The sequence below is a fragment of the Juglans microcarpa x Juglans regia genome, chromosome 6D (genome assembly GCF_004785595.1).
Source record: "Juglans microcarpa x Juglans regia isolate MS1-56 chromosome 6D, Jm3101_v1.0, whole genome shotgun sequence".
In the NCBI taxonomy this organism is placed as follows: Eukaryota; Viridiplantae; Streptophyta; class Magnoliopsida; order Fagales; family Juglandaceae; genus Juglans; species Juglans microcarpa x Juglans regia.
In genome coordinates, this window is record NC_054604.1 from 20,233,925 (window position 1) to 20,306,013 (window position 72,089).

At 36.6% G+C, this 72,089-nt stretch overlaps 2 protein-coding genes across 3 annotated transcripts; both read right to left on the reverse strand.

Moving 5' to 3' along the window:
• Window positions 1–2,275: 2,275 nt before the first annotated feature.
• LOC121234075 (flavonoid 3'-monooxygenase CYP75B137-like) lies at window positions 2,276–8,323 on the reverse strand. Of its 2 annotated transcripts, none has more exons than XM_041129876.1 (3): window positions 6,080–6,159; window positions 4,248–5,200; window positions 2,276–3,155 (listed from the first exon to the last, which is right to left on the reverse strand). In XM_041129876.1, exons 2-3 carry the CDS (start codon window positions 5,190–5,192, stop codon window positions 2,526–2,528), a joined length of 1,575 nt encoding a protein of 524 aa, XP_040985810.1. In that variant the 5' UTR covers window positions 5,193–5,200; window positions 6,080–6,159; the 3' UTR covers window positions 2,276–2,525. The 2 variants fall into 2 exon arrangements, with proteins under 2 accessions (XP_040985810.1, XP_040985809.1); XM_041129875.1 differs by lacking the exon at window positions 6,080–6,159 and adding an exon at window positions 8,230–8,323 and having other exon boundaries at window positions 2,317–3,155.
• An 18,879-nt stretch (window positions 8,324–27,202) lies between these two features.
• LOC121235447 (flavonoid 3',5'-hydroxylase-like) lies at window positions 27,203–27,826 on the reverse strand. Its single transcript, XM_041131794.1, has one exon. The coding sequence runs from the start codon at window positions 27,800–27,802 to the stop codon at window positions 27,203–27,205; it is 600 nt and encodes a 199-aa protein (XP_040987728.1). The 5' UTR covers window positions 27,803–27,826.
• Window positions 27,827–72,089: the final 44,263 nt, after the last annotated feature.

A 72,089-nucleotide genomic window follows, 5' to 3' on the forward strand; every position in this document is an offset into this window, starting at 1 on the left:
GATGGTACCGTTCAGCATCCCCTTCCCAAAGCCTTCCTTGCTAAAACTGATTCAATCATGGTTGAACCAACGTGCTATTCTACTGTAGTCAAGCACCCTGAATGGAGAGCTATAATGAATTAAAAGTTTGATGCCCTACTAAAAAATGGAACCTGGAGTCTAGTTTCGCCCACGGCAACTTGGAATGTCATTGGTTGATCAAAACGGGTATATAGGATAAAAAGGAAAGCTAACAGTGAGGTCAAGTTCTATAAGGCACGTTTAGTTTCCAAGGGATATCTCCATCAATTTGGTATTGATTTCCCCTACACCTACAGTTCGATCATCAAACCAACAATGGAGATAACAATTATCTCCATTGTTATGTCTTCAGGTTGGTCAATTAGACAAATTGATGTGCTTAATTCCTTTTTGCATGGTACACTATCAGAGGAGGTTTTCATGACTGAATCTCCTAGGAGGTTATTTTCATCCACCCTTTCCAAATCACAATTGCAAGCTGCACAAAGCATTGTATGGACTAAAACAGGCTCCAAGCCTAGTTTTCCCATCTAAGCATTCATTTATTAGAGTTGGGCTGTCATGGCTTACGTCCAGATACTTCCCTATTCATTCACAACTCAACTAAGTTCACTATGTATATACAAATCTATGTCGAAGACATACTGATTACCCGCTCATACAAACATGTCGTTGATGACTTATTGAATAATCTGAATTGTGATTTTGAAATCAACGACTTGAGCAATTTGAATTTTTTTTCTTGGGTATTGAGGCACTCAACTCCAACAGCCAAATCCTATTATCTCAACAACACTAGTATACACTGGATATTCTAAGAAATAAAAAAATGCATGAGGCCAAGCTAATTGGCACTCCAATGGCTAGTTCCACCGATCTTAGTGCCTTTGATGGTGAGGGTTTCAGTGACATTACTCTATTTCGTCTTACAGTTGGGGCCTTACAATACTTATTAGTAACTCGCCCATATATTGCTTTCACATTCAAAAAATTATCTCAATTCATGCACAAACCAAAATTGTCACATTGGCAGGCAACAAAGCATCTGCTTCGCTGTTTATAATAGACAATTAGCTATGATCTCTATATTTGAAATCTATAAATACTATTCTACAAGCATTTTAGAATGCCGACTGTGCAGACTCCCATGATGATAGATGATCAACTAGAGGATTTTATATTTTAGTAGGATAGATTCCGATTTTAGGTAACTTCAAAAGGCAGGCTACAGTGGCTTGGTTGAGCACCAAGGTTGAGTATAAGGTGTTGGCCAATATAACAACTGAAATTCATTGGCTTCAATCCTTACTCCAGGAGCTTGGTATTAAACTCTCACAATTTCCTATCTTATGGTGTGATAATATAAGAGCATGCAACGTATTTGTCAACAAATCTAGTTTTCCATGCTCGTACAAAGCATGTATAAATTGATTTTCACTTTGTCAGGGACATGGTTGCCAAGAAACTCATTGAGACCAAGTTTCTGTCTCCTTCTAGATGTCTTTACCAAGCTCCCGTCTTCATCAAACTTTACAACAATTCATTCCAAGCTCAATGTAGTTTCCACTTCATTAGAGTTGCAGGGGGATGTTAAGGATAAAGAATTCGATGGTGATAAGTCATCCAAGTTTAGAAGATATGTTCAATTAGACTTTGTTATGTTTTCCACTAGTGCTTCCATTGTAATAGACTCTTAATAGAACTTTGTAAAGTTCCTATATTAATAACACATGCCACACGTTATTCTGTGTGGTTGATATTTTCTCAACAATCTCCAACATTGATTAGTTGAATATCTGGAATGTCGTAAAAGAAGTTGTTGTCAACTAATGAAAGAAACAAATCCCTTTTTACCAATTGCAAAATAAAATATAATTAATGAATGAAAAGAGAGCGCAGCCTGTTGACTTTGAACTGAGGTTCTGATAGTCAAGGTTTCCTAGTAGCCATGATACTCTGATCTACTCTTATTGCTATACCACTAACCAAAGTTTTGGCTATTTTGCTTTATGGTGAAAACAATTTCATTGTTAGTGGTGTATATCGTAACACATGATTGGTGGACTAAACTACACATTTTTGGCATACTCATGGGAAAGTAAAAAATCGTGGAGATCTATGCTTTATCTGTGTCAATGTTTTAGAATCGACGGAGATGATCATGCATGCAGACTTCATTTACATGATCATTATAATACAAAACGCCCAAAAACACTTTGTTTACAAAAAACCACATCAGACTGGCAAAAGAAGAAGAAAATGAAACATCAAAGTAAGATCTTATTCATAGGCCAATATTTGCGCAAATCTAGATACAGGTGAGTGTACATATAAGCCTCTTTGCAGGCAAGCAAAATGGCATTATTTGGAAACCATCATTACATTGTCTATAGCACTACAGGAAGTGAAAAGCATCAAAACCATACCTCCTAGTTATTGTGCATACAAATGCTTTATACAAGGTACTGGTATGGAAAGCAATAGAATATATTTCTCACATTGTACTATTCTGTGTAGAGCTCAGACTTGGATAACCTTGGAGTTGGAATTGCAATGGTTGGATTCTTCTTCTTGGTAATCATACCGTAAGTGTCAGAAAATTCTATCTCTGAACCTTGTGGCAATTTCCACTCATAAGAATGCAAAAGTGAAGCCAAGATGTATTTGAGTGTCCTCTCCCCTAGTGCAAGCCCTGCGCATATTCTTCTCCCTGACCCAAATGGAAGATACTTAAAATTGTTGCCCGAATAATCAAACCCACCATAAGCATTATTTAGAAACCTCTCAGGTTTAAATTCCAATGGATTGTCCCAATACTTTGGATCCCTTTGTATAGCCCAAATATGCAGAAAAATACTAGAACCTTTGGGTACATGGTACCCTCCAATGATGCTAGATTCACTTGGAGTACGAAGTAAGAAAGTACCAGCTGGGTGCAAACGTAATGCCTCTTTAATAACCGCTTCTAAATAATGTAATTTGGGCAAATGAGATTCTTCAACTAAGTTGTCCAACCCCACGATTTCTGTTAATTCTTCAGTGACCTTTCTCATTATCTCTGGATGCTTCAACAACCATGCCATCACCCATTCCGATATTGTCGTTGTGGTGTCGGATGCTCCTATCACTATGTCCTATTTAAACAAGAGTAAGGTGATCAGCTCAATTGAAAATTGAAAAACAAACAAAACAAACCAAAATAAAGTTTGGATGTCTATGAATTAGTTAAAGTTATTAATGTCAAAATCAACCCCTCTTGTTTGGCTCTAAAGTACTAGTGAAACACAAAAGTAAAAAAGCTGACACGTGCGCTTGCGCGCGCGAGCGTGTGCACACACACACACACACATATATACTAGGAAACGGCCCCAGGTGCGTTAGCCCCGGGGTGTACCTGACATAATGATTTAAATAAAAAAAATGAAAAAATCAGTAACTTATTTGTCTGAAAAAGAAAATACAAGATTAAAGAAAGACAAAAAATCTGGATTAAAAAAAAAAATCTAAACTTCAACAAAGTATGAGCATTGGTCTGCATCCATATTAGATTATCTATTTACTCTCTATATAATAATAAAATATTATTAATTTAATAATTTTTTTAATTTTTATTTTTATCACATTTTATAGTTCTACTAATTAAAATATTAATAATAATTATATTCTAATCAAATTAATAATATTCAATATTAATATTAATCATAATTATATTCTAATTAAATTAATAATTAATATTATATATTGAGTGTTTTAAGTATTTTATTAGTTAAATTTACTTAAAGTTGAATTTTGCAATGAGAATGCTCTAAAGCGTTTATGTTCTAACAAGTAAAGTCAATTTAATTTTTTATTTAAAAAAAAATTGACACAAAAAGAAAGGAAAATGAGTACACTGTCAGAACAAAAAGGACATGAAAAAAATATGCAAATTCATGTGCATTGCGGGGCTATTAAGGGCCTTTTGGTGAAACATGATTCTTCATTAAATTCTACAAGGGAGCTACATGTCAAATGGTCAAGGGTCTTAAAGATCTTTTGGTAAAATATGATCTTTCATTAAATTCTACAAGGGAGCTATACATCAAATAGTCAAGAGTTTTAAGGGCCTTTTGGTAAAACAGGACCTAACGGACTTAATGAAAAAACACATAAAGTTAAAGGAAAAAAAGGAAAGTTACTATTCACAATTAGATAGCCACTTATTATAATAGAGTAGATATACTTACAAAAAGCAAGGCCTTGATTTGGGTCATACTCATTGATGGTGCACCGTCGTCCTGCTCACTTAGTTCCAAGATAACTCGCAAAAAGTCCTTTTGTTGTGTCTTTGTCGTTCCCTCTTCTTTGGCTTTGGCTAAACTCTTGATCTGTTTGTCGATGACATAATCAAGTACTCCACCAATGGTTTCAGAAATTCTCTTTGCTTTCTTTCTGATCCCTTGTAAATCAAACCTTGCTAAAGCTGGGAAAAGGTCCGAAACATTTGGTTTTCCGAGAATCATCAATAATTCCGCAAAGATATGCTTAAACTCTGCTCCAAACTTAGCCCCTTCCTCTCCACGTAGCGTGCCACCCCACAACATGTTCATTATGGCATTCATCACCGTTATAAACGCCAAGTCCCCTAAATCTATATGGGTGCCTTTTTTGTCGTACAAATTTCTAATAGTGTTCCTTACCTCTTCTCTTCGTAAAGGGAAGGTACTATCAAGATTTGCTGGACTTAGCATCTCTCTCACAAACATCTTCCGCAACATCTTCCAGTCAGCACCATTTGGGGAAAAAGCAATATCGACTGCCCCATATGTGACGATACGTGTAACTATGGTACTGTCACGGTTGGAAAATATTGCGTCTTGGTCACGAACAACTTCTTTAACTAGCGAGGGTGAGCTAATCACTATGGCCAATTTATTTCCAAGCCAAACCTTATAGATGGGGCCATAAATTCCACACAGTTGATGAAATTTTGTATGAAGTTCTGTACCAACAAATGGAAGGTACCCGACTATTGGCAAGCCGCGGGGACCTGGTGGCAATGGAGGTACTGCAGTCTTTCTTTGTTTCTTGATGGCCCATAGCAACCATAACACCGCAAATGTACCAACCAAAACAGAGAGAGTGGAGCTAGAAAATCTCTCGTCTCCAACATAGGACCTCCACCATCCCATCGCAGAACCTGCATTCAAGTGTAGGGCGATATGAAAAAAAAATGGTCAAAAATCAAAATTATCATGAATATGTATGTGATGTGTGTTGGGTTGAAGCATGGCCGGGAAAGCAAGGAAGATGAAGGAACGAGACCAATCGGTGAAAGTTGAGTATGTGTAGATATTTCGTTACGGAGAATCGAAGTGTTAGATTTATAAAAAGTTCTCATAAAATAATGCTCACATATTACTGTGGTTACGCTTTACCATTGATTAGTGGGATGGAAATCACATGGGCACTTACAGTTTGAGTCACTTGCGCTACCTCTTTTTCTCTCAAATTTTTTTTTTTTAAATTTTCTTGCAGCTTTTCAGAATTAAATTCTCGTATCCTGAACTACCTTTACAATTTAATATTCAAATTGACTTTGAAATATTTTGTTTTGGTCTAATAGGAATTAAATTCTCAAAATAATAATAATATTAAAAAATAATATTCTAATAATATTTTATTTATCTTTCATCTAAAACTATCTCATCTCATCCTACTATCCAAACCACACATAAATCTTTTTTAGCTGTATATTGCTCAATCTTAATTTGACTATTTTAATTAGACGAGTCAAATATATCAATCTTGATTGGACTCATTATAGATAATAGATGCATGGTGTACTGTAATTATCTGTATAATTTGTTTAATAAAGTATTTTTCGAGGGATTGACATATCAACTAGCTTTATGATTAGTGATTGCAAAAAGATATCGAATACCATGATAATGGAGTATTATTACGGAGGATACAAAATGTAAACCATACAATAGCATAAGAAAACAAGCAAAAAGATAATGAGATTTGACTTTAGAGGAAATATATAGTTTTAAAACTGATGAATGAAGAGACTTACAAGTAATTGGAACTTTGGACGAAAGTCACAGCTTGATCTTTGATAACAACTATGTTTTTAGAATTGACCTGCACAAGTACCGTTTGAGCACGCCTTTATATATATAGAGTCTGAAGTCTTGACTATTTGCTTCGGATCAGTCTACTTTCTCCTGAACTAGTTAGGTGATGTTTGGCGAGTTAAATACTTAGGTACCCGTGAGTTTGCCCACTCAAAATTACCGTTTGGATATTTTATTTTATTTTTTACTTTTTACTTTTTTTTAATGATCAAAGAAGTAGTTATTAATAAAATAGTATATTTTTTTATTTTTTAAAAATATTTAAAGATATTTAATAAAAAAATATATATAATTACACTGATAATAAATTTGAAGGGACAAAATAAATTACCCTTAGAAAATTCAAACTCGAAGTTTCAGTCCCGAAGATATATAATGCATGTCAACATCAATTATAGTTTTGTGTGCAAAATGTAAATTACATCTATTAATTATACGAGGGTGAAATGTATTTTCCCTTCTTTTCTCTTTATGAAATGGAGGATAATTCACTTTTTCATTACCTTATATCCAAACAGAGAAATTGATAAAAACATGAGATAGGGATACACAAGAGCCAAAGCAACAGAAAAAATTTGGAAACATATAATTCACTTTTTTATTGCCTTATATCACCTGTTGGCTGTAACTTTTTTTTTTTTTTTTTTCTGGACACGTCATTAACTGATTGGAAACATATCTGTTATTTTCACCCATATATCAATCTTTTTTTTTTTTTTCCTTTTTCTGAAATCACCAATATATAATCAATCTAAACGTCGTACGTACTTAAACGGGTGGATTATTTAATAAAAAACTTTCGTCACTAAATTGAGTACATGCCGTTTTGTTTTAAAAAAATATTTAAAAATATTTAAAAATATTTAAAAAAAATGTTTATAATAAAAAGAGAAAAAGTACAATTACACTAGTGATAAGTCTGTGAGGCAAACTCATGGACTCATGAGTAGCAGCACCCTATTATGGATTTGTTTTCTTATATGAAAGTTTATACTATTCATAAAAATCTTTACCTCCAAACAACGTCTGGGATGTTCGGAGAAAAATTTCATCTTATCTCATCTCATTTCCCTTTCAAATATTATTCAAATTCAAACACTTTCAAACATTATATATATGTGTGTGCGCGCGCGCACTATAACCACTTATATAATTCGTTTAATAAAATGATCATGCACCTAAAAAAGAAATGATTATATACGTTGAATTAACACAAACAAACTTTATCAATCCGTTTTGCTTTAATTAATTTAAATGGATTAAATTGAAATAATTTATATCTTATAAACATTTTAACTTGTATCAAGGTATATGTATTCAAAACTAGATTAGTAACAAAATCAATTTGAAAATTGCATTGATACCCATAGCCATAATTAATACACATTTCCATCTTCTCAACATTTATCTAGATATCCAAGGAAAATGGACTTTTGATCTCATAAAATTCATCTAAATAAACAAATACATAACAAATCATATTCCATGAATCATTTCCGAAATTTATTATTGACACTAAACCACTGAAAGTAAAAAAAAAAAAAAAAAAAAAAAAAATACAAATTAAATTAAAAATACAAATTAAATTAAAAATTAAAAAAAAAATACCAAGGTGGTCTTAGAGCTTTATTTAATAATTTAAAAAATATTGTTTAATTAGACAGATTTTGCAAGTTAAGAAAGTTGACACGTATTATGGTTTCGTTTGAATACTAAGAATATTATAGGTGATCTGTGAATAATAGTGATAAAGTAATAAAATATACAGTAATGAATAGTTTATAAATAATAATAGAATTGAAATAGTATGAGAAATTGTGAAAGAGCAGTAATCGGGCCATGATGTGATGTTTTTGGCGGGACTTATATATACATATGATAAGAAAAATTTTTTACTGTCCATCGCATTATTCACATATTTTTATCGTCAGTGATTGTGAAAAGATATTGAAAGTCACGATAATTAATAGAGTATTATAAGTGAGGATACAAAATGTAAACAGTACAATAACATAAGAAAACAAGCAAAAAGATATTAGAAATGAGATTTGAGGAAATAGTTTTAGAATTCATAAATGAAGAGACTTACAAGTTGGAACTTTGGATGAAAGTCACGTACAGCTTCTTTGAGAACAAGACTTTTACAAATATAGAGATCGATCAAGCTTTTAGCATTCTGCTGTACTTATGTTTCAGCACGCCTTCTTATATAGAGCCTGAAGTCTTGAATTAAAAGTCTCTATTCAACACTTTTAAATAAGAAGATTATTATAATGTCTTGGTCAATGGATCGATGAGGAACTTTAAGTCATAATAAAAATATAATAAAAATGCTAGCTTTCAATGCATGTAAGAGTTTTTGTCTATGCTGGGAGTTGTTGCATAAATTTTCTGTTCGTGGTTTGAATGTTCATCGTGTGTTTTTTCAATGTGCTGATGTGATGAGGCGAGACTGCATGCATGCTTTAAAAGTCTCTATTCAACACATTTAAATAAGAAGATTATTATAATGTCTTGGTCAATGGATCGATGAGGAACTTTAAGTCATAATAAAAATGCTAGCTTTCAATGCATGCAAGAGTTTTTGTCTGTGCTGGGAGTTGTTGCATAAATTCTCCCTTCATCGTTTGAGGTTACGTTTGGATATTAAAGTAAATTGTTAGAATATTATTTTTTAATATTATTATTATTTTAAAATTTAAAAAAATTGAATTATTTATTATATTTTATACTAAAATTTAAAAAAATTATAATGATGAATTGATATAAATTGATAAGAATTAAGCATCCAAACAAAGTCAATAATATTCATCACGTGTTTTTTCAATGTGCTGATGTGATGAGGCGAGACTGCATGCATGCTCTAAGTCTCTATTCGTGGTCCGGCGCCACACATAATTTCACCTGATAATCATTTATAAGCATGCGTGAAGCCGATTGAAATGACAGTACTGCATAAATTCAATCCACGTGAATGGAAAAACTTGACAGCACGTGCGCAGGCGATAGAAGTATTGTGGTGTTTATTTCTGTGAATCATTTTATGCAACAGCCTATAGTCATACCATATTATATATTAATTTTTTTTTTTTTTTTAACCGCAGCATATGAGGTGTGCTGCCGCTATGGACTGTTACGAATAATTTTACTATTTTTGTAGGCTGGAATAATTGTTGGACTGGATTTTTTATCAAGGCCGCCGTTGACGATATCTTGTCTAGTTTATAATCTCGAGTATACAAAGTATTGGAGCGGACAAGTCAATACATCGTAATCTTGTTTTGGTCTCCATCCCTACACTAATAATTTGGACTGTGACGAATCCAGAAATTTATCTTTGGAGGGCGGATTATTATTAAAATGATAAAGAATTTGGTTATATATTCTCATAATAGATTGTGATATTATCAAAAATATCACTTAGAGACATATATTATCAACATATATATCTATCAATTAATACAAAAATATTATAACCATATAAACTTCAAGCACAAAAGATATTATCAACATATATATCTATCAATTACAGACATATGACATACATTTTTATATAGTAGTTTTCCTTCTTTAAAAAAAGAATCAAAATATTTGTCATGCATTAAAAAGATAAACTTTAAAAAATATAAGAAAAATATAGATCTCATACTAAGCGGTGTGCTATGTAAAAAGCTCTTATAAAGCATATATAACTCCCCAAAAAATATACATTTATTTCTTCTTAATAAATCATCCAATATGTGAAGTTTTTAATGAAATAGAATAAATTGGAAAGTTAGGATTTTTCTACTCTGATACTATATTAAATTACAACTTATTCTAAAAGTTTGAATTAATAAGATGAGATAAAGTACTTTAGTATATAATTTATATTCTAATAGTTAATGACGGAGGGTTTATTTCGACATGAGATTTTTTTCCTCGAAATTTTATAATAACTCTATTCTAAAATAATCGATGATAATGCTAAAAAAAAGTTGGCTAATTTAAGGTTTTTCTACAATCAGTTATAAAGTCTTGTTTAATTTACCTAATAAACAGTCAGTATGAAAGTTAACACTTATAATTACTATCATTATGACTTTATCGACTACATTATGTGAATTACTCATTTGAATTATGCTACTTGCAAGTGGGTGTGTAAATACAGTTGAAATATGCTAAAAGAAATTTTGTAATGCCCATATAAACCTTATTTCGGTTTGATGATTAAAATTGTGCCATATCATGATCTATTTTTACTTGTTTTTTTATATATCTTACATATCAGGTCAATTGAGTATTATTTATTATTTATTCCTGATAAGATATAATATTTTAGTTTCGAATAGAGAAAAAAAAATTAGAGTATATGATTTAATTTGGTCTATTTTTCATTTATTATTATTTGATATATGATTACCAAAAATATTATGTCAAGTCATCAATTTTTATTTATTTTTCATTAGGAGAACGCATTCTTTCAATGTAATAGTTTGTCTTGCTGGGAGTTGTTGGGTAATAAATTATTTGTTCGTGGTTTGAATGTTCATGTGTTTTGTCCAGGTAACGCTGATGTGCTGACCTGAGACTGCATGCACAACCGCCACGTTATAGTTTCTCTTTCAAATAACTTAAAATAAAGTAATATTTTAATAATAAATTGAGTAGAAATTGTATTTGGACGTATAGCGTTTCTTATTATTATATACTATATATCAGTCTATCACGGCAACTGGATGAAAAACAAAAGCACGGATTATGAGAGTGGACAAAATCAATCCACGAGAATGGAAAAAAGTAAAGATTCGTATATATAAAATGTGCGCTGGTGACTACGGCGGTGAGGCTGGAGTCGGACTGCTTGCAAGCCAAGTGTTGTGAAAAACAATGATAGAAAAATAAAGTAAGATAAGAAATCAATTATAGAACATGGACATTTATGTAGTTTGACAATGTGTCTACGTCTACCAAACTACAAAAATTTTTATTATCTTGACAAATGACAAAAGACACTATTCGAGACAGGTCATACTGTTCTTTTTGGCCCAAACATGTGTTGAAGAAATGAAAAATGATTTGATGATTGAGAAGAGAGCATGAAACCAAAGATCAATGGTGAAGGAAAAAAATTGTCTCTCTTTTATTCCTCATACGCAGAATACACAGCTTTTTATATAGGATATGTACATAAAGCATAAATGTCAAAAATGGAAAAACAACAAAAGAGACCAACTCTGCTCACTATACAAAAATGCAGACTTTTGTCCACTACATTCCTAACTAATTCCATTAAGGAGGTTGTTGTGTCATGTGCCCACCATGGCCTTTCGTTCTTTTTGTCATGATCACAGCAGTTGCACTTCCACAAGGTGCACTACCGCATGCACCACTCGACTCTTGGACAGTCTCTGCAGGTTGTGGTTGCTTTAGTGAAGTTTGGGACTCCTCCTCAAGATGGGCATAGATGTTTAAGGTTCCCACCTTGGATAATAGAAAATGGAAGGTGGCAACAGGGAGATCCTTGGTAAAGATGTCTGCCAGTTGAAATTTAGAGGCTATGTGCACAGGTGTGAGGACCTTAGCTAACACATTTTCCCTAACAAAGTGGCAATCCAATTCAATATGCTTAGTCCTCTAGTAGAACACTGGATTTTTGTTCAAATGAATTGCTAATTGATTATCACAATACAAGAGTGCTGGCTTAGGATGTTCTATGTTGAAGTCCTTGAGTAAAGAAGTTATCCACACAATCTCACAACTAGTATGGGCTAAGGCCCTATGCTCTGCCTCTGCATAAAATCGAGAGATGGTGACCTGCTTCTTGAACTTCCAACTAATCAAGAAATCTCCAATGAAAGTGTAAAACTAGTTATGGATCTTCTGGTTTCTGGGCAAGCTACGCGAAAAATACATGCTTGCTGGAAAATAGAATCTCCTTGAACGACAATGCAGAGTATGAAACGTTGTGAATGGTGAAAAGGTACCTGCAGAGGACATGGTTGGAGAATGTTGACAACATGATCTTCCCCTCCTTACTCCTCACAAAATATTAGCTATCAATGGGGCAAGCCAATGGACGTATATGGAGAGGAGGGGGACCAAGCCTCTTATAGAAGAAAACTTTTGGAGTCCTCCCATTAAGGACTCAAAATCACATGGGTCTAGAAAAAATTCTAGAAGAAGACCCTTAAACTTCCAGGCCTACATACGTAATTTTACCACAATATAAATAGAATATAATCCAATATTACTAAGGTGCAATTAACCCCAAATGATTACTCAACCCGTTCTATAAAACATGATTAATGGGTTGAAAACAAAAGTACCATTGTAAGCTATATATACATCTAACCCGTTCTATAAAACATGCAATCAAATGAATCCCATATGTGAATTATTCTAGCATTCTCCCACTTGGGCAAACATTGATTGCTATAAAATAAAAACTTGTTTGAAAAAGACTCTCGGGTTAGACTACATATGTGGCCACACAAATATATAGCTCAAATGATAGCACCTTAGAAAACACGATCCGGTCCAACAAGAATATCAACATCGAACATGGAAGTTGTCACACCACTTAAACGATGTAAGACCACTCTACAGCTACAAATGATTATATCCTTATCGACATGGATCCCTATCCTCCAACCAATGTGGTAGTATGTAGTATGAACTTAGCACCAATGTGATCAAAAGCTGTGCTAATTCATATCAGTCCTCATAATGCTTCAAAATGAAGCCACATGTCTCTAAAAGAGACTCATCTTCTGTCTTTTTTCCATATATCTAGAGATCATAATGATAGCACAATAAAAGACATAAGCCAAATGCATGTTTAAAAACATAGTTTATGATTAGGGGAGATTTATTTTTATTTGAAAGGGGCTGCACCCTAAAACAAATGGGTTACCTACATACCCTGTAGATGGATCAAGCCAAAACGTAGTTCTTTTACATAAGTAACTCCCACTAACCAAAAACATCAAAAGTTTGCACAATACCCATATTAATAACATGTGTTTTAAAAACTTTAGGAGCGAGTCTCTTAGTTAAAGGATCTACAATCATCGCCTCTGTATTTATATGCTCTTCTTTTATCTGCCCTTCCTTAACTCTATCTCTGACTACCAAATACTTGATGTCAATGTGCTTGGATCCACTAGAACTTTTATTATTCTTTGAAAAGAACATCGCTGCACTATTATCACAATAAATAGTAATTGGCCTCGTGATGGAATCAACAACTTTCAATTCAGAAATAAAGTTCCTTAACCAAACAGCTTGGATAGTAGCTCCATAGCACACCACAAATTCAGCTTGCATAGTAAAAGATGCCAGCAGAGTTTGCATAACACTCTTCTAAGAAATAATCATCTTGACATCCAGCAAAATCAGAATCTGAGTAGCGTACCACCTCAAGGTGATTTGAACGCTGGAAAGTGAGCATGTAACCTTCAGTTTTCTTCAAGTATCTCATAACTTTCTTAGCTGCTTTCCAATGCTCTTGCCATGGATTCGACTAAAATCTACTAAGAGCACTAACTGCATAGGCAATATCTGGTCTAGTGCAAACTTGAACATACATCAAACTCCCCACAGCACTAGCATATGGTATGTTCTTTACAGATTCCCTTTCGAGTTCATTCCTAGGACATTGAGTTTTGTTAAACTTATCTCCTTTTATAATGGGTACATCACTAGATGCATAGTTTTGCATGTCAAACCTTTGTAGTACACGTTGTATATAAGCTTTCTGAGAAAGTCCCAACAAACCACGAGCTCTATCACGACAAATTTCAATGCCAAGCACAAAAGAAGCTTCTCCTAGATCTTTCATCTCAAAATTAGCAGATAACATTCTCTTTGTTTCATGAAGTAATCCTGAGTCACTACTAGCAAGCAAAATGTCATCTACATACAAAATAAGAAAAATAAAGTTTCTTCCACTGGTCTTGCGATATATACACTGGTCAACTGCATTTTTAACAAAACTAAGTGAAGTTACAACCTCATCAAACTTCAAATACCACTATCGAGATGCTTACTTCAGGTCATATAAGGATTTATTTAACTTACATATCAAGTTTTCTTTTCCCTTCTCAACAAAACCTTTAGGTTGTCTCATATAAACCTCTTCATAAAGATCTCTATTTAAAAATGTTGTCTTTACATCCATCTGATGAAGCTCCAAATCATAGTGTACCACGAGTGCCATGATAATTTAAAAGAATCCTTAGACGAAACTGGTGAAAAGGTTTCATTATAATCAATGCCTTCTCGCTGAGTGAACCCTTTTGCAACTAATCTTACCTTCTTTCGTTCAACATTCCCTTTTGAGTCTAATTTATTTTTGAAAATCCATTTGTTATCTATGGCCTTAGCATCTAGAGGAAGTTCAACAAGTTCCCAGACTCTATTCTTTTCCATAGAATTCATTTCATCTTCCATAACACTTAACCACTTATTTGACTCAAGACATGTCAAGGCTTGCTTAAAAGTAACAGGATCAACTACATGCCCAATATTAAAATCACTCTCTAACAAATAGAGAATATAACCATTGGGCAATGCAGACCTTCTTTCTCTTTGAGATCTTCTGACTTGTGGCTCAGAAACTGACTCAACCATTATTGGAATTTCTTCTTGTTGTTCAGGTTCTTCACTAACAATCTCAATTGGCGGAGAAACTACTCTTTCCTGTACAACAGGAACTGGAACAACAACTAGATTAGGATCAGGAAATAGGTCCTTCAATACAGAACTCCCACTAACACCAACATCATTCTCCAAAAATTTTACAGTTATGGACTCAACAATTCTGGTGCCACGATTAGGACAATATAACTTATATCCTTTTGATCTATCTGGGTACCCAATAAAATAACCAAGAGTAGATTTTGGGTCTAGTTTCTTTTCAAGAGGATTATAAATCCTAACCTCAGCAGGACACCCCCAAACTCTGAAATGAGTCAAACTTGGCTTACGGCCTGTCCATAATTCAAAATGAGTTTTTGAAACAGCTTTACTAGGAACTCTGTTCAAAATGTACATATTAGTTTTTAAAACTTCACCCCATAGATATTCTGGCAAATTTGTCCTACTCATCATACTCCTAACCATGTCATTTAGAGTCCGATTTCGTCTTTCAGAAACACCATTTTGCTCAGATGTTCCTGGCATGGTGTATTGAGGCACTATTCCACACCCTTGTAAAAAATTTGCAAAATCGCCCATGTTTTGACCAGACTCATCATACTTCCCATAATACTCACCACCTCGGTCAGATCTTACTTTAATACTTTTCTCACATTAATTTTCTACTTCCATTTTGAATATCTTAAATTTCTCAAGGGCTAGCGATTTATCATTAATCAGGTAAACATATCCATGGCGTGAGAAATCATCAATAAAAGATATGAAGTACTTATTTTCACTTATGGTGGAAGGTAAAGGTCCACTGATGTCGGTATGTATTAAGTCTAAAATACCGTCACTCCTAGTAGAACCCAGCTCCCCTCTTATACAGTCTACACATGTGTTAAAATCTAAAAAATCTAGAGAGGGAAGTATCTCAGCTTTTACCAATCTCTACATTCTTTCATTTAAAATGTGTCCTAACCTCTTGTGCCACAACATAGAAGATGATTCAAGGACTAAAGACATTTTCTTCACTATATTGGTAACACAAGAGACTTCACCAAAACAAGTCAAAGACATTCTATATAAGCCATCACACAAAAGACCATTTCCAACCAAACGAGAATTATAAAACAATTCAACTTTTCCATTACCAAACTTTAAAGAAAAACCAGATTCATCAAGTTTTGATGTAGAAATCAAATTCCGTCTCATTGACTGTGTAAAAATTGTGTTCTCCAAAATAAGAGAAAAACCAGACTCCAAAGATAACTTTACTACTCCTATAAACTTGACCTCCACTTGAACTTCATTCCCAACGCACAAACTCACTTCATTCTCACTTGGCCTCCGTTTGCTTACGAACCCCTGCTGAGTTCTTGTTCTTGTTCTCCAACCAAGCTTTAAACTTAAAACAATCCTTTTTCCAATGACTCGTCCTCTTACAAAACTTACATTTATCATTTTTCTTCATAGTTTCTTTAAGACCACCAGAAGTCTGACCTTCAAACCTTTTACTATGCTGATTTCGGTGTAACTTATTTTCCTTTTGGAACTTAGACTTATGATTATGAAAAGACCCCTTGTTCTGTTGTGGCTGAAAAGCCAATTGCACATTTTCAACAGTCTCACGACACATCCTACACTCCTCTTGTGCACATACTACTATCAAATCATTTAAATCTCATTCATGTTGCTGAGCATTATAAGCAACCTTTAGCTGATTAAATTGGCTAAGAAGATTGTTAAGAACATGATAAACCAGAAAAGGCTCAGCAATGAGAATTTTGAGGGCTTTTAGCTTAGAGGATATATGTATCATTTTCATAATGTACTCCCTAACTCCACTAGAACCATCATATTTCATACTCATTAGTCTATCCATCAGGTCTCCAGTCTCAGCTTTATCGGATTTAACAAACCTTTGTCCTATGGCATCCAAAAAATTCTTAGCATTATCATTGTCCGGAATAGCTCCCATAATAGAATCTGATTAGAACATTTGATGATTTTTAAACAAAGCCTATTTGCCCTATCCCACGTTTGATATTCAGCTACATATTCAACAGTGCTATTATCAGTAGGTTTTGAAGGCTCCTCTTCCAAGGCAAGATCCAATCCCAAAAGACCAAGAAAAATTTCTACGTCTCGTTTCCATCCCACATAATTATTCCCAGTCAAGGTTTCAATAGCAGATAATTGACTTGAAATAGAGGAGGCACTCAAAACTGTGAAACATAAAATAATACATTTTATTCAATCATAATGCATGCAATCAATGGATGATAACATATCTATCTATTAATTAGATAGCTCTTAATTAAGCTCGAAATCATATGAGCTTAATTACGCTAAGAGCCTCGGTGCATCATTGTCAAGTCACCTTTGGGTTGACAAAACAACATGCTATAAGGTACTCTTAAAACATATCATGAAGCTGCTTATTTATAGTAAGAGCCTAGGTGCATCATTGTAAAGTCACCTTTGGGTTGACAAAACAACATGCTATAAGGTACTCTTAATCACGCCATGAGGCTAATCACCAAAACCACATCAATTTTCGAAATACCAACACCTTTAGGCAGAAAGTGATTTCTAGACCAATGCAATCTCATTAACTACCTCATTCCATTTTCCAAAATATCACACACAATAACACATTTGGGCAAGATATTATGTGCAATAAATTAGAAAACAAAGATATCTTTTTTTTTTTTAATATCAATGAGTGTGCCACTTTGGCGACTACCACCTACTAATATTTCAAAAAATTTACTTAATGGAAAAACAAGGATAATTTGAATGCCCATGAATTACAATCACAAAATGATAATAATAATCATCATCAACTTGACACAATCAAAGTTAGAGTTCAAATGTGATTGTGAGACAAAAACAGTGTGAATAGATCAAGTATATAAGACAACAGATATGTCTAAAATTAAATATGAACTTGGAAAGCATATATATACAAAATACTTATAACAAGTCACAAAATTAACATGCATCCAAAACATATTAAGAGAGAGAGCACATATATGCACAGATCATATAAGATACTAACTATTCACCACAAAAATATCATAATACTTAGTACACTGTAGCCCTTAGAAAAATGTGTAAATAATATTCAAAATTATAAAACAGTGTCTTATGATGGTACAAAATTTTTTCAAAAAATATATAAAGAATTAATAGGGCGAGTACATAAATACTAGAAAAAGAAAATGAGGAAAAACACTGTTCACGGGGCTACACGGGCCACCTGCTGCGCGTGGGCAACGTTTTGGCTGGAGGTGAATTCATCTTCAACCTCCAACCGGGTCTGAAATTGGGTCGCGGGTCAGCAATCCGGGTCTACGGGTTTTCAAATGGATTTTTCTCAATTTCTTGAAATTCTTGGGTCAAAAAACAAAATTAATTTAGGGGAAACAATATTTAGTGCCCGAAAAATACATATATGATGTTTTAAAACAATGGGTATCCATATTTAGTGAAGATTAATCAAACTTTGAAATGGGTATGAACCCTAATTTTGTAAAAACTCAAAACCGAAACAAAGCAAATGATTAAACACATCTAAAACAAGTAAATAGCATTCCAAAAACCGATTTTGATATGAGTTTGATCAATCGATTATGTAATACAATTTTCTTGCCCAAAAATGGTTCCGAAAATACAACAAATTTGATGTATAGAGAAAAAACCGAAAATACAATCATACGAAAATTCCTTTCATTGTTACGAAGATTCTAATCCTAGCAAGGTGGCTTTGATACCAAATGTAAGCTACATGAAAAATAAATGCTTACTTGAAAATAGAATCTCCTTGAACGAAAATGTAGAGTATGAAACGTTGTGAATGGTGAAGAGGTATCTGCAGAAGACATGGTTGGAGAATGTTGACAACCTGATCTTCCCCTCCTTACTTCTCAGAAAATATTAGCTATCAATAGGGCAAGCCAATGGACGTATATGTAGAGGAGGGGGGACCAAGCCTCTTATAGAAGAAAACTTTTGGAGTCCTCCCATTAAGGACTCAAAATCACATGGGTCTAGAAAAAATTCCAGAAGAAGACCCTTAAACTTCTATGCCTACATATGTAATTTTGCCACAATATAAATAGGATATAATCATATATTACTAAAGTACAATTAACCCCAAATGATCACTCAACTTAATGGGTTAAAAACAAAAGTACCATTGTAAGCTATATATACATTTAACTCGTTTTATAAAACATGCAATCAAATGAAGCCCATATGTGAATTATTCTAACATGATGCACAAATAAAACTTATGTTGGTTTGATGATTAAGATTGTGTCATATCAATTGCTTTTACTTGCTTTTTTTATATATCTTATAAATGATTTGGTCAAATGAGTATTATTTACTATTTTTTCCCCTTATAAGGTATACTATTTTAGTTTCGATAATTTAGAGATTGAGGATGCAAACCTAATTTCAAAAAGGGAAAAAATGTTAGAGAATATCATTTAATTTTATCTATTTTTCATTTATTAAGATTTGATCGATTTATCAAAATTTTGTCAAGACATCTATTTTTATTTATTTTTATTATTGTTGTGAAAGTTTATCACATCAAGTTATATAAAAAAATCTTAACATTTTAACATTTTTTATGATCAATATAATAGATCTCACTCTAAGCGGTGTGCTATGTAAAAAGCTCTTATATAGCATATATAACTCCCCAAAAAATATACATTTATTTCTTCTTCATAAATCATCCAATATGTGAAGTTTTTAATGAAATAGAATAAATTGGGAAGTTAGGATTTTTCTACTCTGATACTATATTAAATTACAACTTGTTCTAAAAGTTTGAATTAATAAGATGAAATAAAGTTTAGTATTTAATTGAGTTAAGTAATCACTTATAGATTGAGAGCCCTGTGTGATGGAAGCAAGCTATTATTGAAGTTGATAGATCCTCACATTGTCTAGTTGTGCAAAATGCGCTTTGAGTTTGTCTCACACTGTTTTGGCAGAGCTAATGTATAGAACATTAGATGCAATCTCCTTAGAAATGGAATTTAAAATCCATGAGAGGATGAGGTTATTACACCTCAACCACGGTATGTAAAGAGGGCTGGTAAGGCTTGGTATTTCGATGGTTCTGTCAAGGAACCTAAGTTTATTCTTAATGGGGATGGCTAGTGTGAAGGAACGATATTATGAAAGATAATTAGGTCCTGTCAAGTGTGGGGTGACCACCACAGTGTTGGCATAATCACTATGAAGCAAGAAGAATGGACTGATTTGGTCTTTACAGGGAGAGGAGTCATGCGAGTGTTAATGGAAGATCCTTCATCTGCCAATATGATGTTAAGATAGTGAGGCGCAAAAGCGATAGGCAAAAATAAGTAGGAACAAAAAAATCAGTAGTAGAAATCACAAGTCTCTGATACCATGTTGAAGAAATAAAAAATGATTTGATAAATAAGAAGAGAGCATGAAACCAGAGATCAATGGTGAAGGAAAAGAATTGTTTCTCTCTTATTCCTCATAAGCAGAATACACAACTTTTTATATAGGATATGTACATAAAGCATAAAAGCCAAAAATGGAAAAACAACAAAAGAGACCAACTCTACTCACTAAACAAAAATGCAGACTTTTGTCCACTACATTCCTAGCTAATTCCTCAAGGAGGCTGCAGTGACATGTGCCAACCATGGCCTTTTGTTCTTTTTGTCCTGATTACAGTAGCTACACTTCCACAAGGTGCACTACCTGATGCACCACGACTCTTGGACAGTCTTTGCAAGCTCTGGTTGCTTCAGTGAAGTTTGTGAGCCTGCACTTAATGTCCCAAGCCTTAATGAAAATCCACTAAAAAATTATAATGAATTCTTGTCAGATTGGATCATCATATCATGCCATCACAAGAATAAACTAGATTCCGCAAACCTAACACCAAGCAATTGACTCGACATTCCCATTCGTGGTCATCCCAAGAGTCGGACCCGAGGCCTCGGCTTGAAAATGAGGGTGGGGTGGCCAAAAGATGGGTGAGGAAGAAGAACATAAGTATGAAGGCCATAAAGATGGAGTAGAAGGTGATATATATATATATATATATATTACTTTTGGGTCTTTATTTAGCAAGACATTTATTTAGGTAAAGAGTTTGGAAGGTACAGTTGTTAATCGAATCCTCTCTCAATGCGATTCCTTAATTATTTTTTTCTTCTTTATTTTTCTTAATTCTTTGTTACAATGGTATGAGAACTTGAGAGGTGGTTGGTAGTTAAAGTTTTCGCCGATCCCTTCCTTTCAAGCACTTTATTTTGGTTTTTTTGTTATGTTTATCTCATAATTTAAATCTACACTAATTTTTATAGGTACATTACAACAATTAGATATTGTTCTTATTTAAGTTGTTTTTGAAAAAAAAAGAAGTGCGTTAAGGATATGCATCATGTAAGTATTTTGACGAGTAAATAGCCAATGAACTGTTGTTTAAACAATCTTCTCTCCCTTTTTTTTGTCAGTTTCTTCTCCACTCTCTTTCACTTTTACCTCTTACCTCTCACCTCCTCACCGAAAACCCAACCCCTCACCCTAAGGCCTTAATAGTTGCAACTCCACCCATCCCTTTTTTGCAATCAAACGCATCCTCTCAACTCTCCCATGTTCCTTTTTTCACTTGCAATTTCCCTTATTCTTCTTCACTTCCCTTGATACTTTGAAGGCTACAATCAAAGGGTTTGATCTGCCCACTATTCACACACCTCCCCATTGAAACAACTATCCTTCCTTCAACCTTTACTGATTGTCATCCACCATACTTCTTTGAAACTAGAACTTTCAAGCTAGGACTTTCAAGCTTCTCATACGTACCTATGAAGTGAAACTAGAAGTTGATGGCAACTATCTTAGCATGGTTTTCTACATAGCACTATACTATGCCCTTAAAATTTGGATTGTCTGGATAATCACATTATTGGCTTGGGACGTCGGAGGGATGTACCCTCCGTTCTTCAATAACCCTTCCGAGTTGTAGGGATGAGGAGCCTGTGACCAACTTGGGATGCTGAGGGGATGTGCTCCCAGCACTGATCTTCATAAATCCTTGCAGTTTGCAATCGACTTGGGATGATGTGGATGTACTCCTCGTCTCCAATCTTCATAAATCCTTGCAAGTCGTGGGGATGTGGCGTCCGTAGATTGAGAAATTCACCTCAAACTCGATGCGAGAGCCAGCGTGATAGTTTCTTTGGCCATGGTCCAACACCCAGGTACTAGGGATGAATAGTAACCGATGAAATCGATTGCTGGAGACAAGAACCTGCTGAAACCAGTGGACAACTAATCAGCCAGTGGTAAAAAATCTTAGAAACCGACATCGGTCAGTTTAGTTCCAATCTCAACTGTGTTCAAACCAATTAACCAATAGATATAATATATATTCTTATTTTATTCTTATATAAAATGAAGCGGTTTAACTTAAGTCAATTAAATGTTATCGTTTTATAACTACATTTTAGAAAAAAAATAATAAGAAGCAACGTCATTTGGTTTAATACACCAAACAACGTAGTTTTAGGTTAGAGCTTCATAACCCCAACCCCCTCCCCACCCTCTTATTCATCTGTGATTCTCTTGTTAGGTTGCATGTGGAGCTTGGTTTGTGAGCAGAAAAATTAAGAAACAGCGAGATCGCTTGACTATCGCTCAACCTAGCACTCGAGCAAAGTTTAACCTATGAGTTCTCTCAAGGCGCACTTGACAATGGGCTCGAGTGAAGCTCAACCCTTGAGTTCGCTTATGTCTCGCGAGACACAACCTCTAGTGTTCGCTCGAGCTACGCTCGACACAACACTCAAACAAATGTTGATTGGTTGTTTGTTTGAGTAGCACTCGACACACCACTCGAGCAAATGACCTAATTTTTGTTAATTAGGGTTTCCAACACCGTTTACTATAAGTATGTAATATTTGACTTATTTTGTATGTTGTTCAGTATATTTTTCAAAAAGAACAATAGTCAAGTGAGTGCATATTGTCTGAGAGAATAAAAACTCTAGAAAGAGTGAGTTGTGATTGAGTGATTGTAATTCCTCTGGTTAATAAGATTTATGCAGATCTGTGGACGTAAGCAAGTTGCCAAACCATGTAAATTGTGTGTTGTGTTTGTTTGATCGTGTGCTTGTTTACTTTGGTTGCCATCATTGGTGTGCATTTGTGTTTTAGGACAACAACTGGTATTAAGAGCCAAGGTCAGATCTGAAGGAGAATAATGGCTGGAGACAAAGTGAATGTACTTGGGATTGAGAAGTTCGACGGCACTGATTTTGGGAACTAGAAAATGCAAATCAAGGACTATCTCTATAGGAAAAGGCTCCATCTTCCATTGTTGAGAAAGAAGTGGTAGATTATGGATGATGATGAGTGGACCCCATTAGATCAACAAGTTCTGGGGATTGTTCGGCTGACCTTGTCCAGATTAGTGGCACACAATATTAGTAAGGAGAAAACCACATTGGATCTCATTGTGGCTTTGGCAAGTATGTATGAAAAGCTGTCGATGAATAACAAAAAGTATCTGATGAAGAAGTTGTTCAATCTGAGGATGTCAAAAGCTATGTCTATGGCCCAACACTTGAAAGAACTCAATACAATCACAAATCAACTCTTCTGTAGAGATTAAGTTTCATGATGAGATTAGAGAGTCAATTTTGTTGGCATCGTTGCTAAATAGTTGGGAGACCATGAGGATGGTTATGAGTAGTTCAACCGTCAAGATGAAACTGAACTACGAGGACGCACGTGACATGATGCTTGCTGAAGAGGTACGTAGAAGAGACTCGGGTGAGTTCTCGAGTTCGAGATTGGCCCTGAAAGTTGACAATCAGGACAGGGGACCTGACAGGTCAAGCTTCAAAAGTAGGGGGAAGAGCAAGACGAGATCTGAGCAGCAGATCACATGCTGGAGTTGTGGCAAGCAGGGCCACATCAAAAGAAACCACAGGAATCAAGAAAGTGTTGAGAGATGATGTTGCTAATGTAGTGGGTTAAGAAATACATGATGCCCTAACTCTTGCAATGCACAATCCGATTGATGATTGGGACTTGGATTTAGGGGCTTCGTTCCATAATACCTCAAATCGAGAAATCATACAAAACTATATTGCTAGCGATCTTGGGAATGTACGTAGCAGGTGGAGAGGCACTAGATGTAGTGGGAGTAGGTAATGTGCGCATCACACTTCCAAACAAAGATGTGTGGACTTTACAGCAAGTCTGATAGCTTGATGACAACGATTATCCAATAGCATTCTCTGGAGGAGCTTGGAAAATTACTAAGGGTGTGTTAGTCTTAGCGTATGGTAAGAGATATAACTATGTGTATTTAACATTAAAGTCCAATTATGTGCAGGAAAATACAAGAGTGCAAAAAGGCAGGCTTGATCGTGCAAAACATATAAGGAAGCCAAAGGGAGTTAGCTTTGTCGTTCCTTATGTAACCTGGGGAAGTTGGCTGAGGTTGCTAAGATCTGTTCGAGACCGGATAATCCTAGTGCAGTGGGAGTCATGAACCACCCAGTGGATGTGTTGACTATGGGCGATGTACGTAAGAGACTGAAGTCAAGCTCGACTTCAGTGCATCTTCTGGCTTGAGGACTGGATCTATGAGCTACAAAGGTGGTAGGGCTTGGCTGGAAACAGTGGATGGCATGTGGAGAACTAGTTTCCAAGTGAGAGATTGTTGGATTGTATGTGGAGCCTGGTTTGTGAGCAAAAAATCAAGAAATAGAAAGTTCACTCGAGTTAGCACTCAAGCGAAGCTCAACTCGTGAGTTCTCTCGAGGTACACTCGACAGTGGGCTCGAGCGAACTCACTTGAGTGAAGCTCAACTAGTGAGTTCGCTCTAGTCTCGGACCACAGTGAACTCAAGCAAGACACAAATCTTAGTGTTCGCTTGAGTCAATGTTAATTGGCTATTCGCTCGAGGTGCACTCTACACGCCGTTAGAGCGAATGACCCAGTTTTTGCCAATTAGGGTTTCTAGCGCTGTTTGCTATAAATATATAATATTTGACTTATTATGTGCGATTTTCAGCTTATTTTTCAGGGAGAACAATAGTCACGTGAGTGCATATTATGTGAGAGAATAAAAGCCTTAGAGAGATTGAGTTGAGATTAAGTGATTGTAATCTCCTCTAGTTAATAAGATTTCTGCAATTCTATAGATGTAGGCAAGTTACCAAACCACGTAAATTGTGTGTTTTGTTTGCTTGATTGTGTGCTTGTTTACTTTGGTTGTCATCATTGGTGTGCATGTGTGTGTGTGTGTGTGTGTTTTTACAATGAGTGTGTGTTGGCTTTAATACCAGTGTTAGGTGGTATTGGGCCCTCTAAACCTCAAAAGCTAGCTCAAGGGGTAAGGCTTTCCCTTACACTTATAACTGACCATCAGCCTCTTCCACAACTGATGTAGGACAACCCAATCTCCCCCTTACACATCGGGCCCTAGGTCAGAGTAGAGACAACCCGTTTCTCCTATAGACTATTGGGTCTGAGACTATTGGTAAACCTGGGGTCTAATACCAATGTTCGGTGGTCTTGGGCCTCTCTCAACCTCAAAAGCTAGCTCAAGAGTTGAGGCTTTCTCTCACACTTATAAACTAACCACCAGCCCCTTCCACAACCGATGTGGGACGACCCCAATATCTCTCTCCTATCTCACGTTGTATCCTCTCTCATTGCATTCGTGCACCATGCCTCTCTCCTCTCTGATGCTACTCAGGCTCTCCCTCTGCCAACATCCGTTTGGACCAGTCATCCAAGCTCTCTCACTCATCTTCTCTCCGCTCACCTCTGTCTATGATTTCATCTATCTTGCTATCATCTCTCCGAGCTCTCTTAGTCTATTCTTGCCCCTTTCCACCCATGTCCCACCAATGATCACATATCCCTACATCTCACCCAAAATCAATTTCCCATTGCCACTACAACCAATTTCACACAACCGGTAAAATATAATTTATATATATATATGAGGCTTGGTTTTATTGTTGTTTTGATGTTTGGTAATTAATTTTCCTATTATTTGATATTTAACTTGTTTATCTGTGTATGTACATGTATTTTAAAATTTTTGGAGCACATTTTTTGAGCAGTGTACAATAATCCAAGAGCTATTTCCCACTGTGAGTGTGCTACATGCTCGGCTTAGTATTTTTTTATTTTTTTATTTTTTGCATGAAAAAATTTATTATTGTTAATTTTTTATGTTCTAATTGTGTTGTGAAATTGTTTTAATGTAAAATATGGAAAGATGAGTAAACTAAAATCTAAATTAGAGTCTTGGACTTGTGATATTGCCATATTGCAAACTAGTTGTTGTGTAATTGTGTTATGCGGTATTCTATTTGGTTTTCTTCTTTGTGTTTTTAGTTTTTTTTGTTTTGTAATTATTTATGTATTTAACATATTAGATGGGTTCTTTGTCTACTATAATTGATGTTGATTCAAACAAACTGACCATTAACTTGGAGATGATTTGAGAGATACCCAAACATCAAGACCCCTGAGTGCACCTACTAGTAGTACTTGTCAACTAACTAAGAAACGAAAGAATATGGATCCGTCAGTTGTTTGAGACCATTTTATGAAGGTGGATGGTTGTCTTGTAGATGTGCCTAAGGCTAAGTATAATTATTGTGGCTAGATGTACGCTTGTCATTCAAAGATGATCAAATATTTAACCATGCAAAACCATTTGCATTCATGTCCCATAAATCCTCATAAACGTGGGCCTTTGGATAGGATCCAAAAAAATTGACAGGTGAGGCAACACCCAAGGAGGGGATTGGAGATAGTGATAGTAATACAATGAAGAATTTTGTAACTCACAAGTATGGTGAAGAGGTTGTGAGGTTGCCGATTGGAAAGATGGTAATTATAGATGAATTACCATTTAGAATTGCTGAAGGAGTCTTGGAAGTCACATATCTTGGCTCTCAAAGATCTTGAATCAATCTGTAATAGAGATTAGTTGAATATGTGGGATGCCGTAAAAGAAGTTATTGGCAACTAATGAAAGAAACAAATCCCTTTCACCGATTGCAAAATAAAATATAATTAAAGGATCTGAGGTTCTGATAGTGAAGAATTCCTATATGAACATTGCAATACAAAATGCATACCCATAAAAACCTTTGTTTGCTATAAAACCACGTCAATTAGCGGCAAAAGAAGAAAATGAATTGCCAAACTAAGCTTTTATTCATAGGCCAATAATTGCAAAAATTTGGATAAAATGTAAATATAAGCCTCTTGGCATCACAACTATAGAGTATAGGAAGTGAAAAGCATCACAACCTCGTTGGTTATTGTGTATATAAAGGCTTCATACAAGGTACTTGTATGGAAAGCAATAGAGCATATTTCTCGCATTGTACTATTATGTGTAGAGCTCAGGCTTGGATAACCTTGGAGTTTGAATTGCAATGGTTGGGTTCTTCTTCTCGGTAATAGCACCGAAAGTGTCAGAAAATTCCATCTCTAAACCTTGAGGCAATTTCCACTCGTAGGAATGCAAAAATGAAGCCATGATATATTTGAGTGTTCTCTCCCCTAGCGTAAGCCTTGCACATATTCTTCTTCCTGACCCAAATGGAAAATACTTAAAATTGTTACCCGAATAATCAAATCTACCATAAGCATTATTTAGAAACCTTTCAGGTTTAAATTCCAATGGATTGTCCCAATACTTTGGGTCCCTTTGTATAGCCCAAACATGGAGGAAAATCCTAGAACCTTTGGGTACATGGTACCCTCCAATGATGCTAGATTCACTTGGACTACGAGGTACTATGAATGGACCAAGTGGGTGCAAACGGAATGTCTCTTTAATGACAACATCTAAATAATGCAACTCAGGCAAATGGGACTCTTCAACTAAGTTGTCCAACCCCACGATTTCACTTAATTCTTCAATGACCTTTCTCATTATCTCTAAATACTTCATCAGCCTTGCCATCACCCATTTCGACATGGTCATTGTGGTGTCGGATCCACCCACCACTATATCCTATTTAAACATGAGTAAGGTGATTAGTTGAATCAAAAATTGAAAACCAAAAACAAAAAATAAATAAAAATAAAAATAAAACCAAAACAAAGCTTGATTAATGTCTATGAATTAGTTCAAGTTGTAAATGGCAAACTCGACACCTCCAGTTAGGCTCTATAGTGTTGAAACACAAAAGTAGAAAAGTGAACACATATACGTACAAAAACTATGGCCTTGAGTTGGGTCAAGCTCATTGATAGTGTACTGTCTTCTTGCTCCCTTAGTTCGAAGAGAACTTGCAAAAAGTGCTTTTGTCCTGTCTTTGCCAATCCCTCTTCTTTGGCCTTACTAGAGTTAGATAAATTTAATTTTTTAATTTTTCCTGCTTTTTTTTCAAGTTGTATATAAAGGCACACGTGTACGTAATAGTTTAAGTTGCTTAATACAGGGAAGTATTTTTCTCCTTTTCTATTCTTTACATGGTATCAGAAGTATTTTCTTTCTGCACCCTACGAACATGAGTATCTCGTCTGTTTCCTATTCTCCTCTTGCCTCTGAAGATCCTTCCAGTCCGTACTTCCTTCATCATGGTGACAGTCTTGGCTCCTTACTGGTTACACAAGTTCTCAAAGGTGAGAATTATCATACCTGGTGCCACTCAGTGTTGATGGCCTTGACAGCGAAAAACAAGATCGGATTTGTTGATGGATCTATCTCGAAGCCTTCCAATTCTTCTTCTTTGTTTCCTTCTTGGATCAGATGTAATAATATGGTTCTATCTTGGCTCCTCAACTCTCTTTCCAAAGAGATTGCAGCTAGTGTGATTTATGAAGACTTTGTGATGGAGATGTGGTTTGATCTCAAGGACCGATTCTCTCAAGCCAACAGACCTTGAATTTTTCAACTACAAAAAGCAATTGCTTCTCTCATGCAAGATCATCTTACGATCAGTGCCTATTTCACTCAAATGAAAGGACTATGGGATGAGTTGGTCAATTACAGGCCACTGCCATCATGTTCTTGTGGCGCATTACATTCCCTATCTCATCTGCAACAACAAGATTATGTAATGAGTTTTCTGATGGGACTAAATGATAGTTATTCTCATATCCGTGGTCATATATTGCTTATTGAACCTCTTCCTCTGATTAACAAGGTTTTCTCCCTTGTTCTTCAAGAAGAAAGGCAACAAGATATAGGATCTGTTTTGATCCCTTCTATTCCATTTGCTGCTCTATCTTCTAGTTCTTCTAGTAAAGCATCAACTGGAAATAAGAAGTTTATTCGGAAGGACAGGCCTCTTTGTTCTAACTATGGACTACGAGGACATAGTAGTCATAAATGTTTTAAGCTCCATGGATATCCACCAAATACGAGGGCATACTTATTGAACCTCTTCATCTCACTGTTTGTTTCGTAGCCACCATGTGCTGCTGTTGCCCGTGCCCAACACTGCACTGCCACCTAGAACGTTGTGCAATGAGCCTCACCACACCATATGGAATGAATATACTATTTCCATTGCTATGCTTCATGCTGCTACCACCATCATCCTCCATATGCACAGGGCAAGTGTCAAGCACCACTCTGCCTGCTTGATCCATGTCTTTGTTCCTCTCCCTCTCCATTTATGCTCTATCTCTGTCTTTGTTTCTCTCACTCACTCTCATCTCCCCATAGTTTGCAGATCATGTGTGTCATCAAGACCCTACGTCGATGTTGTCAACATCTGCCAGCCACTGTGACCATATTCAGAATTCATATTCACATTTTATGCAGTAAAGAAGCAATGTACAAAAATTACTCATGTCTACACTAGTCATGACAAAAAAGTCACATTTCATTATTCAGATACATAGAGTAGTGAAGAAAATAATCAAAGTAGTTTTACTCATAAAGTAATAAAGTATGTAAGTTTTTCAAAATCGACCTCGATTAGTTTATGGCAAAGTCTAGCATATGAGCACCACTAACATGACTCTTAGAGAGTACTATCTAAGTTTTTCATCTAGGCCATCCTACTTTTCAAAATTCAACTTTCTTACAAAATATTCAAGCTATACCTGCTATTACTTCTACATGTAATGCGACTCATCCTTGTACTGTGTCCTCTTGCCAAGCAAAAACGTTTACCATTTCCACACAGCTCTCATATTTCATAATCTCCTTTTCAAATGGTTCATTTAGACATTTGGGGACCTTTTTCATCTCCCACTGCTGAAGGTTATAGATACTTTTTAACTTCTGTTGATGATTTCTCACAGGCTTGTTGAATATTTCTTATGAAATCTAAAGCCATTACTCGCTTCTTAGTTCAGTCCTTTTTTAGTATGGTAGAAACTCAATTCAATACAAAAAATAAAATTTTCCGTACTGATAATGGTGTTGAGTTTGCCATGACTAAGTTTTTTGCATCTAAGGGAGTTATTCATCAAACTAGTTGTGTTGAAACACCTCAACAAAATTCTATTGTGGAATGCAAACATCAACACTTGCTTAATATTGCTGTGCTCTCAGATTTCAATCCAATTTACCTTTATCATATTGAGGAGACTATGTTTTAACAGCTGCCTATCTCATTAACAAATTACCTTCTCCTCTACTGCATCATAAAACTCCTCATGAACTCCTCTTCAATCAACCACCTTCTTATAATCATTTACGTGTATTTGGTTGCCTTTGTTTTGCATCCACATTGGCTTCTCATCGTTCTAAGTTTGATTCTCAAGCGAGACATTGTGTTTTCATTGGTTACCCTTTTGGTGTCAAAGGCTGCAAACTTCTTGATTTAGACACTTTTGATACCTTTGTATCCCGTGATGTTCATTTTCACAAACACATTTTCCCATTTCATTCCTTTTTAGATCATAAATCTTCTTATTCTAATCAATCTCCTAATATTGTCTTACCACACATTATTTCTGATCATGGTTTCCATGACTCATCTTTACCAAATGCTAAAACCATTAATCTTCAAACACAAACCCATTCTATTGATATTCCACCATCCAATCATCTGCAGTCTTCCATTGACTCTCTACCTACAATTAGAAAATCCTTTCGACCTAGAAAAATTCTTGGTTACTTGCATGACTATCATTGTCATATGGTCTCTTCTTCCATGCCTATACCTACTCAGTCTTCTCACAGCAATGGTTTAGGCAATCCCTATGATATCTCTCATCATCTCTCTTATTCTAAACTGTCATCAACTCATAAAAAATTTTCTTTAGTCATTTCTACTCATTTTGAACCCAAATTCTTCCACCAAGCCATTAAATTTCCTTATTGGCGGGAGGCTATAGCTGCTGAAATATCAGCATTGGAGAAAAATAACACTTGGGTGTTAACACATCTGCCTACCAGTAAGATTATCATAGGATGTAAATGGGTTTATCGTATCAAGTTTAAAATTGATGGGGCTAAGCCAGACTAGTTGCAAAAGGGTATACACAACAGGAAGGCTTAGATTACTTCGAAACGTTTTCACTAGTTGGTAAAATGGTAAATGTTGATGCTTACTTTATTGACTGCTATGAATGGTTGGTGTCTAATTCAGTTGGATGTTAATAACGCCTTCTTACATGGTGAACTCAATGAGGAAGTGGACATGACTTTGCCACCTGGATTTGGCTCTAAGAGAGAGTCTCAGGTATGCAAATTGCAAAAGTCCCTATATGGTTTGAAACAAGCCTCTCGACAATGGTTTTCTAAATTTTCTTCTTGTCTGCTCAAACATGGTTTTGCTCAGTCAAAATCCGATTATTCTCTCTTTACAAGACTACAAGGAGATTCCTTCATTGTATTGTTAGTGTATGTCGATGACATCTTGATTGCTAGCTGATTGATGCAAAACTGCAAGTGCACAGTATCGTAGTTTTATAGTAAAGTGATGAGAAGAGTATTATCCTTAGGGATTAGTAACTTACTTTTGACAAATACCGAAATTATACTAAGAAAAGTCACTAAGATTTTTGTAATTGCAATTTAAAATAAAATCTATTCAAAGAAAATACTCAATGAAAAAGAAAGATGTCGTTCGAATATCAAATTAATGGGAAAGAAAACTTCTAGGAAATAGATTTCACCTAATCTCTCACTATGCTTTACTCATCTAACTAAATGAATATAATTCTCTCTGTTTGTTAGCAAATCTCCAATTCATCCAAAAGCCTCTTTCGATAGTCAATTTGAAATTATTCTTGTTCATTATTTTACACAAGAGTATGCAAATTAATAATGCAAGAAAGCATTAAGACCAACGATTTTAATACTACAGAGGTTCATACAAGTCTTTTGATCTCTATATTTATCTATGCCGAAATATCCAAGATCTATCCTATAATTCCCTCTTTCGATAGCAAATCACAAGATCAAAATCATCTAATTAATGGATTAGAAGATTAGACTAAAGTTTAAAGTTAAGAAGTGATAAAATATACTAAATTATACAAGTCATCACTAGCTATAATGAAGAATCTGTTTTTGTCTTCAAAACCTTGATGCATGATGAGTTCCTACTTAAAGATCTTGGACATTTGAGATTTTTTCTTGGATTAGAAGTGGCTAGATCAACTGAGGGGATTTCCTTATGTCAAAGGAAATATGCATTGGATATTTTGGAAGACACTGGTTTCTTGGGTGCTAAGCCTGTTTTTTCTACTATGGAACAACATTTAAAAGTTAGTAAATCTAAAGGTTATATACTAACTAATCCATCTATATATAGAAGATTAATAGGTTGATTCGTGTATTTGACACTCACAAGTCCAGATATCACATTTTTGTGCATACTCTTAGTCAGTATTTGGCAGCTCCCCGTGAACCTCATCTTCATGCTGCACATCGTGTTCTTCAATATATCAAAGCCATTCTTGGATAGGGTTTGTTCTTTCCTGCAACATCTAGTCCTCATCTCAAGGCCTTCGCTAATGCAGATTGGGCTTTTTTGCCCTGATACTAGATGATCTATTACTAGCTTTTGTATTTTTCTTGGAAATTCTCTCATCTCCTGGAAGTCCAAGAAACAACAGACTATATCTAGATCCTCTGCAGAAGCCGAGTATCGTTCCATGGCTGATGTTATTTGTGAGTTAACATGGATCAAACATTTGCTTCAAGATCTTTCTACTCCACATTCAAAACGTGCATTGCTCTTTTGTGACAACAAAGATGCACTCCATATTGCAGCAAATCCTGTTTTTCACGAACGCACGAAGCATATTGAACGAGACCGCCATCTTGTTTGTGATCAACTACAAGCTGGACTCATTCGCACTTTACATGTTCCATCTGCTCATTAGATTGCAGATTTACTCACTAAACCCTTAGCATTTAGTTCTTTCTCTATTTTGTTGTCAAAGATGGATATCATCAACATCTACTCTCCATCTTGAGGGGGAGTATTGACTGTAGAAATTGTAATTAATGTACTTAGTTAACAGTAGAGAAGTTAGTTAGTTAGTTATCTATTTTTGTATTTTTACTTTCTCGCCTCTGTTCAAAGTGTATATCAAAAACAGAGTCTCATGTAATAGCAAGTTAACGCAATGAAGAAAACATTTCCTTCATCTTCTTGATTTCTCCCTTTATCAACATTCACTTTTTATATGAGTGTATATGATCAAATGTATAGAAATGTATTTATCAAAAGGAATATATATTATAATTTATTATGCTATAAAATGTATTTACCATTAATATATATATATATAGTTTATATTAATAACATATGATCAAATGTTCATGTTTAAGATTAAAAGTTTATGATGTGTTAATTTTATTTCATAAGATTAAAAGTTTTAATGATAATGTCATATCAAATGTTATATTAAGATTTATAAGATTAATTTTATGTTATAAAAATATTATATTTATTTTATGTTATTAGATTATTATTTTACGAGAATAATAGGATTTTAAGATTTAAGATTAAATTAGTTAGCAATTTAGAATATAATATAAAACTATTTTATATATAATTATATATATTATATATAAGAAATATTTTATATAATATAAAAAATTAAAATATATATATATATATGAACCGGTCCACTTCGGTCCGGTGTTAGAAAAAAGAAAATCGGAACCGGATCGGTTTCGACCGGTTTTAAGAAAAATAAAACCAATACCGGACCAAACCCACTTGTTCAATCCTGTTCACCAGTTCACCAATTATTTTTTCACCCCTACTTCGTACCCAAGTGGTCAAGTCGAGTTGCCTACACGTTACCGGATGAAGACTATTACCACACAATTTTATAAGGAAAAATATTACAGTCCCAAAAAAATTTTAAAAAGTAAATTCACAAATTGACATTTCTCTTTTTGAATGATGCAATATATTTGTTTTATAGTAAAAGTAATTTTACAATTTGATGTACTACATCAGACCACATCAATTTGTGAGTTTACATTTCTCTTGTGTCAGCTCTAGATCATTAAAAGTCTAGATATGCTGCAACTCCACTCCATCAGCTGGTGGGATGAAACTTAATTATTAGATAAATTGCAAGAATATTTTACAAATTAATTTTTAAATTTATATAACTATATTTGATACATTAGATTTATTTTTTAAAAGCAAATGTATAATATAATACAGTACAGCATCAGCTTATGAGCTTATTTGTGTGATATGTGTTTGTTAATTAAACATTTCTCTAATTATAAATAGGTTGTACAATAATGATTACTCATTCATAAAAGTATTTTGATCTTGGGTGATTGTTCCTTAATTGGGTTTAATTTTCTTAAATGATATTCATGTTAAAGGAATTCTTTCCCTTATACAAAATGATAAAAGAATACTCGGAAGCACGTTTAAAAATTCTTCATGTTGGAATCTACTAAGAAACTATCAAATTGGTTAGGATAAACTATCAAATTGGTTTTTTATTATATTTTTTGGGAGAAAACCAATGAATGAAATTGGAAACAGATTTATTATATTTTTTTCGATGTTGAAATGTATTAAAAATTCGAGAAATCCAAACAAACGAACAAATTATTTTTCTAAGGTTTCTTTTATTATGTTGTTGTGATATATCCATCGATTCTAAAAAAACATTGTGGGATGTAGAGTTTTTTTTTTTTTTAATATATATATATATATATATATACAGAAATAGACTTCATTTCATTCAATGAATTCAAAGTTACAACTGTGACTAATCAATACAAGAAAAACCTAGATTATCAGCCAAACTACTCATCTGTTAGGGGCTCTTCGGGCCATAAATTTCTTTATTGCAGACATTGTCATAATTTCTATAAACTCTCCTAACAAACATAAGAGAGAAAAGCGCTCTGTAAAAACAGAACTAAACAATCCACCTCCTCCAAATGAGGCAAGGTACTATCTCCCTCCATCCTCCAAATGAGGTGACGTAACTATCACCCGCCGTCCTCCAAAGGAAGCGAGGTACTCTTCTACTATGGACACCAAGTCCAATAACCTATTTCTTTTTATTGTTTTTAACTAACAAAAGACAGAATAGAAATTACGTAGGAAAAACTAAAAAAAAAGATCTACAAGCAAAACAAAAACACTAGACTGAACAAAAAACACTAGGCAAAGGGCTATAATGGCGCGTGAAGGACACATGCCACTCTAGGAGATAGCCCGACTGTTAATCTTGAAACCCCGGCATCACTGGCCCCAAAAACGCCGCATGTGGCATCGGCAGAAAACTTCTCGCGGTGGTGGGTGGAGGCCACACACGCACCTTCAACCCTTCGCATGTGTGCTACCCGTCGCTCCTCTTGGCTCTGCGTTCGATAGACTGGAAGATTGGCTGGTGGGAAACTCCATGGTGGGGCGCGTGTATGGGTTTGGTCACCGAAAAACCTTAGATCGGCGCTTCTCTTTTATTTGGCCTGAAAAAATAATTAAAAACAAACCAAACACACATAGAAATGGAGGGAGAACAGTAGAAGACTAGACAAAAAAGAGGGAGGGAGCCCCCTCCCTCTAGCTGGTTTCGGTGTGAGGTTTCTTTAGAGAGAAGTTGGAGCTTCTCTCTCTAAAATTCTAGGGCTGGCTATTACACGGGATGTAGAGTTATAAGACTTACTAGTACAGTATTAGTATTTTTATTTTTATTTTTATTTTTATTTTTATTTTGACGATGTTACTATGGGTGTGTAAGGCCCAATACTATAGTAAACCGAAGACCAGCCCGAAGTATGAGCATAACTGCTGGGATGTTTCTTTTTGGCAGGGCCATTTAAATTTGCTACATCGGTTTCTAAGCTTGGTCATTTCCATGTTTTAACTTTTGGTCTAAGGGGTTGCTTAAGAAATTATATGAGATGAAAAATATGTGAATAGTAATGAAGTAATTTGTTAATAGTAATAAAATGGTTTAAGTTCTGATATTTTATGGGATTTTAAAAAATGAGAGAAAAAATTGAATAAAAATATTATAAAATTAAAATATTTATAGAATACAATTTTTTAATATCATATTTGTTTTGTGATTTGGAAAGGTTGAATTATTTTTTATATTTTGTTTGAAAGTTTGAGAAAGTTGTAATAATTAGTTTGAAAATGTTTGTATTTAAGTGATATTTAGGAAGGAAATGAGATAGGATAAGATGAAAAACAATATCAAATATCCCCTAAGCTTCAATTAAAGTCCATCGTTTTTATAGTTTTAATGTTCAATAATTTATTGATTTCACGAACAAATTAATGGTAATTATCTCCTACGAGAAAAAATCATACAAAAAGTCTACAAATTAATATATTAACATGTTTTAACTTTTTTTTTTTTTTTTTAAATCAGAACTTAATTTATTTCATTATCAATTCACATCAATATAAGCTTTATCCTTTACAATCAAATGATATATATTTTCGGGGCCATCCTCCATCCAACATAGTTCCCCTTTCTTCTGCAGAGCCATCTTTGCAAGCTGGTGTGCCACCTCATTTTCTTCTGTGTAAGAAAGCAATTGTCCCCAACTCACTGATTCGAAAAATTTGCTTGATATCCTCAATGATCTGTCCCTTCCATGATTCATCTTCCTCTTCAGACTTGACAGCCAAAATGACCTCATTTGCATCCCCCACAAAAATAACATCTCGAAATCCCAATTCAATATACAGCTCCATAGCCCGAGCATTACATTCAGCCATGAAAGAGGAGTTTACATAGTTCCTTGCAGCACACATCAAAGCTAATTAGATGTCTCCATTATAGTCCCTAATCACAATTCCCACCCCCTTCTTTGTTGTTTTAAGTCTAAACCTGCATCAAAATTAACTTTGTAATTGTTGCCTTCTGAATTTTTCTGACACGCCCTTCTCCCAGTATCCTCTTCTTGTTTCTTCCTTCCCCCCTTTTCATATTTGCCTGATGAAATTCTTCAAGCCCTGCATCTACAATTTATACAATCTTACCAGGATAGGTAAATTTGTTTTCAAAAATATATTTTATTTCTTCTAGACCATATATTCTTCATTATAACCACCACTTCTTTCCCTTCTTTTTTTTTTAAAAAAAAAACGAGCCGGTAGCCACACACATAGCAACCTCATCCCAAATTTATTAATAAGCCCTCACTTATGACGGAGGAACACCATGATAACATCATTACACTTGGGGGCTTACAGGATAGCATGCTAAAAACTAACCCAAAACCAAGTGTCAAAATAAGCCAAAACCAAACCAGATTCTAACAAGCCTAAGCCACACAGATTCTGAGGACCTAAGACCTCAAAGCAGGAAGACCTAATCTATCCACCTGTAAAATACCTTTGAACTTCCACGGAACATCATCAAAATTTATCCACGTACCAGATTGATGATTCGAGGCCATACGAGCGAGAAAATTAGCTCCTGAATTTCCTTCTCTATAAACATGGTTGATCTTGACTTGCAAACCCGACAAGACCTCTTGGATTCCATCCCAATAGTCTTCAAGGTACCATATGCCACATCTCTCTTTTGCCAACCAGTTAACAACAAGTAAAGAGTCAAGTTCAATCTCAATTCTTTGCAAACCCACTTCCTTGCAGTGTTTCAGCCCATAATAAAGAGCTAATAGTTCCGCTTCGTTATTAGAACCATGAGCCAACTCCTTAGCAAAAGCCAACCTCAAATAGCCCCGATCGTCCCGAATAAGGCCCCCCGCCCCCATGCATCCTGGATTGCCTAACGAGCTCCCATCAACATTTAACTTAAACCACCCCCTATTTGGCTTACACCACTTTACCAAACAAACCGGCTTGCGTAAAGGAGCTTTAACCGGAATTGAGAAAGCCTCCAATATTCTATCGTCACCCTTATCCAATTTTTTACTCGCCCTCAGGCGTAATCCTACCCATGCAATTGCCGCTTTGATCGCACTCCACAATGACTGCACAGAACCATGTTTCCCTTTCATACGAGCCTTACACCTCCACACCCAAAGAGACCACGTTAAAATAATGGGAATCAAACCAAGCAGCGTACCTTTTTGGGATGAATGTGAGGCCCGTCGAAACCAAAGCTCCATAATATTCTTCCAAGGCCTGGATGGGTCAAAAGGCATCCCCAAACTCAACAACGCCCTGCGCCAAATTTCCGTTGCTAAGGTACCTGTGGCCAGGACATGATCCTGATCTTCCAGACAACCCCGTACACAACATTCACATTTAGAAACCACTGGAATGCCAAGCTCTTCAATACGCGCATCCACACTTAGGAAAAAATTCAAAGCCTTCCACATTATAATTGAATACTTCTTTGGTAGCGCAGAATGCCAAATCCAACGAGCCCATTTTGATTTTGGGGCCCTAACACGAATACATTCCTAGGCCAACTTCGAGGAAAAATTACCATCCAAACTCGGCTTTCAAATCAGAATATCTGCTCCATCTTTCTGCTCACCTAAAGATGTCTAGATTTCCTCAAGTTTGGACTCCCCCACCAGTCTTTTGAGAAGGTCCACATCCCACCCATTATGAATACGACACTCCCTTATTGTGAGAAGAGGAAGCTCCGAGATCTCACAAGAGTCTATAATAGCACCTGATGACAACCAGTTATCCCTCCAAAAAGAGACATGACCATCCCTTACCTTCGACTTGGCGTTACTCAAAACCTTAGGTAACACCGCTATTATTCGCTTCCAGAATAAAGAGCCCTTACTAGCCTCAATCAAAGAGATATGTCTCTCTTTGACATATTTTGCCTTAAAGAAATTAACCCAAATGGAGTTTTGAGTTAGAAGCTTCCAAGCAAACTTCATGAAGAGCGACACCTGCACATCTTCAAAATTCTGAAGACCCATACCCCCCCTTCAAGAATCGGGGGGGTACACACTCTAGCCCAGGAAACCCATTTCTTTTTTGGTTTACCATTATAGCAGCCCCAGAAAAAATTACTCATGAGCCGATTAAGACTTGCCACCCCAGCCTTAGGCGCATACAATACAGAAAGGAGGTGTATCGGTACACTTGCCACAACAGCAGGAGGCGAGCACCAGACGATAGGAACTTCATTTGCCAACCTTCAAGTTGGCTCCGAATCCGGTGTAGTAGCCCATCAAAATGTATTACTTTCATCCTTCCTGAAACCAGTGGTGCGCCTAAATATTTCATCGAAAAGGAGCCCTCTGAGAAGGATGTAATTCTCAAGGCACTCCTTTTTTGAGCACTCGTAAACAGTTTAGGAAAGAAAATATAAGACTTCTCTTTACTCATCACCTGACCCGACCAATCTTCATACTGAGCAAAGACATCCCGGATAGCATGAAGCGAGGACTTCCCACCATTAGCAAACACAACAATGCCATCAGCATACAATAAATGTGATATAAGAGGGGCACCCTGAGGATGGGAAAACGGGTTAATCCTCCCATTGCCAAAATTATGCTTTAACAATCTGGATAATAATTCTTCCACCATGATAAACAAATAGGGAGATAAAGGATCCCCTTGCCTCAAACCATGCCCACTGGGAAAGAATCCTTTCATTGTGTCATTCATAACCACAGAGAACCATGAAGTAGAAATACATTGTTTGATCAACTCGCAAAACCGAGGGCCAAAACCAAAAGAGGACATGACCTATAATAAGAAATCCCAGTCAACACTGTCATACGCCTTAGCAATATCCACTTTAATTGCGACATTACCACCACGGGTCTATTTATTCAATAAATGAATCATCTCTTGAGCCAACGTAATGTTCTCAAAAATGCTTCGTCCAGGTAGGAAGGTCCCTTGCTCGGGAGAAATAATCTTATTTAAAATAGGTGTTAGTCTACGAACCAGGATTTTGGAGCATACCTTGTAGACCACAGAACACAAGCTAATGGGTCTAAATTTGTCAAACTCAGTAGGGTTTGGCACCTTTGGAAGGAACACAATGTAAGATGCCGAGTAAAATCTAGGTAGAGTGGCACCACTTAAGAACTCTCGAATGGCTGCCACCACATCAGCCTCCACAATATCCCAACACGAGCAATAGAATCCAGACCCAAACCCATCTGGGCCTGGACTACTATCTGCCGGAATAGAAAACATAGCCTCTTTAACCTCTTGGATTGAAGGGAGCTGAAGAAGAGTATTGTTTTCCTCTTCTGTAACGACATTCTGCACAAACAAAGATAAATCCGGGGTAGCCCTCCTTGGTCTTGCCTTCAGAAAATTACTCAGGAATTCCACAGCCCCAGTATGAATAGCCTCTAGGGTTGATAAACAAGAACCATCACGGCGACGCATTTCCTTCACCATCGGCTTATTAACAGAAGCAAAAGTTTTAAAAAATTGGGCGGAAGCCTCTCCTTTCTCCATCCACCTAATTTTGGCCTGTTGAGATAACCGAGTCTCCTCTCTGAGAAGCCACACTGCAAGCTCTTCCTTGGCAATTAGTAGTTCTGACTCAAGCTCTTCAGAAAAGCTGGCCTGCAATTGACCCTCAATTCTTTCTATCTATTTCTCCAACTCACAGATATTTTTTTTTCGTATGCCCAAACACTTTATGATTCCAATCTTTCAAAACCATTTTCAAACTTTTTAATTTTGCAGCAAGACGAGACAGCCCCACATTAGCAGTTGGAGCCTGCCAAGCGCTTTGCACAACCTCTCTAAAGTTCGCATGAGACACCCACATTTGTTGGAACTTAAAAGACGATGGACCATATCTACATACCTGAGACTTTAAAACAAGGAGCATGATCCGACATCAAACAAGGCAGATAGTTATACAAAGCATCCGGTAATAATTCCACAGCCGAAGGATTTAGGAGACATCTATCCAGTTTCGACCAGCTTCTAGCCAAACCTCGCTGCCCATTACACCAAGAAAACTTGGCCCCCACTGACTTCATTTCCGTTAACCCACATGACTCAATAAAATCATTAAAATCATCAATTGCTATTCTCGACCGGGGTCCACCACCCCTACATTCCTCATCCCCACGTATACTATTAAAATCACCAAGACAACACCAGGGGATATCTTGCACGGCCTCCAACTGTAACAACCTCCAGAGATCACGCCTCTCCATATGGTTACATTTTTCATAAACCACAGAAACCATAAAAGAATGAATGGCATCCTTCAACAAGACAAACACATGTTGAGCACTGAATTGACTAACTGAAACCTCTAACTCATCTTTCCATAGCAGCCATAATTTTCCACCAACACTTTGGTTAGAAAACCCATAATCAAACTTCAACCAATTTTTTAAAACCTCCAACTGACTTTCATCAACAAAAGGCTCAGCTAACATAATAAAATTAATATTAAACTTCCTTACCAACTTACATAGACGTCTCTGCGATGTTCGAATACCACTGATATTCCAGAAAAGAGGCATATAGATCATAAATTCATCCGAGCGGGCTTGCTAGGAACCCGAGATGAGCTTCTGAGAGTTCGTCCACCCTTACTTGCATTTTTTCCTGCTGTATCATCCCCATCAGACGAATACTCCTTAATTTTACATAGGTGCTCTATCCTGTATTCCTCAGGTTCTGAAACGTAATCCTCAACCATTCCATCTAAAGGGTAATCTTTTTTTTTCCAGATGTTCTGCTCTTTCTTCATCTAGCTCTGAGACATAATCTTCAACCACTCCATCCGGTGGTAACTCATCTACTGGGATCACAACAGTCAACGACCCCATCTCATCTATATGGCCATGCAACGCCCCCTCCTCTACCACTGTCTCAACTAACACCTCTTGCATCATCATTCCCCGTGGTTCCGATTCCTCACTACCTCCACCACAAATCTGCACATCCGAATTACTAGGAACATCCCATAGTGATATCCACATTTTCAGCCACCAAAACATTCACAACAAATAATTTTGTGTACAACTCAACATCCCGTAAATCACTCACGCACGCAAGAGCCTGACCCACTTCCATCATGTCTTGGCTACCCATCACAGGTACTTCCTTAGCATTGCCACCTTCATTGGAGTCCTGCAATTTAGAGTAACTAGGATTAGCCAAGTCTCTATCTAAATCTGCGTCCCTTCCCACATTAACCACATCCATTTCAGTTCGCAAGGGCCCTTCTGCACCCATTTCTTCTGGTTTGTCCTGAGGAGCCTTCCTCACCCATTTCCTTCCACCAGTATTCTGATTCAAGATGGTATTCTCCCCTCCTAATTTATAGTTCTTCTCATTATGCCCCTGTTTCTTACACTTAGTGCAGAAAGCAGGGAGAGTTTCAAAAACCACTTCCTGATACCAGCTCGCGTGAGCCCCGGGAGAGCCAATCCAGAAGAAACTCGGATGGGTCTTCGCTGCATCCATCTCCACACACACACGCGCACCATCTGTTTTGGTTCCGCATCGTGTTGTATTGTCACGGCAAATGTATTTTCCAAATGGGGTAGTGAAAATTTTTAGGAAAGAGGAATGATAAAAGTGAGGAGGGAGACCTGGAAGAGAAACCCAAATTGGAACCAGACATGGTTCCTCATCCTCCTTGAACTCAGGTGACCAACAGAAAACTCTATAGTGCACTCCATCCACCTCAGTTGCTTCCCGAGCCATGGCCTTGTTTAAATCATCCTCCGATTGAAACCGAATGAACACATTGCGTGGTCTACTCATCGTCAAAACTATCGGGATGCCAGCCAAGCCCCAACGAGAGTGGATGAAAGCACAAATCGTGTCCAGTGATGGTCGGCGCTTGAGGAATTTAAGAACATTGGAGAGTCGAAATGGTTCTGCAAACCTTTTGATTTCATCCTTTGAGAACAAAAAATAGAGCTCCCCTTCAATGATTTTTGGAGCTCTAAATGGAACCTCAAATTCTGGAAGTGGCTACGGGGCCCTGAAACGAGGTCTATGAACGTCCGGGGGTGGCTTTTCGGCATCGCTAGCCCATCAACGGTGGCCATAGGGAGGCCGGAGCTCCCAAAATAGCAACCCAGAGAAATCACCCAAATCGCTTAGGTCTGGGAGTGAAAAGGGTACAATCGTCCGAGGTGTGAGAAATATGCACCACTTCTTTCTGATTTTTCTTTTGGTAGCTTTCTATACATATCTATCCACAGTTATACAAAATCTTTACCACTGGTCTTCGACTTGTTAACAGGACAATCTTTTTCTGCTCACACATCAAAGGCAGCAGCAGTTCCACAGTATATGGATTACAGATACCTCTTCAATTTGACATATGGGGCATTTTGGATCCTTTATAATCTTTCTTTTCCACAAATTCAGCTTTGTAGGTAGGATGTTGTTGCTAGATTTCCATATGAAGTGCTTGACAGCACTAGGTACATCAAGGTTCCACATCTGCTTCCACAACTCAGCATCATCCCCTTCATAGGAAGTTCCGACCTCACTTGCCTTTTTCCTTTGTTGATCCACAAGGTAGACACTCTTAACAGAGAATCTACCATTCTTTGATAGACCCCAAATTTGTTTATCTCTAGCTCCAACTCGTCTAATAGGAATGCTACAAATCATCTTGGCCTCATCCTCATTAAAGATTCCTTTTACTAACTCCTCCTTCCATTTCCTGCCCTTTCATCAATAAGCTCACTAACTTTTGATTCAGCATTGAGAACTTGGATTGGAGACTGAACACAGTAAGTGCTAGGTGTTGGCAATCGCTTTTGACCCCAGATATTTATAGTCTTCCCATTCCCAACTCTCCACAATAAACCATCCCTTAACAAATCCAATGCTAACTAAATGCTTCACCAAATTAGAGAAGGAGATTTCCCAAGCATGGCTTCCAAAATCTGGGAATTTTTTAAATATTTTTCCTTGAAGACTCCGGCAGCTAGTGGCTGAGAAGGAGATTTCCCCATGCCACCCTTGGCCTTTGCAGCCCCCAAGCTATCCCACCTCCTCCAATGAATCCCTTTATCTTTCTGATTGTGACTCCACTAGAATCTTGATATCATTGTTCAAAATCTCTATACACACTTCTTTGGGAATTTAAATACACTTATTGTATACGTAGGGATGGCTTGGAGAACTATCTTTATAAGCACTTCCTTACCTAGGGGTATAAAAAAAAAAAAAAAACCCAAAAAATCGATTGAACCAAACCGGTGGGTTCGGTTTGGCTTGTAAGCGGTCCGATGCGGTACTAAATCTTAAGAATTGAAATTGGTCCTAAATCAGTGCAATACTAGTTTTCATATTTTGAAAACCGATTTAAACCAAACATGATAGGTATATATATTTATAATTTTTTATATTATATTATATATTTTATATGCTAAACTGCTAATTGATATTACATGAAATTCTAACTTATTATTTAAGTCTATTGATCTTATAACATAAAATTAATATAACATGTGATATAACATAAAATTTTAATTTTAAACATAAATATTAATATTAAGTTATTATGATAACTTACTTTTGATATATATATATATATATATATATATCGAGGATAAATATATTTTTGGCATAATAAATTACTTTTGTAAATACGTTAATTTTACACATTTGATCATATATACTCATATAAAAAGTCTAGAGCATATATAGACTATAGTTAAATTCAATATTATACTAGTATGTATTAATTATTATAAAATAATGTACTTATACTATACTATAAATAAATTAATAGTTTCAGTAGTGAATTGGTCCAATCCGGTATCAGTTCTTAAATTTTCAAAACTGGTGTATACTGGTTTGATTCTAAAAAATGTACGAAACCAGACTGAACTAAACTGGTTACACCCCTATCCTTACTAGCTTTTGAGAGAGTTGTTTTTCCAGTTTTGCATCTTCATCCACACCCTCTCTTTAATGCTTCGAAAAACATTATATTTTGACTTTCCCAACACTGTTGAAAGGCCTAAATACTTCTCATAACTGCCACATATTCCTGCTCCAACATCTTGGAAGATCATGTGATCTGCTGCACCTCCATTTACACTTCTTTGCCCACCAAAGTTCATTTTAAAGTCAAATTTTCAAATGATACCCATACCAATGTTACTCACAAAGGCATTGTCCAACTCAATAATACCCTTACTCTCAAGGATGTATTATGCATCCCGTCATTTAATTTTAATCTTCTTTCAGCCAAAAAATTAATCTGGGACCTTAACTGTTGCTTCAGTTTTTTTAATAATGAGTGTTATGTGCAGACCTTTTCTCTTGAAGCACGATTGGGAAAAGTGAGGTTAACAATGGTCTTTATCATCTTCATTTGACAGAAGTGTCCCCCACAGCCCTTTCTTCTATTTTTTCCAAATTACCTTATCATCATTCTCCCATCTATGCCTCTGTTACTTCTCAAAATGATCACAGTTTATGGCATTGTAAAATGGGTCACTTGTCTGACTCACGTTTATCTTTGTTACAAAAACATTTACCAAATTTGAAAATAATGAATCACAATGTTCCTGTTCCACTTTTCATTTGTCCAAACATCGTAGATTACATTTTCCTATCAGTGCAAACCGAGCATTAAAACCATTTGATCTCATTCATTGTGACATATGGGGACCTTGTTCCCAAATGGCATATGATGGATCCAAAAACTTTCTATCGATTTTTGATGACTTCTCCAGCTCCACATGGGTTTATTTAATGAACAATAAATCCCAAACCAGACCATTCATTCAATCTTTTTGTTCCCCTGTTCAAACACAATTCCAAACAAAAGTTAAAGTGATTCAATCTAATATGGGAATGAATTTGCAATGACAACTTTCTGCATGCAAAAGGGAATTATACATCAAAAAAGTTGTGTTGAAACCCCACAACAAAATGGAGTTGTCTAACGAAAGCACCAACACATTTTAAATGTTGCTCGTGCCTTAAAATTTCAATCTAACATTCCCATTTCTTTTTGGAGTGAATGTATTTTGACTGCCACATACCTCATTAACATAACACCATCTCCCAATTTACAAAATCAAACACCCTATGAATTTCTCTCTCAAGCCAAACCAACTTACAACCATTTGAGAACATTCGGTTGCCTATGTTATGCCTCCACATTAAAGCAAAATCGGCACAAATTTGAATCCCGAGCAAAAAGGTGCATTCTACTTGGCTACCCCTTTGGCATCAAAGGCTACAAGTTACTTGATTTGGAAAATAAATATGTCTTTCACTCACGAGATGTCATCTTCTATGAACAAGTTTTTTCCTATAAAAGTGTCATTGTCACCTCTAATTCACAATCACCCACAGCACCTTCACGAACTTCATTCCCCCTCTAACCCCAGAAAACACTACTTCTTCACTCAACTTTCATTCTGACATCACTTCAGAAAATACACCACCAAACCCTCCTACCATCCCTTCTATTTTTATCATTTCTCAATCTCCCAACCCCTCCCTTCCTGAAAATAATTCTTCACAAATCCAAAAACCTCCTCAAAGATCAAACAAACCAAAGAAAATTCCACCCTACCTCCAAGACTACTACTGTCAACAGGTCATTGTGCCTACTGCTTCTCCATCTAGCTCCAAGGTGACAGGTACTTCACTTACTACTCATCCCTATCCATTAACTTTTGTTTTATCTCATGCAAAATTATCACCAACCCATGCTGCTTTTGCAACTTCTATTCTTAACCATACTGAACCAAGCACTTATGCACAAGCTGTGAAAAGCTTAGACTAGCGCAAAGCCATGGACCATGAGATTGCTACTTTAGAATTGAACAAAACCTGGGATGTCATTGATCATATTGGAAAGAAGGCTATTGGTTCAAAATGGGTCTACCGAATTAAATACAACTCATATGGGACCATTGAGAGACACAAGGCACATTTAGTTGCCAAGGGTTACATCCAAGAAGTGGGCTTGATTACCATGAAACATTCTCACTTATTGCCAAACTTGTAATAGTCAAGACATTTATAACCGTGTCTGCCATCAAATGATGGTTTCTACAATAATTTGATGTTAATAACGCCTTTCTACATGGCAACTTGGAAGAAGAAGTATATATGAAAATACCTCCAGGCTATTTAGTTCAAGGACACAACAAAGTTTGCAAGTTAAGAAAGAGCTTATATGGCCTTAAATAGGCCTCTCAACAATGGTATGCAAAATTCTCATCTTCATTGCTCCATTTTGGTTTTACTTAGTCCCGAGCTGATTATAGCCTTTTGACAAAAGGAAATGATCGATTTTTTATAGCATTACTTGTGTACATTGATGATATAATTGTGGCATCAAATGATCATCAAGAAATGTTTGCTCTCAAAGCATTTATGGATTCACAATTCAACTGGTATTCAACTATGCCAAAGAAAATATGCCCTTGACATCTTGCATGATGCTGGTTTACTTGGTTGCAAGCCAAGTTTAATTCCTATGGACCCGAAGCTCGAATTAAGCAAAGATGAAGGCAAGCAGCTACATGATCCCTCTGAATTCAGAAGACTCATTGGAAGACTTCTTTACTTAGCCATCACATGGCCTGACCTATCATTCTCAGTTAATCTGCTCAGCCAATACATGAGCTCACCTTGAGTTCCACATCTTCAAGCAGCTTACAAAATTGTACATTATGTTAAAAAGTCACATGGCCAAGGATTATTTTTTCCTTCATCTTCTACTTACCAACTAACTTCCTACTGTGACTTAGATTGGGCTTCATGCCCTGACACAAGAAGGCCAACTACTGGATATTGTATCTTACTTGGAAAGTCACTTATCTCATGGAAGTGCAAGAAGCAAATCACCATCTCTTGAAGCTCTCCTGAAGCAGAATATTGATCCATGACTACTGCATCATGTGAGCTTGGGTGGTTAAAATACTTGCTTATTGATCTCACAATTTCTCATCCCCAACTATCTATCCTTCATTGTGATAGCAAATCTGCTCTGCACATTGCCTCCAATCATGTCTTTCATGAGAGGACATAACATATTGAATTAGATTGCCATCTAAATCGGGATAAAATTCAAGAAGGTCTCATCTCCACTGCATACACACCATCAGACTCCCAACTCGCTGACATTCTCACCAAAATTCTTTATTCTCCATTGTTTTATTATTTCTTGCTCAAGATGGGAGTCATTAACATTCACTCTCCATGTTGTTGGGGATGTTAGCAATAACATCTCAGTTGTCATCGCAACAATCCACCTCAGCGACGAGTCCCCACAGCTCAGCAAAGGTCCAGCAGCAACACAAGGATGATTCTAGAATAAATGAGTTGTAATTTTGTTAGAGATTTTCTATACAATTATTTAGAGAATCAACTTCTTTATTCATGCATATAATTACTTTAAATAGAAAGTTCTATACAATTGCAAACGTAAGGAATATCAATACACAGATGCAACTTTTCTGCAACTTTCTTCTTCTTCTCAGTATTTGCTTTGTTTTCTCAAGCTTTTATGCAAAATACTCAGTTTATCAAAACCGTTACCTGTGGCCAAGTTCGTAATGGTCAAGGTCCTTCGATTCATCTCCTCATACAAAAGCTTCGCCGCCCATCTCCATCTACTCCCATTATCACAATAAAATCTAGGTAATTTCAAGTTTGTAGTCCTCTATTTCAGAATCAAGTAAGACCATTTTCCTACCGTCAAAGTTTATTGTGTAACTTGCTGCCTCTCTATCCTCCACCTTTCCAATCCCTCCCAATTTGGCCAGATTTGGACGCTGAGTGATTGTCGGGTAGCCCATTTCAGAGGGTAGATCGTCGATCAACACGAAAGCCCCGATTGGAAATACAAGCCCTACAAGTACCGCTACATCTCTTTGTCAGAATATCTCCCCCTTCATGCTCTTCACTTGTCTAATGATTTCTGAGTTCGTTGATCTTGTCTAATACTTGTTTGGGGCCTTGAGTCTTTGGCATGTCCTTTATCAATATGTGTTATATCTCTGCCATTATTGTACATAGTGCTGTAAGTTGTGGCTATTAGGTGTAAATGAACTTTTGGGTGATCTTTTGTTCACACACCACATATTTGATGAGCAATTTACATTGGCAAAACATGCATGACCAATTATATACCTAGATGCTCAACTGGAATGTGTGTGTGTATTGAGCCACACATAGGTTAGCAATACTTTTATGTCTCAAAGAAATGATTGTACTTATTGGGTGTTGTAGGTGAAATTTGTTGTAATGTCAGTCTCAATGATGTAGACTTATTGGATGTTATAGGTTGGCAATACTTTGATATTTGTTAAGTGATTTATATATATATATATATATGTCTATCTATATATATATATATATATATATATACACACACACACACATAGGAACCCTTATCATGCTTGACTGAGTTTGTGGAAACAGGAGATATAACAAGTTGTCTATAGCCATGCAAGTGACTATATATATTAAGGATTTTTTTATCTGAGACCCTTGGCAAAAAAATATCCACACCAGCCAATGTGCATGCTAAAATAACGGTTAAAATTTTGTAATACATCTTAGAGTACCATGAAGCAATGCTAGTTGGTCTTTTTAAGTAGGTGCGTATGTAGTAATGGGTTATAGCTGTCTCCATTTAGTTTAGCATCTCGATGAATAGATCGACGTCGTGAAATAATAATATAAAGAAAATTGTTTGCGGATGAAACCATTTGTATAGCTTCCAACTGCATCATGTTACTGAAAGACATGATCGATCCAATAAGAGACAATAAGGTTCGAGACATCAAGTAGTATATGGCTGTGCTCGACACCTTCAGGATACAGAATTTCATAGCCATGCCTATTTGATAGTACTCTTGCCAAAATTTATAGTCAAATCTTAAGTATTTATAAGCTTTGTCCTAATATCTCAATTATTTTTTTAAGTTATGTTATATTAATTACAGGAATCGACAATAGACTATTTGGTTGTACGTCTCTCTTATCTCACTTGAAGTTGTTATTTGGTGTGAGATTAAATTACTGATGAAAGACTATGCTACTAATTTTGTAACTTATATATTGTAATTTTGTGTTTCATAATGTAATGTATAAATAGAATTCCATAAAGCCGGTCCGTCCAACGTTCCAAATATAACAGCCCGCCAATAGCATTTTGACACCTAGACTTTCCACCATAGTTAGTGTGAACCAGCACAACATAGAATTAGACACTACTGCAAAAAGACTCTCCCCATACGCAGCCCTTTCCCACTTCGCAAGAGACACAGCCCCCTCTGAAACCTACCCCTTCGAACACTCGCATCCCTTAGCAACGTTCAGCCCCTTCCCCGTCGTAGCTCACAACAGTCAACCCCTTCCCCTTTGCAGCTCGCAACCCTGTTGTGACACCCTTCGAAAACCCCGTCGCAACACAGCCCCGTTGCACCTCTGTCAAACAACGCGGCACTGTGTATCTCAAAGCCAAAGACGAAGGACTGGTACTAGCCACCGCCGAAGAAGACGCAGCGTTCAACCGAAGTCGAAATCTTTGTCTGGTATGCCCCTTTCATAGTTTAAATAGAAAATTCTCAATAGAAAATTCTCGATAAATTCTCAATGGTTGGGCGATGTTGTGTTAGATAGCTTCTTTAAGTGTTAATATGCTGCTTGGTTGTACGTGTTAATGTAAACTGGTGAAGAAGAAAGAGGAGAAACTGATTGGAAGCCACAGAAAATGTGATGCGCATAAAGTGTTTGGTAAAAGCTCTAAGAAGAAAAATTATGCTCAAACTAGAGAAAAATTATGATCAAACTGTCGATTTTACATTGTATTAGCGTTGCCATGGGTCTATTTCGGTGAAATACACATATACAAACATGTAGTTGTGCATATGTTGCAGAATCTAAGCTATTGATTTGAACCAACATCGGTAATTTTTTTTATGCACCTAAACTGCCAATATCACTGCACCAACATCGGTATTATTATTATTATTATTATTATTTTTTTTTTTTTGCACCTAAACTGCCAGTATGCACAAACATGCTAGTTTTTTTTTTTTTTTTTTTTTTTTTTTTTTTTTTTTTGCACCTAAACTCCCAAAATGCACCAACATGCTAGTTTCTTTCTTTTATGCACCTAAATTGCCAATATGCACTGCACCAACATCAAAGTTTTATTTTTTTGCACCTAAACTGCCAATATGCACCAACATGCTAGCCAATATGCACCAACATGCGAGTTTTTTTTTTTTTTTTGGTTGCACCGACATGTGAGTTTTTTTTTTCCACCAACATCCTAGTTTCTTTTATGCACCTAAATTGCCAATATGCACTGCACCAATATGCTAGTTTTGTTTTTTCTTTTGTTTTTTTTTTTTTTTTTTTAACCTAAACTGCCAATATGCACCAACATGCTAGTTTCTTTTATGCACCATCTTCTGTTAGCATTGTTAAAATGGATGACTTTTCAATATGATGACAGTAAATGAGAAGTTCAGGCTCTCATTCTGGTTCAAGTTCTTGGACTGCAAGAGGGGAAGACAAAGGATTTCTTGAAAACCTAATAGTTTTGGTAGAAGATTTTACAATTATCCAAACTATAAGATGAATAAACAATGTGAATTTTTGGAGTGAATTGATCTTCAAAAAATGTAAAACAACTGTTGTAAGATGGCCTTGGAGTTAGTTGAATGGAGGAATGACTGGGTACTTAATGAGCGGCTACGCATCGAAGAATCCAAATTTAAAGCAATGGAGAAGAAGTACAAGGGAGTCTTGAAAATGTTAATCTTGTCATGGTTACTTTTTATAATAGTTTGTGGTGTAATTGTTATGTATCCAAAAACTTACAATGTATCTCAATCAATGCTACGACTCATGTAACCCGTTGTACTTTTTTTAACACTTTAATGTAATGACTGCTTTTTTATGATAGTTTGTGGTGTAATTTTTGAATTTTTTGATGATGTGTTTTGAATGCATGTCATCAATCAGCTACCTTGATCATTACACATCACAATATGTTTACTTATCTCAGTGTGAAGTTGATTTGGCATCAATATGTCCTAGCAGTTGAATATTGCACATCACCATAATTGGCTCGAACTCAAATATTCAATTCCAAAGAAATACAAGATGGTTCCAATAGAAATACAAGATGTCTGGAAAAAAATATAGTTCAAAGACTAAAGCAGTTCAGCTGCCTCGATAAGAATATGGTTCCAATCATTGGTTCCAATTAAATAATACAGTTACTTTGACGCCACGACTCCCACGTACAAAAACAAGGGAATCGTGACGTCAGGATGATGATAACACAGGTCGCGCATCCCAACGAAATGTGTTCAAGTGTGTGCAACATGCAAAAGTGCACAATAAAAATCGAAGCGGATAATATAAATAAGTCATCTAAGTACTAGAAGTTTAAATACAAATATTCGAAACAAATTACCTTTGAAGAGTTATACAGTCATCCCAAATATATTACAAAAGCAATACATAAATTAATAAAAATGAAACTCGATAAACAGGAGCAATCCCAGATCACTCCACCAACGGAGCCAAGCTAAGACTTGTCATCCTCATCTGCATCAAAATCTGCGATACCATAAAATGGTACCACAGGTAAGTATAAACCAAACAACTCTTGCGATAAAAACATATTAATGCAACCAACATGCATTCATACAACAAAATCCATTTAGCCATAAAACACCATTTATCCCCAAAAATGATTATTTCCAACACACGCCAAAATCACATTTTGGCCCAAAAAATAGTCCGTCATTTTCCCAGAAAATGATTCACACAAAACAAACCATTTATTGGACACTGTAGGCGAGAATCACAGGCGGGACTCTACCACTATCCCTGTTTACCACCATCCCTACCACGTGCACCATAGGCGGGAATCACAGGAGGGTCTCTACCACCATCCCTGCTTATCACCATCCCTATAGTTCATTTCCACACAATGAATACTTAGCAGAGCACTGTAGGCGGGAATCACAAGCGGGACACAACCACCATCCCTGCTTACCACCATCCCTACAGTCTCTTTCCTTTTTCTCACATGAAAATCCAATTTTCAACAAACACATGAACATGAATGCAATTACACGAAAACCCAGTTTTCAATATAAACATGATAATGCGTGCAATATGCCATGTACGTGAACAACACCTTACCAACAACCAACATTTCACAATACCAACCAAATACACAGCTCCGTCCACAATCCATCCGACCCCCGACCTCTTCGGACTCAGTTCGGCATGTCCAACCAGATCACAATAATATGTGTTAGTGCCAAAATACATTTAAATCACGAAAGTTTTTTGGAAATATACTTACAGTGTTATATTATAATTTCTGAAGGATCACGAAGCTGCAAGAAGTGGCGGCTCAGCAACAAAACAGTATAAAATACACTGTGGTCGTGGGTCTCAAAAACTCACTTTTCAACTGGGACAAACCAAGACCCGAAATTGATAGGATAGGGCTTAGAGATATCGGTGAAACTAGTGGTGGTGGTGGTTTGTCGTGGGTGGCGACGTAAAGGGTGGTTTTAGGCCAAAGATGTTGAAATAAAAAATGGAGATAGATAGGTTTCACCGGTGATGAATCGGAGCTAAGGATGGGTGCTTTGGGTTGCTAGGAGGTCGAAGATGAAGTGGTGAAGAAATGGTGGCCAGAGGTGGTGCGACGGAGGCGCTGGAACGAAGAGAAGGCCACGGCTTTGGACAGTTCGTGGAGGCTAACGGCAGCGCGATAGGGGCTGGGATTGACAGAGAGTGGTCGCTGGCCGGTGGGGGAGTGAATGGGAGGGGCGGTGAGGGCCACGGCGGCGGTGGGCTGGGAGAAGAGGAGAAACTGACGGAGAAGAGAGGGAGGGCTGGTCGCGCACGGGAGAGGAAGCAGGGGAAGAAAGAAAAAAGAAAGGAAAAGAAGAAAGAAAAAAGAGAGGAAAGAGAAAATGGAGAGAAAGAAATGAGGTCCAATCCTCACATCTTGGGTCATAAAAATGATCTAACGGAAACGATTTTAAAACAACAAATCAATTAAAATAATTTAAACGTAATGATACAATGAAAATAAAATAATTAAATCCAACAATCAATTAATTTAAAATAAAGAACAATTTAAATGCATCACAATAATAAATATTAAGAAAACATAACAAATTAATTTTCACAATTTAAAAATCATAAAAATAAATCCACTAAAAATTCGATAAACTTAAAAGAAGGGAACCAATATTTACATTAATAAAAGTAATCCTTCAATTAAAAATACACTAAAATACGGGATGTTACATTCTCCTCCCTTAAAAAAATTTCATCCTCGAAATTTGTAAGGCCATACATCACGCTAAAACAGGATACAGGATACAACCAGAACACGCTTGAGACAACATACCATCACCAACGCCCAAAAGCGTAAGTAATGCTCTCTCTAGTCTACTCTCATAGGCAATTCCATCATACTCACAATAGACTTCCAATGGCATCTCACATCCAGTATTCTTAGGGTGGCCTTACAAGAACCTTAATATAAATCCAATAAATTCTAATGATTAATAGCTCCATACAATAATATGTGCTAACCTCAGTCGACTCCTATACTACAACTTCTAAACCTCCATAGAATTCTACATTTGGTAACCTAATGGCCACTTCCAAAGTTAACCATCCATAATATAATTGGCACAACCAAATGGTTAATCTTCAACTACAAGTATCGTCTCAAAAATTCAAATCACCACTAATTCCTCAAGATCAGCACAACATCCGAACTCATAACTATAACCGCAAATATCATGCTTCTGCTGCGCACTCTGATAATTCGCCACATTCATAAAATTATCCTCATAGAAAGACACCATCGAGTACAAGGTGGCTCCATACCTACTAACCAGAAAAGTCTTATCATAATTTAGTAGAAAATATTCTCTTCCCCAAAACTACGAGTTATCACCCATAGTCCTCAAGTAACTCCGCTGCCTTAATCAAAACCAATATTCTGCAAAATACATCTACGATCATTAACAGAAAACCAATATCAATCAACCTCAACATCTCAAATTGTAAACAAGTAACATTACCCCAAAATACGCCCATCTCATCTAAGATAAGGAGCATACCTTAAAAGGCTCAATTCCAACTCAGCCAACCAATAAGAGCTCCTATAAACCTCTACCCGACAACCTAAACCCAAAAGCCCGTCACCTACATTCAGAATAACATATAATCTAGCGGTGACAAAACTCATTACAAACCATCATTGACTTCACCAAAATATTATCAAAACCTTCTTAGTAACTTGCACAACTACTTCTACTCCTATAAGCTAGTATTAGTACGACTAGTTCCTTCAATAACACATCACTATTAAATCTCAAGACAAGCCATACTACTCAAATCATCAATCCACCAAAAGCCAATGCAAATCACCCAAGGATCCTAATGCTTGATTAACTCACATACTTGATCATATTATCCATCGCTAATGCCTAAGCTTCAACTTCCAAGATCTTATCATACACCATACATGACGACCCATCAATCTCTCTTCAATTTAAATAACAATGTCCTTAATTCAACCAACTGGATGCTCAATCTCCAAAGAAAGTATAACCTCAAAATTTAAATTCCTAGGTAACCTCAAGTCACAATTAATTCCTGTAGATAATCACAATAATTATTGCCAATCATCATTCCATTGAGTAACCCACTTCGACTACACACTCTGTTCAACTCATAAAAAAAAACTCCAAGCCAAAATCACTTGAATTTAATACTATTGTATTTATTCATCTTCAACACCTACCCAAGACACTTCTTCCAAGCCAAAAATGAGACAAGGACCCATGTACTCTCTGAAATGCATACACACTCACCACTACTACGCATCGATCTCATGCACCCTTAGTCAAAACAAAATATGCTCCAAATGTGCAAGTGGTCCATCACTACCATTTTCATCATCTAGACCTATATCCTCGAAATCAACAAGAATTATTTCCTAAATTCGCACCATCTATTATCCTTAAAATTGATGACCTTAAATCTAAAACATTCACCTTATAAAGTTTGAAAATCCTCAAGTCTCAAATGTTAACAAACTACTTATCAAAGTCGGCAAAATCGAAAACTTATAATCTAAGTAATCCTTCAAATGCTTGTTGAACCTACCACCTTAAATACAATAAACTTATTTCCTGAAAACTATAGAGTCACAAACCTCAGATGAACTTCTCATAAATATAACCTTAAAGTTTGTTTAACTTACAACCTCCTATTCTAAAGCTTCCTGTCATCTCCACAAAATCAAAAACCTTAATTATCCTATTCCTCAGAGATCATCCAAACCATGTCGTAGCCTTCAAGTCTCGATATTAAAAACAAACCAATCGCCAAGAGTTCAGGCCTACTACACTAAATGTTCAAGCCTAACAATAACATTCTCGATCGTATCATCTTCCTACCATAGCGTAACCCTTAACCCCACTTTCAACTCAAGCAAATTAAAATACCACTATACAACATAAAATAAAATAGGATAAAACCAACAATAAAATATCATAAGACAAAATGAATAAAACAAATGAAGTAGTGCACAATAAAATAATTAAAAAAAATAAATAAAATAACCTGCCATAAAATAAAACAAATAAAATAAAATAAACAAACAAATAGTATACAATAATATAAATAAAACCAATAAAAAGAACTTACTTTAAATTAAATAATTTAACTTAACAACTTTAAAAATAAAAAATTTCTGGTACTTCACCTAAGGGACATGTGGGTTTACCTAGAGTTGAACTGCTCTGATACCACCTGTGACGCCCCGACTCCCACGTACAAAAACAAGAGAATCGTGATGTCAGGATGATGACAACACGGGTCACGCATCCCAACGAAATGTGCTCAAGTGTGTGCAACATGCAAAAGTGCACAATAAAAATCGCAGCGGATAATATAAATAAGTCATCTAAGTACCAGAAGTTTAAATACAAATATTCGAAACAAATTACCTTTAAAGAGTTATACAGTCATCCCAAATATATTACAAAGGCAATACATAAATTGATAAAAATGAAACTTGATAAACAGGAGCAATCCCAGATCACTCCACCAACGGAGCCAAGCTAAGGCTCGTCATCCTCATCTGCATCAAAATCTGCGATACCATAAAATGGTACCACAGGTAAGTATAAACCAAACAACTCTCGGGATAAAATCATATTAATGCAACCAACAAGTATTCATACAACAAAATCCACTTAGCCATAAAACACCATTTTTTCCCAAAAATGATTATTTCCAACACATGCCAAAATCCCATTTTGGCCCAAAAACATAGTCCGTCATTTTCCCAAAAAATGATTCACACAAAATAAACCATTTATTGGACACTGTAGGCGGGAATCGTAGGCGAGACTCTACCACCGTCCCTGTTTACCACCATCTCTACCGCGTGCACTGTAGGCGAGAATCACAGGCGGGACACAACCACCATCCATGTTTACCACCATTCCTAAAGCGTGCACCAAAGGCGGGAATCACAGGCGGGACTCTACCACCGTCCCTGCTTACCACCATCCCTACAGTTCCTTTCCACACAATGAATACTTAGCAGAGCACTGTAGGCGGGAATCACAGGCGGGACACAACCATCATCCCTGCTTACCCCCATCCCTACAGTCTCTTTCCTTTTTCGCACATGAAAATCCAATTTTCAATAAACACATAAACATGAATGCAATTACACGAAAACCCAGTTTTCAATACAAACATGATAATGCGTGCAATATGCCATGTACATGAACAACACCATACCAACAACCAACATTTCACAATACCAACCAAACACACAACTCCGTCCACAATCCATCCAACCCCCGAACTCCTCGGACTCAGTCTGGCATGTCCAACCAGATCACAATAATATGTGTTAGTGCAAAAATATATTTAAATCACGAAAGTTCTTTGGAAAAATACTTACAGTGCTGTATTATAATTTTCGAAGGATCACGAAACTACAAGAAGTGGCGGCTCAGCAACAAAACAGTGTAAAATACACTGTGGCCGTGGGTCTCAAAAACTCACTTTTCAACGGGAATAAACCAAGAACCAAAATTGATAGGATAGGGCTTAGAGATATCGGTGAAGCTAGTGATGGTGGTGGTTTGCCGTGGGTGGCGGCGCAAAGGGTGGTTTTAGGCCAAAGATGTCCAAATCGGAAATGGAGATAGATAGGCTTCACCGGTGATGAATCGGAGCTAAGGATGGGTGCTTTGGGTTGCTAGGAGGTCAAGGATGGAGTGGTCAAGAAATGGTGGCCGGAGGTGGCGCGACGGAGGGCTGGAACGAAGAGAAGGCCGCGGCTTGGGACGGTCCGTGGAGGCTAACGGCGGCGCGATAGGGGTTGGGATTGACAGGGAATGGTTGTCGGCCGGTGGGGGAGCGAATTGGAGGGGCGGTGAGGCCCACGGCGGCGCGGCGGCGGTGTGCTGGGAGAAGAGGAGAAACGAACGGAGAAGAGAGGGAGGGCTGGTTGCGCACGGGAGAGGAAGCAGGGGAAGAAAGAAAAAAGAAAGGAAAATAAGAAAGAAAAAAGAGAGGAAAGAGAAAATATTGGGAAAAAATGAGGTCTAATCCTCACATCTTGGGTCATAAAAATGATCCAACGGAAACGATTTTAAAACAGTAAATCAATTAAAATAATTTAAACGTAATGATACAATGAAAATAAAATAATTAAATCCAACAATCAATTAATTTAAAATAAAGAACAATTTAAATGCATCACAATGATAAATATTAAGAAAACATAACAAATTAATTTTCACAATTTAAAAGTCATAAAACTAAATCCACTAAAAATTCGATAAACTTAAAATAAGAGAACCAATATTTACATTAATAAAAATAATCCTTCAATTAAAAATACACTAAAATATGGGATGTTACAGTTACAATTAACAATATGGCTCCCATAGCTTTCTTCAGCTGCCTCGAATACCTAATTTAGCTTTTCCTCATCTGACTCAAAACCCTTAGCTTCTCCTCGTCGTTCTCAAAAACCTTCTAGGCATGTCCTACCGCATCAAAGAGTAAGATTGACATTTCCCACCAAATTAATTTAGCTAAAGAGAAGAGGAAATATCTCACATACAAGATATATTCAAATTTGCACTATGAATCCAAATGTTCCGATATATTGTCAGTTGTTGCCCAAAACCCTACAAAAATAACAAGAAGCTTTATTAGCTTCTTTAATTAAAAACCAATAAAATACAAATAACTACAAAACTATTATACCTCGCTGAAGGATAATTATTTTTAGCATATCCCTCATTCTTGCAAATGCTATAACTTCTTTTCTTTATTGTTTATATTTCCTTTGGGTTCTTCGCTCTCAAAGACTTTGGGCGCCCTTTCATGGGCACCCATGGATGATCTTGCACCGTTTGTGAAAAGTTCGATATAACTTGACTTCTAAATATTTGATCATCATTGGTGGGCACCGTTTGTGAACATTCTACATGATCTTCCATTGCAATCAATTCTTTGTGAACCTTCACCAATGCAAGCGTGAAGTGATTGTGTTTTTCAGCTGACTGTGATGCAAGTTCGACAATGTCATAAAGTTGTATCATTGACTTATTTTTTCTTATCGTAGGCTCATCTTGTCCTTGCCGCACTTAGTTATCAGAACATGGTATGTCGGGGATGGGTCAACTCTTAGCATTAATAGTTCATCTGTCTATACCATAATGTTGTGGCAATATATTTAACTTCACTTCCTTGCCAAAAACACACAAGATGTGCCTACAAAGAATCCCCATAAACTCCCACATATAGTATGTACATGTAGCATGTCCTTCATCACCCTCTAATGTTGTAACACCTCATTCCCGTAGGCTAGGAGTACCATGTGTTTTTCATAAAATAAACCTGGCAAGAGATATCATATTTAATAACAAGAAATTAGCATTTATTTCATAAAAAGATTTGTCCAATAAAATATCTTGAAAAAAATATTAAATGAATAAACTAAATAAAATTTATGTCATCAAAGCAATTTTATTCTAGAAAAAGTCTGAAACTAAATTAACTGCTCCTTCTAATCCTGGTCTGTCTGCTCGTATTTATCATCCTCACCTAGGTGGTTAAAAATATGAAAAAAAATTAAAATGAGTCGAAAACTCAGCAAGAAATCTATCACAATATAAACATGATAAACATAAGGTTTTCATAAAAAGTATGCTGAGAGCTTAAAATCATGACTGTTCATATTGATGCTTATGCTATGCATGACTTGATTTATCTGAATTAACTGACTGGTCTGACTTAACTAACTAATCTGACTGGCCAACACACTTAACCCTGTGTGCGAAGTTGTGCACCAGTCCCACGTCCCGTGGCCAAAAGGGGAGCCGTTGATAGTATTCTGGCATATTATGGTGGACCATGCTTAAGCCCGTGACTTGCACATCCACCCTGAAACTGAACTGCATTGGTACCATGCATCTTAATAGTCATCTGATTAACTGATCTGATCTTATCTTGCACTTGAACTTAAGATAGCTTACGTGTTTTTATGCACATGAGATGCATGACATAATACATACATAATTATAATTTCTGAATCTAAACATGATGCGGAATGAAATGATCGTATGCTATGTTGGATGACATATTTGCATACGACATGAGTGGTACATAAAAATGGCTGTCAAAGAACTGGCACTAATAGTAATCTATATAAGCTGAACTGTGATGAGCCTAATTTGTGATCAAATTACTTACCTCACTATGCTTCTTCTTGAATCTCATTTCGTAGCTCGTCACCTATACGCAGTATTAACTTTCACTAAATTTGTCTAGGAACAACATGTACTAATATCCTACTTAATTAAATTCATAATCCAGTAGATAGTCAAATAAATCTTTGTTTAACATCGTAATCAATAACTCCTGATATTTTAAATTACTTAAATACTAATAACATATTATAATTTAGTAGAATACTTGGGCTATTTTAAACAAGTCATAGAAACCCCAATTCTTAAAATAGGTTTCCTTTCTTAACATAATTATTCAATCTTAAAAGAAATCTAATAAATATTAATATCATTTTAATATTCTTAACATATTTCTTAATTTCTATTTAAAATATAACATAATAATTTTATTAAAATCCGACTAAATAGACAAAGGAGAATATTAACTAAAATAATGGGCTCAATAATATACTTTAAAATACATTTCAACTCCTTAAACATTTTCTTATAAAAATGAGCCAATGACTAATATGTTTATTTAATAAAATTAAACTCAACTTGAAATACTAAGCCCAATTCAACTTCAAATAAAATGACTTAATAGTCTCCATAATTAACATATACTAAAGTGTAAGTTTATAAATGTAATTTATTCTTAAAACAATCCTTCAAGATACTAGATTAAAAAGGGCATATATGTAATCTCATCAATATCTGCACTTACTAAACTAAAACCTAAAAGCAACTTAATATGTTCTGTAGAGAAACAGAGGGCTTGGGAGAGAGGCATGCGAGGCAGGGCCAAAACTCACCGAGAGAGGGAGACTGAGGTGATAGCGGCTGGGTGGCTAGCGGGGGGTCACGCCGGTGTAACAAGAGGCTCCTCTAAGCATGGTGGTGCAACATTGAGAGGGGGAGAGAGCGCTGGCGACAGAGCTTACCGAGAGGGAGGAGGGTGGAGACGATCGTGGGCTTACCAAGAGGGAATGGGTGCGACGGGGTTAGGCTGGCCAGCGCTTTCTGTAGTGGCCGAGAGGTGGTTTGACGTTCCCTAAGGTGGTTGACGGTGGGCTGAGCAAAACACACAGGGCCTCTTTTGGTTGTTGACAGTGGAGAGACGCGGCTAGCCATTGGCATATGGTGGTTGTCCAAGGTGTCGACGTATTCTGGGTATATTCCAATGGCGGCAATTTCTGGGTTGTCCGTAGCTGCTTCGGCGTGGTGGAGAATCGTTGGTCTCTCATGAACGGGGCGATGCTCTGTTTTGATGAAGAGAAAACAAAGGACTTATGATGGTTGTTTATGGTGGTCTCCATTGTGGTTTATGGCAAAGCAAGGGCTGAGAGGTGGGGAAAGGATTGTTGTGAGTGTGACTTTTCCTTCTCTGTTTTGTGTTATGTTGTACAAAGGCTTCATGGGATTTATTGAGAGGGAAAAGGAAGGATTGAGGAGGATTTCTAAGCCGGAGTTAAGATTAGATTTATACAACCAGGAGATAAGGATGAGACTTACTGGTGGAAATAAGAAGAAACAATATGATAATAATCCTATTAAAATTAACAATGTAAAATCTTATAAAATAATAATAATAATAATAATAATAATAATAATAATAGAATATTTATAGTTATATGAAAAATATATAAAACTTACCTTATGGCCTAATTTTAGGATCGGGTTGTTACAAATGTCACTTAGTAAAGAAGTGTTTCTTTACCATGGGCTATCACTCCATATGTCTTGGCCTCACCACTCATACAATTTTTTTGCTTGGTACCCACCGTAGACTATTGAACAGTTCATCTTGGAAGATCATGAATGACTTTCTTGTACAACAATTGCCGCCTCCTCTTCAATTTTAAAAGGTGTCTTCATTATCGTCCGTGTAAATTTTGTCTGCACATCCTTCTCTTTCTCTTTAAAGTAACGTACATCTATAGCTTTTTCATACTGATGCACAAAGTCACTAACCAAAGTGCTTGAACGAACATAATCTTCGAAAAATTTGTTCATGCTTTCACTCCTCTGAGTTGTTGACATACCGATACAGAATGTCGAACGCAAGTAGGTTGGTACCCACTTATCCCATTGGCTGTAAAGATTTTGCAGCCAAGTATTTTTTCCTAGGTCATACTTCACCACAATCAAAGCTCATTCTTGCTCAAACTCATTAGTAGTAATTGTCTCATGTATGCAATGATGAAAATCTTTTTGATAGTCCAGAAATTTGTTGTATACATAGGTCAAGTGTTCGTAAAACTTTTGTAAAATGTGCCACAAGCACAACCTATGAGTTGCAATCGGAGTACCTCTACAATTGCCTTAGTCATTGCCTTGTCATCATCGGTAATTATCGTTGAAGGGGCACGCCCAAGCATTGCCTCTTGTCATGTTCTCAATAACCATGTATATGATTCCGCCGTTTCATTAACTAATAAAGCACAACCAAACATTATGGTCTGATGATGATGAAGGTATGTAGTATGATCATTGATGGGGGGAGTTCACTAATGTGGCTAGCACTACTTTAGTTGAGAAATTGAATTTACCTACCTTGAGACACTCTAGACCATACAAGTTGCAGTGTTTGAATGATTGTAGGGAGCCTAAGGTGGATAGACAAGTGTTAGTTACTTTTTCAATTGAGAAGTATCAGGATGAGGTGTTTTGTGATGTTGTACTTATGCATGCTGGCCATATTTTATTGGGGAGGCCGTGGTAGTATGATAGAAGGGTGACCTATGATGGGTTCGAGAATATGTACAGCTTTGTAAAGGAGGGCAAAATAATCAAACTTGCTCATTTAACTCCAAGACAGGTCCATGAGGACCAACTAAAATTGAAAAGTGAGGTTGCTCAAAAAAGAAAGAATGAAAATAATAGTGATAAAAAAAAAAAAAAAAAAAAAAAGAGTGGAAGTGAGAGTGATCAAAAAATAAAGAGTGAAAAAGAGATTGAGAAAAAATAAAGAGTGAAAATGAAAATGATCAAAAAAGAAAGAGTGAAAGAAAAAATAGAGAGGTGACTCTGAGTAAAGAACAAAGAGTGGAGCCATGAGGAAAAAAAAAAAAAAAAAGAGAGCTTGCGGAGAGAAAAGGAAAAACAAAAGTGAATTTCTATGCAAAAGTGAGTGAGGTTAAGAAGACTTTCTTAGTAGATCGCACTATGATTTTTCTTATTTATAAAGTGTCTTATCTTGATCTTGATGAAACTAACTAGTCTCTTCCTACTTTGAATGTTTCATTGTTGTAGGAGTTTGAGGATGTATTCCCAGAGGAGATGTCAAATGAGTTGCCACCCATTAGAGGCATTGAACATCATATTGATTTTGTACCAGGAGCTGCTATTCCAAACCGACCAGCCTATAGGAGTAATCCAGAGGAGACAAAGGAGCTTCAGAGGCAAGTTGGGGATTTGATGAGCAAGGGATATGTAAGAGAGAGTATGAGCTCATGTGCAGTACCAGTGCTACTAGTGCCAAAGAAGGATGAGACGTGGAGGATGTGTGTTGATTGTAGGGTGGTCAACAATATCACGGTAAAGTATCGCCATCCATTTCTAGATTAGATAATATGCTTGATGAATTGCATGGCTCATGTATTTTCAGTCAAATTGATCTTAAAAGTGGATACCATCAAATTAGAATGAAAGAATGTGATGAATGGAAAACTGCTTTTAAGACAAAGTATGGGCTTTATGAATGGTTGGTTATGCCATTTGGACTTACAAATACGCCTAGTACTTTCATGAGATTAATAAACCATGTCCTACGTGCGTTCATAGGCAAGTTTATAGTTGTGTACTTTGATGCTATTCTAGTGTACAACAAGGACTTAAATGAACATATTGAGCATTTGAGATATGTGTTTGATATGTTGAGATGTGAAAAGTTGTATGCCAATTTTAAGAAATGTACATTTTGCATGGAAAATTTTATTTTTCTTGATTATGTTGTTAGTACAAAAGGTATTGAGGTGGACAAAGAGAAAGTCAAGGCCATCAAGGAATGGCCAACACTTAAGAGCATCACTGAGATAAAAAGCTTTCATGACTTTGCTAGCTTTTATCGGCGTTTTGTTAAAGACTTTAGCACCATTGCTGCACCACTCACTGAAGTAATTAAAAAGAATGTTGGGTTTCATTGGGGGGCTGATCATGAGAATGTTTTTACTACTATCAAAGAAAGGTTGTACTTTGCACCTATATTAGCATTACCTGATTTTAACAAAAACTTTTGAGATTGAATGTGATGCCTCAGAAATAGGGATTGGAGCTATTTTGATGCAGGATAGGTGGCCTATAGCCTTCTTCAATGAGAAGCTAAGTGGGGCATCCCAGAAGTACCCTACTTATGATAAAGAGCTTTATGCTCTTGTTTGTGCTTTAGAGACTTCGCAGCACTACCTGTGGCCTAAGGAATTTGTGGTCCACACCGATCATGAATCATTAAAGTATCTCAACGGTTAAGGTAAGTAGAATAAAATGCATACTAGATGGATGGAATATATTGAGACATTTTCATAGGTCATCCGTTACAAGTAAGGTAAGGAGAACATTGTTGCTAATGCGTTATCCCGTAGGTATGTCCTTCTTACTTCTTTTGAGTGCCAAAATGCATGGATTTGAATATGTGAAAGACATGTATACCGATGACGCTGAATTTTCTTATGTATATATGGCATGTGATAAGGCGGCAATTGGTAAGGTTTACAAGCATGATGGCTATTTGTTTAAAGAAAGCAATCTTTGTGTGCCAAGTTATTCTATGCATGAGTTATTGGTGCGTGAGACACATGGTGGGGACCACGGGGGTTATACATGGCTTCTGTTCTGATATGATGTTCTGATGATGATGATGATCATTTATGCTATGCCAAATGATATTTTTGAATGAAATTATTTCTAAATCTTCTCTTTGACATTTTGATAACATGTTTTGCTTCCGCACTCTGAAAATGAAAATGTTTTGTTCTGCATTTTGATCTCTGTAAATGCTCATGTTTACACACTGGTATATGTTCTTTGCTTACTGAATTGTTGATAACTCACCCCTTATCTATAAATATTTTTCAGATAATCTTGATGGTTCTACTGGAGAGCAAGAGTATGCAGTATTAGAGAGGTTTGTTGTTCGCAGAGGAATAAGTACCCAAGGGTACAAGTATTTATTTAAGAGTCTTAGTTAGTAATTTGGTTATGTTCAGTTATTTTGATTTATGCGTTAAGAATATTATCGAGTCTTTTGGAGAGTTTCAATTTATTTTATCAAGAATTTATGTATTGTCCTTATTAAGAAACATAGATATTTGATTTGAGTAAATGGATTAACATTTTATGGAGTTTTCTGGATTTTATAGTTGTGTTATTGAAGTTGATATTAATATTAAGAGCTAACTCTCCGGACCTCCAAGAACGGGGCGTTACACTACTTCTCATGTACTTGAACTACATCTTTTGCATTTTTAATAGTCTTTGATTACCTAAAAAAAAATAGTCATAACCCATTGATCAGTTGATAGTACTACTTCATAAAAAAAGATGATGAGGCCAGGATGTACCAGGATCACCCCATCCAAAACCCTATTTAAGTGATTGATTGAGAGCTTATTAGACATGCATATCAATCGTATCAGCATGGCTTTATTAGAACTTCACAGGATGGAACGTGTTAGTAGCGAGCCACAGACTAAGGAATTCAGCAATGAAGAGAAGCCACGGATTATGTTTATGATCACCAAAGGTGTACATGATACAAGTGGTTCAACATTCAACCACCTCCATCATAGATATTTAAAAACCAAACTGTGAACTTGAAACTTACTGGGCAGCCTCCTCGTTCTGATGTTTTTTCAACTTGGAGTATAATTTGACTGGCAAAGACTCTACAACTTCATTAGGCGCGGGGACAGATCCAATTGAAGATACAGAAGGCCGGGAAGATAAAACCACAAATTGTTGGTGAATTTCATCCAGAAACTTTTTTTTTTTTTTTTTTTAAGAAAGGAGGACAGGAAAGCACCTCCATATTTTATTAAAAAACCCTCACTAAGGTGGAGGAATCACCATAATTACAACAAAAAAAAACTCCAAAAAAACAACCAAAACTCCCAAAACTCCTAACGCCTAACATAAGGCAAATCCAATTTATCCATACATATAAGCCCCTTAAGTCTCCCCGGACCCACCTCCTCTCCAACAAAATCTCAAGTTACGCCACTAGCACCATGTTTTGATAAAAATTCAGCAACCATATTCGCTTCCCCAAACACATGTTTAAACTGAACATTAAGAGAAGAAATAATAGCTTGTGCTTCCTCCTAAAAATCCCACAAATACCAATATTTACATGTTCCTGTGATAAACCAACCCACCACCATACTAGAATCTGACTCTACCAACACATCTCTCTGCCCCAATTGTTGACAAAGATGAAGGCCATCCACAGAGGCTCTACATTCAGCAATGGTATTTGTTGCTTGGCCATAGCAATGGGCAAAACCTCCAAGCACCCTCCCTTGCACATTCCGAATCACACCTCCCCCCCTCCCACCTGCCATCCCAGGATTGCCAAGAGAGCAACCATCCACATTAAGTTTGGCGAACCCCCATGAAGGAGGATTCCAAGCAATTAACATTGGTGGCCTTATTTGAATGGGCACCACTGGAAAATTTAAAGCTTCCATTATTCTCAAATCACATTCACCCATTGATTTAAAGATCTCAAGCCTCCTGATATCTCTAAAATCAAATATTTAACCATCTGAATGATGCTCTTCCAATCATACCTTACATCTTCCATGCGCGCCTCACATCTAGCTTTCCAAAGAGCCTATGAAATGAGAATGGGAAAAATACCACAGAGCCAACGTACCTGCGATGATAAAGAAGCCTGCCACCACCACACATTCACCACATCAGTCCATACACGTGAACTTGGTAAATGGACAGCAAACAACGCCGCAAAAAAATCCCACACTTTTATTGGACCCTCTCCATGACAAAGCACATGATCTAAGGTCTCAACCTTATTTGCAACGCAACATTGGCATTTAGACACAACCGGAATACCCAACTGTTGAATAACATTGTCAACCAGGATTGCATTTTGACTTGCCCGCCAACAAAAAAATGACATCTTCTTTGGCACATGATCCTGCCATAACCATTTCTTCCAAGGGCACAAACTTCCACGAGATCTAATAAGTTGCCAAGCCAACTTAGTAGAAAACATACCATCAACTGTATGCTGCCAAACTAATACATCTCTCCTTTCCCTAACCTGCACATTTGAATGTAGAATTTCCTGCACCATTTCTTCATCCACCAACTGCCGAACTACCTCCAGGTCCATCCCAAACCCTCCCATACATTATGTACAAGCAAGTTTGGATCACCCACAACTGGTAAAGATTGTGCAATCGGTCCCTCTCCAAGCCAATTATCAAACCAGAATTTTACAGCCCCCTCTTGAACTACCCACTTCGACCACTTGAGCATCAACGGCAATATTTCCATTATATTTTTCCAGAAAACAGAGCCTTTTACTGGAACTTCAGCCACTGCTATCGGACCATCCCTAATGTATTTTTTCCTGACAAAATCAGACCATAGAGAGCCTCCCAAAATTAATTTCCAGGCAAACTTCACAAATAAAGACTTTCGAACATCCACAAGATCCCAAATATCCCAACCCTCCTTCATCCGTTGGAAAACAAATATAACGCCATGAAACCCATTTCCTTTGTTTTCTTCTCCACACTAGACCCCCAAAGAAAATTCGAAAAAATGCTTTTCAACTTAGCCAAAATTCCTTTAGGCAAGTCCATCATTGACAACAAATGTATAGGCATACTAGCAAGAACATGCTTCAAAAGAATTAATTTACCTCCAAAAGAAAGTAATTTACTCTTCCAACCCGCTAATTTTTTCTAAACCTTTTCCAATAAAGGATCAAACATATTCAAAGTCCTTCTTCCAACGTAAAGTAGCATTCCCAAATACACACAAGGCCAAACCCCTTCTATAAAGCCCAAAAGTTGCATCAGTTGTCTCTTACGACCATAGACAAAATTCTTTAAGAAAAAAATAGAAGACTTACTTGGGTTAACAAGCTGACCCGATACACTCTCATATTTCCAAATGACCCCCATCAAATTCTGGATAGAAGCCTTAGCACCATTTGCAAAAACCAAAAGATCATCCGTGTAGACCAAATAAGATATCCTTATTCCCACATTCGAATTAAACGCCTTTATTTTTCCAATCTGAAATTCATGTCTAAGCATTCGAGAGAGTAATTCTTTTGACAAAATAAATAGATATGAGCAAAGAGGGTCCCCCTGGCGTAACCCACGAGATGGCTTAAAGAATCCCTTAGTACAAACATTTAACATGACCCAAAAAAACTAAAGAAGAAATAGCGTTAAAAATTAGAGACCTCCATTTTTTTTTGAAAACCCAACGTCTTAGTCCCTCCAATTAACTCTATCGTAAGCCTTCATCATATCAATCTTCATCATTACATTACCCCCCCCCCCCCCTCTCGTCTTCCGATTCAACCCATGAACAAGCTCTTGAGCAATAGTCATGTTCTCAAAAATAGTCCGACCCCAATAAAGGCTGCCTGCTCCGACGAAACAATTCCTCCAATAATTGGTGCCAATCTAAAAACCATGATTTTTGCCATGATTTTATAGACCACCAAACATATACTAATAGGCCTAAATGACCAAAACCCTCCGGTACATCCACCTTTCTGAATCAGAACAATATTAGTGGCACCAAAAAAAATTTGTCAAGGGAATACCTTCAAAGAATTCTATTGCCATGTTAAAAAGATCTTGTTTCACAACCTCCCATGCAAGGATAAAAAAACTTGCCGAGAAGCCATCGGGCCCAAGACTACTATCCCGAGGGATAGACCATAAGGCAGCTTTTACTTCATCCATGGTTGGAGGCACACATAGCAACTCATTATCACTATCGGTAACAACAAGTTGTAACAAACGCAAGCAACCATCATTCAAGTCCACTGGCACTACTGTGAGCAGATTCTGGAAAAAAATTACAGCCGCATCATGCACTTCTTTTGCCGAGTGCAATTGAGTTCCATCACTAAGTCTCATACACTTAATCAGCTTATTCTTCTTCTTCACTAGTAAAGAGGCATAAAAAAAGGCTGAGTTCGAATCTCCCTCCGATAACCATTTTATTCTCGACTTTTGACAACCCAAAATTTCCTTTCGGTTAATCCACATCAAATGCCGCTGTTTGCACAACAACAGCTCGCTCTCTCTATCTTGCGAGAACTCAGCACCAAGAATTTCTTCAAGCTCCACAATTCTTGATTCCACATTTTTAATCTCCACTTTAACTCTCCCAAAAGTTTCAATATTCCACCTCCTCAAAACCTGCTTCATTCGTTTCAATTTTTTACTCACCCTCACCATAGCACATCCATCAACCCTCTGATTCCAACACTCCCGGACCAGCGGTAAAAAATCCTCATGTGAACCCCACATCTGCTGAAACCAGAAATATTTAGCCTTACCCCTTCTCTCTATCTTCAGATAAATTAACATAGGACAATGATCCGAAGAAGTTCTCGGGAGATATTCCATATGCGCATCTCCAAAAGTATTAAGGGACAAAGAATTTGTCAAGACCCTGTCCAGTCTAGCCCAAATCCTTCTTCCCTCGAGCCTTCCATTACACCAAGAAAATTTAATCCCCCCAGAAGGAATCTCAATGAGCCCACAATCTTGAATACACAAATTAAATTCCTCTCTAGCCCGAGGAGCTCACAATAAGCCCCCGACCTTCTCCTCCTCACTACGAACAATATTAAAATCACCACCCACAACCCACAGCCCACCCTTCGCATCTAGATCACACAAATAATCCCATAACTCCCTACGCCTCCTCTAAAAAAAAACTTGCATAAATTATGGACACCAACACCTTCACATTACCACACACAAACCATCCAGACAAGCCTTGATCATTCATTGAAATAAACTCAAAATCCAAACTATCATCCCAAAACAACCACACTTTACCCCCAACTTTGGCATTATTCACAAAATTTGAGAGACGCATCCATCTCGCCCATCGCCCACATTTATTTGAAGAAAGAAAAGGTTCTAAAATCGCCACCACCAACGGTCTATTTTTATTCAAAAGATGCCGAACCCTACTCTTCGACGAACAAATCCCCCTAACGTTCCATATAAGAATCTTCTTAATAATTAAAAAAAAAAAAAAATTGGACCTAGTCCTTCTCTCCATGCCACCCCACTGCTCCTTTTTCTTCACCCCCCCCCCCCAGACATTTTAGAGGAATATCCAACTCTGAGTCCGAATCAAAACATTTACTGGCACCCTCTTCAGCAACCTCATATGGCTCTCCCTTAGACAACGAACACCATTTATTAATTCCACCGTCATCTCGAGCATCCCCCACACTCGCCAATCTAGACAACTCAAATTCAAGCACTTCATCCACCACTCGCAACGAGCTCCTAGGCGACCCTTCCCATACTTCATCAAGAGCAACTGGCAGATCCTTCACTGGCAATGAAACCGATTCTTCCTCTGAAATATCAAACCAACTAGGTGACCTTGTGTTCATCAACGGCAACTCTACTGTATGCACCCCTTCAGCACCATCCTTCAAACTACTACACCTCCTTCCCTCCTCAAACTGTCTCCGTGAACAAGTAGCCCCCTTAGCATCAACATACAACACTCCCACCATAGCCATCTCCACCCCCCATTTACATTGATTAATATTACTCAAAATCTCTTCTCGTCGCCTTACACAAAACTTACCCTTAACCAACCTTACTTCATCATCAACATTTTTATTTTTCACTCCCTCTGCCCTCCCCTCTGCCTGCACTTCCTCATTAATATTTTTACTCCCCACTGATTTCCACACCTTTTTTTCCCCTCTCTCTTCCACTCATTTTGGCCATCCTTCCCAACACCCGTTGTAATTACACATTGTCGACGACCACATCTACTCTCCTCATGACCCTGCTTTCTACACAATGAGCAAAACAGAGGAATCCCCTCATAGACAACCTCCTGACGATGGCTAGATGGCAATCCCGGAACTCCCAACTAGAAACCAGTCTTCAATTGTTTAGATACGTCCAGCTTAATGCAAATGTGCGCCACCTCA

Bases quoted from the DNA above. Each gene is read 5' to 3' on its own strand.
- LOC121234075 (XM_041129876.1), bottom strand. From the start codon at position 5,192: ATGGGATGGTGGAGGTCCTATGTTGGAGACGAGAGATTTTCTAGCTCC. The intron at 3,156-4,247 runs GTAAGTATATCT...TTGTTTAAATAG, and splicing joins AAATCAAGGCCTTGCTTTTT to GACATAGTGATAGGAGCATC.
- LOC121235447 (XM_041131794.1), bottom strand. From the start codon at position 27,802: ATGACCATGTCGAAATGGGTGATGGCAAGGCTGATGAAGTATTTAGAG.